The following is a 72,089-nucleotide window of genomic DNA, read 5'->3' as shown; positions in this document are numbered from 1 at the left end:
TCTTCTTTTCTTACCTAATTATTTGCTTTTTTATGCCAATTTACAACCATAGGCCTATTAAAACTGCCTCTCCTGTGTGACTATTGCTTTATTGGTTGTTGTAACAGTCACAAGTGATCAAACCCTAATTAGTTTCAGCTGACAGGGCGTGCCCCTCAGGTCAAAGATCCTGACTGATGTCATGGGGATGATGGTGAGGAGAAAGGGTCAGGGAAGAGCCAAGGGTTCAACCCCTCTCATTACCGTGGCAACCGCTGCTCGTCAACACACCGACTAAATATCTTTGTGCTTATAGTTCCTATTATAATCGCTTGTAGATATTATGTTCGAAGAGACTGTTTTGGATGTTTGTATGTCATGCACCACCTCTCTCATGTTCTTGGACATGTGTCTTGTATAGCAGGACAAGTTGGTCCTCCTGGACAGACTTAGAACCAGGGGCTCCCTCTGTAGGAAGGTTCTGGAACTGTGCTCACCTCACAACAGTTCCCTCACTCACCGCAGCTGAGCTCAATCTCAGACAAGACAAAATGCTCTCAATGCTCGATTTGTCATAACAGATGTTCCAAAAACTATTTTCCCCTTCAAGCCTAAAAATCAGAAGAAGTAAATTAATAACTACTCCCTCCCAAGTTAAGTCCCCCAGACTCAGTTCTTAGCCAGTACTAAGTGCCCTTGTTGACTCAATTGGATTAGCACTAATATGTAAACACAGGAGGTAAGAGGAGTAATCCTCTAATGAGAAGAGAACATTTTTAAAATAAATACGTGGAAATGCCATGTCTTCCCTTTAACTGAGGCGGATGTCGTAAGCTGGATTGATTGAAATTGGGTCTTAAAGTTTGGGCCTGGAGATGTACAGAAGCGACTATTTTGACCATCCAGTGGTAACGTAATTACCCGTTTGTAACTTAGTTGGATAATAGGAGTGTACCCTCCAGGGGATGAGACAAAGACTTGTTAATTATTAAAAGCTTACATCAGCCAAGCGCCAGAGAGTTGCAATTATTAATGTTGTTGTTCTTGTTTGTGCTCAAACACTACTGCTGCTGTTAATATCCTCATTAACCAAAATGAATGATTTTATTACTCTTGATTTGGTTAGGGGTTTGTTAAATGCATCAGAGCTCAGTTGTCATTGCTTATTGAAGGATAAACAGTGCTGGCTCATGTCATGCTGCAGCGGGCCTCTGCTTTGCAGCTTATCTTGTTTAATATTTTTAAAGCTGTGTCCCAATTCAACCATAAACATCACAGTGCTCATAAATTACATTTACAGATTGATATTGAAATTCACCTCACTGTTAGCAGACGATGCTCGTTAATCAAAAACTGACTAAAGTATGACATGTCCTAGGGTGTATTATATTAATTGATGTTATTTTTATTGAAAGTATCTTGACTGAGAAGGAAAACTTGGTTACACAAACCATGTTAGAGTTCAAAATGTATATTATGAAGATTGTACTTAAAATACATAAATGTGCATCTAATTAAGTGGATTCTCCTCACACAAAATCACTTTCAACAGAAATAATAATTCTCATAATTCAAATTGTAAGCTAACATAATCACGTCTGAGGCCATTAAATGAAAATGGCTTCGTGTTAATTACATTATGTCTCAAATATTCATTCTGATTAAATTACAGCATTACAAATTAACTAAATGAATGCTTTTCATGTAATGGCCTGATTTATATAATTTTTTCTTGTCATGTAAAAGGCCTCACATGGTCTCCTTTATTTCTTGGAAATAATGCTAAATATCGTATTCCCGTAAATGGTCTAACTGCAGCACTATTGAACTAGAGTCGGTGCTACATCTTGCTTTCATGCTTCAAGGAAGGAGAGCAGTAGCTATATAAAAGTGTAAATTCTTGGTCCCTAAGGATCTAAGATATTGCCTAGCTGTATTTACAATCTTAATAACATCCCTTCAGATTGTTTGGGCACAGTGTTTGGCTGGTAATAGGTCTTAAACACAAGTGTTTCTCTTGCATCTTGCCAATACTGATTACTGCGCTCCCTACTGTTGCTGCTTGAAAAGATTCTTTAATTGAGCCCAGCTTTGATTCCCCCTAGTGAGGATGGAAACAGAGGATCTGTAAACGGGATCCATTAATCCTATGCAAGATCTCTCAAGATTTCACATCTCGCCTAGAGCCAACAGGACTCCATGCAACAACACTAGACAGTCTGTAAATTAAAAACAATCTAAATATTAAAGGATGAGAAACTACTTCACATATTTTGATGTATTGAGAACTATTTTATCTCTCTATTTGTTTATTTCATAATATGTATGTTATTTTCAGTACATAATATACTGTATCATGTCCATGTTCTTTTCAATACTTTATATCAACAAGGTGAACTATACATTAGCTGCTGACGGCTTTGTACTATAACTGTTAACCCGAGTGTATTCCAAGAGCACAGATGCAAAGCTTCTAAACAAAGCCAAGACATTTGAGATGTCTCATATACACAAATCTATAAGTAAAACAAAAAAGCCCATACTATCGCTCCCACTCACCATTGCAGAGCCTAATCTGAACCATATGCAATTTTAAAGGGTGTTCCTCGTTCTAATGGGTCCCTGGGGAGAAAGGGGTTAATTGATGCAGATGTTGATAGCTTCTACATGTGACGCAGGGATCCGCTCCCTAGTGGCTCCTATTAGAAAGACTTTTAATGAAGTACTAAACAGAAGGCTTTCCGTTCAGTGGGAGAATACTACCAGCAAACAAAGCACTTCACTGGGAAAAAAAAAAAAGGTTTACCATTGATTTGCCTGCCAAATAACAATCATTTTTGCATCAATGCTGATTTCTTGACTTGTATTCCCTAATGAAAGACAAAGTGAGAGAAAGTCAATTGGAGAGCCATTATTTTGACTCTGAAACTTGACCAATCAGAGAGAATCTTGGTTTGGAACCAGCATCTTGACTGCTCCTCTGTTAGATCATTTGCTCTTTCAGTCATTATCCAATTGCCACATTTAATAAATGCTTTGTAGAAGGATACAGGTAATTTGTCATTTCAATTCAATATTTTATAAGAAAGTATAATCATGCTTGCCACCCATTGTAAAGTTAGGAAATTAAAGTACAATGAATATTTCAGAAATCCAAATAACAGACATGTGCAAAGATATTTAACAGGTTGACTGAAATAGATAAGAAATGTAAATAACGTGATTGGTTTATGTTTAATAAAGAAGATCCTATCAGTAAAATCCTCCAGCCAGCTCTAGGAGATGGCAGTGTGTGGTGGTAAAAGTTGGCTAAACTGACGGTGGTGTGATGAGGCTTCACACTGAGGATTACTAACCCATAGTCACTAAATCCTCCTCATTAAAGTGACAAACCCAAACACATAGTTAGTCAGGCGTGATCTTCAGCTGTGTACGGCATCTGGCCCTGACGTCCCAGCCCTCGCCACCACCCCCACCCCTCTTCAAGAGCAACACACACACACACACACGCGCACACGTACTACACATGCACTACACATGCACACGCACATTAACTGTAACCTCTATCCAATTTAAAACAATCAACATTCCTTTCATTTCCAATTTACCCACAAAACCCTATTAGTGTCCACTATGATAAACTAGCTGTGGTTTACGAAACGAGGCCACTATCTTCCTCTCCTCTCCTTCAGTCTGGAGGAGTTCTCTCTCTCTCCGTCTCCGTCTCCCTACAGTCTGCTTCTCACTCGATCCGTCAGCCTCTTCCATCCTGATTATCAGGAGACGCCAATTTCAAAGAGACATCTTAATAGTGATGTCAACGTATTAATTAGAAGTGTTAATGAGCTAAAAGCAACCCAAATTAAATTAATGCAGCAATAGACAGAGAGTGAAATTAGCTTCAATTTCTGTAAATGATTCTGAAGTGTGCACAACATATCAGCCTGTCTGAACATTCCCATCCCCCAAAGCTAATCAAGAGCTACGTTGCAATTAGCTGCTTAATTAAAGCAACACTCTGCTCGGAAAATCCGGCACAATTAAGTAATGGCTGTTATAGCATGAAGACAGACTGTATTTTTCTTCGGGAGGAGAAAAAAAAGAAAATAGAAAAACAAAACATATTTTGTCCCTAATGGCCTGCGGGGGATTGAGCCAGCCAAGATGTGCCAAGATGGAGAGGGTTCCATCCCGTGCTTCAATGGGGTTCCTGTGCTCCAGCTGGAAGCTGTTTGAATCGATGACAGCTCGCCAGATCAAACTGCTTTGCCCAGGGTCTCCGAGCCATCTGAATTGGCAGTGACTTGGGCGACTGTGTCCTAATCCCCAGATCTGGTGTAAGCAGCTCACTGGTTTCCAGTTGGACGGGGCAGTTACAGCCTATTAACTCTGTCTACATATTTCAACAGTGGACCTGTTACGGACCTCCAATCTAGTCCGACAACGACACTGGACACTGCTCTACTCCAGTTAGCACTGGTTAGTCAAAAGGCCTGGGAAAACACTCATAAAGTGATATTTTCTATAGCTCTAGTGATGAGTAGCATCAGCCAGTGAATCATTTCATACACCTGTGATAGTTGGTATGGATGAGCCATAAAATTGCTTGAATATGGCTTCGCTTGACTACTGTGCTAGGAGTAACTTGATATAATTGTCATGTTTTTGTTTGCTAAGAGGTTGTATAGGTCATAGATTTAAATAGAACACAGGCCTGTATTCTCAACTGTCCATTTGTGATGACTTTGTCACGTTTGCTCCATCCAATAAATAAATAATGTCTGGGAAAGGACACATAATTGAGTGGAATTAGTTTTAATGTTCTGCCGGTTCAAACTACACACATTAGCCTACATTGTGCTACGATAGACATAGCTCAACAAAAGAGGTTCCAATGCCTTACAGGGGAAATGATAACATTATGTCCATAGTGACAGAGCCCCTGCAGTTGTGTATTCAGTTATTTACTGGTTTTAAAAAGAGTGTGTGAGCAGAGTGAGCAGTGAGCTGTGATTAACACCCCACTTGGCGGTGGAGCCCAGGGATGGCGGTGTAAACGCCATCCTTCAGCAGGTGTAGGCCACAGCAGAGCATATGCCATCAGGTTGGATGGGGCTTCTCTGCAGAGACTGTGCTCCGTGATCGTTTCCCTGGGCCTGCCTCTGCTGGGAACGGGCGTCACTCACACAAACACCATCTGCCAGGAACAGGTTCACCTGCTAGGAACATTTAACAGAGGGCCTAAGAGTGGTGCCTTCCACTCTAGAAGAAACCCCATACACCTGCAGAGAGTGATGCCTTCCTCCACTAGAACCTGCAGAGACAGACAAAAGGAGGACAACAAAAACGCTCTGTTCTGTTTTGCACTGTTACTGCACAGCGACACGGGCTCGTAGTTTCTCTTTAGAAATCATCCATGTAAACATTATAACACCAGAGACAGGAGACACGGGGGACGGGTCCTCCGCCCCAACCCAAGACTGCTCCAGGATAACTTTCCCTTTGCTAAAGAGAGGGGAAAAGACACCTGAAGTGTTTGACGCTAAATTAGGTTTTCAAAGACAATAATTAGTCGTCTCCCCCTAAAGGTAAATCACCTGCTACCCAATTAAGCTGCCTTCTAATTATAAGCGTACGCCTCAGAGCCATTGCCAAAGATTCTCGTTCCTGTGGTGGAAGATGTGAAACATGTTCAGATACACGGAGACGTGGTAACGAACAGCCTGAAGAAGACAGAGCTTAAACACATTGTGTGTGTGTGTGTGTGTGTGTGTGTGTGTGTGTGTGTGTGTGTGTGTGTGTGTGTGTGAAACTCTGCTGTGAGCCTGACACTTCAGCGGACTGATAACCTTTAGTGATTTCTCACATGCTAATAATTACATTGTGTAATGGCTATAGTATGGTGGCTCACTCACGGTTTTCCGGTATAAGACAAAAATTGTCAAATTAAATACATTTTTGTCAGACTATCTGTGCAGACTAGTTTCGGTCTTTTGCATATTGTAGGCATCACAACACTGCAAAGCGCTTTGTACAGATACAGGATGGTGAAAGGGTATAGAATATTTGCACTCACCGGGTAATAAAAGAGATCCCGTCTGTGATGGAGGTCTAGGTGCCCTTTGGGTCTTGGCATTTTCCATTGTTATGAGGACTCTATTCTCCGCATGGCGGCAGTGTGACTGCAGACTGGTAGGGGACGGGCTGGAAAGACACCGGAGAGAGGGGCCAGTAGTCATTTGAATTCATCACTGCTTCTGATTCCCTGACACTAATTAATATGTAAATTTCACATTGTTTGTTAGCTGTTATGTCAAACTTTGATGTGAGGAGCAGCTTCCAGGTTGAGATTTACTGTAGATTGAGGCCTGGATACCTGCCAAATATCCTAGCCAGTCGGTAATCTAATATTTTATTTAAATAGATAGACTAATAAATGTCTCTACAGCTTAGAACCTGGGAGACAGGCTAATGATATTTTATTAAGTCAGAGTAATTGAGGATCCCATCAAAATATGTAATTAAACACTTAAGCATAATTATGCAACACAGTAGGACCCCGGATGAATTAATTAAAGAAACGTCAATACATCAATTTATTTGAATTCCTTTGTCCCTTTTCTACTTGTCATGATTAACATTTTAATTGGCTTCATTTGTGACAGCGTAAAATAAATGTATACTTTATTTTTAATTAGCAATAAAGCTGGAAAATTAGAGCTGAGATGTGTTCATTGTAAAACAGAGAAGAAAGTTGTCATGGCCACAAATAGATCTCCTCAGTTTGAGGTAAAATGTGAAAAAGAAAGAAATTCAGTCAATTGATTGTCATCTGTTAAAAACGTCATGCATACGTTCTACAAATGCACATGTGATTCTGCTGCATGTGCAGCAGCACAAACTCTATGTTGGATTGGATATGGGAAAAGTGTGCTTGTGTGTATGCATGTTAGTGCTTCTGTGTGCCTGTCTGTGTGTATGTGTGTTATCAGCAGGCTGCCTAGGTTTGATGCATACCTGGAGAGCAGCTTAATATCCTCGGGCTGCCACTACATGGCAGGCCAGGAGAAAGATACACGCACACACACACACACACACACACACACACACACCCCTGGACCCGGTGGAGCCATTTACCTTTCTCCAAGTAGGTTCAAGATATTAATTAAGATAAATCTAACTCAATTCACACATTCTGCCATCTGGTTATTTATCAGAATTATGATAATCATTTCTGTAGGGCAGGAAAATTATTACCCATTTTGTGTATAATTCATATTAATATTCAGAATAAAATAATTCTGTATTCTGGGTCCATATGGACCCTGTGCACCATAGCATCTCTTCAGCAGAGTAGAATAAGGGGAAACACACAGACATAATGCATGTGTCAAACATTCTCTCTTAAGTGTTCTCACAAACAATATGGCCATGCAAAAACTGGAATCACATGCAACTGCACAGCCTGGAGTGATTATGATATAGGTCACACATTTTAATTGCCTTAGACTACTAAACAATAATTCTATTGGGCCAACGATCCATTCACTCTACTGAAATGTCAGAGGAGCCAACCCACGATATGAGATTAAGTAGTCTGACAATGACACATTCTGCTTGAGTTGCTTATGATTTGGACTAATCTAAAGCAGCATTGTTGGCTGCTAGAAGCGGGTAGTTAATTAAACACAGAGGAGATAATTAAGATGAGACGACTGTGTGGATCACTGGTCAGTCTGCCATTATTTGGGGGACGGGCCTGGCAGGTGGCACAGCGCTCTGTCAGGTGACAGCTCACAGCCTGCGCAGAAGATCAGATGATAGCAGTCAGCTCACTGTGGTCCCCCCTGGTACAACCCCCTACAGTTACAGTGAAAACCTTAGTTCAACCAAGGCCTCATTTCTGGGCAGCTTTGAGCACGACTTTCCAGCTATTTAGTTGCTGGCTGGTCACATGCCTGGGGCAGGGGAGAGACAGGGTTAAAGGGGAGTGCCAGGGCTGAAGCAGATCACACTCCAGCACAAGCCAAGCACTAATGAGGGTGAGGCTGGGGCCAAACGACAGCCATGTGATTACATTTAGATCTGGGGGGAGATCTTGACCCATGGTGGCCCGCATCTAAGTGACATTTACCTTGGATAACCACACTGCAGCTAAGGCTTATTAACCTTTAATAGACCTGAGCACCTCCGCACGTCTTACTTGGCAAATGGATTATTAAATAGACCAACTTCAACTTGTAGGCTATTTTGGGAAGTCCCATGACCAACTGTGCACTAGCTTCGTGTAGGGGTTAAGTGTAGCAAAGTAGTAATCTTTTTCAATATTCCTCTAGCAAAATTATTAGAGACTTGTAGAGCACCGTCCCACAAGTACCAATGGTTCCCTGCAGGGAAATAATCTGGCATAGTTTCAGGAAGTCAATTTCCAGAAATGATATCCTGATTCCCTTCATAAATTGCAAAGTATAATTTCTATATTTCAGCAATTTGGACCATTCAGCCGAACATGGAAGAAAATCATGGATATCGAACAATTGTAGCTATCTCCTGCACAATAAACAATAAATATTACATTTAAATGGTTGAAATCTGGATCTCATTTGTTTTCAAATGATGTCACTGCGCTGCCAGACAGACTGGGATTCTTCTTAATAAAAAAACCACAGAATGCATAAAAAGACGACAGGAAAAGCTCCAGGCCTATTATCATGCTTGTAACAACCATACCTCTGACTCCTATGTCTGAAATGCTATATAGCCGATTTTCCACCCAAGCCAAAAGTCTTTTAAGTCATGTGTTTAAGTGTGCTGTATCCAGCAGAGCCTGGGGTGCTTTGCCATGTCAAATCAATGCTTTCGAGTTGTGGAGAAGTCAGTCATATTTCACTCGGTTCTGCATTTAGGAATAAGTGGATCATACTTTAGGCATTGCCATGCTTGTGTGGCAAAGGCGTTCTCATATTCAAATAGGAGATTATGGCACAGCGTGTGAGAAATGTCACCTAAGAGCAATGACCTACATTATGTATAGCGTTCCTTGAGGAGCCAGTGGCTTTACTCTGCCACCACCACTCAACGCTGGTCACCAAATCCAGAACATGCCCCTGAGCCAAATATGGGCTCCAGCTTAAATGAACAATGCATAGAAGAAACTTTAGCATAGGGTAATATAGATAAGTATATTTGATAATGGGGCTTTACTGAGATGTATAGACACCCCAAAAGGAAACTTCCCATAGAAATCTTTGGAATTTCTCAAGAAATGCGATGCAGATATTCATTTGTCAGTAGACTGTTACTTGCTACTAGTAAAGATGATCGGCAAGCATTTTGAAACGGAGTTCAGAGCCACAAGCCATCCATCTGAGATTGCAAGGTTACATGCGTCTTTAATAATGCAAACTGATGGGCACAAAAGGCCTTACCAATGAGATCTAGAGTGAATTATAGCACCTAGAATGTCAGCATAAACATACAGGTAACTACCAAAATAAAGGAAACACTTGAGTAGCTTGGTATTATAAGTATCAGCTAACCACATATGGTATAGCAGTCTTATGCCTGACTACATAGTTGATGACGTGACATTAAACCATTGGTTGAGCCATGCAACGTCTGAGCAGGGAAATGCGACCATGTGGTTAGCTGATAGGTAAAATACCTATCCAGGTGTTGTAAGATCTGGCAGGCGTCTGCAATGTTTGAGCAGAGGAACGTGCCCATTGAGATGAGAGCGATGCAAGACTTTGCTCTCACACAGTTACACAGTATCTGTGCATGTGCACGAGTGCGCTTCACACTGCTACAACGTGGTAGCTACAGGAACAAAACAGTAGAGAAGTTTAGCCTCGCGCTTCAACGCTCCTGGTTGTTGACAAAATTGACCCACTGCTACTGTTTACTTGGTGCATCTATGTCATCTTGCTGAGTCTACCTTTAAACCCTGACCAAACCTAACATACTGTATGACCGGACCCATCTCCTTATAGATGATTACTGCCCCACAGTGGCAAGAAGTGACATCCCAAAAAATACTAAAACTATACAACACATAAATGGCTCCTAACCTTCCACGCATAGGCTACTTTGTCACTAACACTAAATAATATAAAAACGAAATATATTTTGTTAATGAAACTTAAAGTAAATAAAAACGAGTAAATCCGATCTGAAAACTTACTGAACCTAATGTGAATTTCAAATACAAATCTTGAAACTTATAAACTCAGCAAAAAAAGAAACGGCCCTTTTTCAGGACCCTGTCTTTAGAAGATAATTCGTCAAACTCCAAATAACTTCACAGATCTTCATTGTAAAGGCTTTAAACACTGTTTCCCATGCTTGTTCAATGAACCAGAAACAATTAATGAACATGCACCTGAACGGTCGTTTACTCTAACAGCTTACAGGCAATTATAGGCAATTAAGGTCAAAGGTCAAAGTTATGAAAACTTAGGACACTAAAGAGGCCTTTCTACTGACTCTGAAAAACACCAAAAGAAAGATGCCCAGGGTCCCTGCTCATCTGCATGAATGTGCCTTAGGCATGCTGCAAGGAGGCATGAGGACTGCAGATGTGGCCAGGGCAATAAATTGCAACGTCCGTACTGTGAGTCACTTAAGACGGCGCTACAGGGAGACAGGACAGACAGCTGATCGTCCTCGCAGTGGCAGACCACGTGTAACAACATCGGTACATCCGAACATCACACCTGCAAGACAGGTGCAGGATGGCAACAACTTTCCAAGTTACACCAGGAACACATAATCCCTCCTTCAGTGCTCAGACTGTTTGCAATAGGCTGAGAGAGGCTGGACTGAGGGCTTGTAGGCCTGTTGTAAGGCAGGTCCTCACCAGACATCACCGGCAACAACGTCACCTATGGGCACAAACCCACCGTCGCTGGACCAGCAGGACTGGCAAAAAGTGCTCTTCACTGATGAGACGCTGTTTTGTCTCACCAGGGGTGATGGTCGGATTCGTGTTTATCGTCGAAGGAATGAGCGTTACACCGAGGCCTGTACTCTGGAGCAGGATCGATTTGGAGGTGGAGGGTCCGTCATGGTCTGAGGCGGTGTGTCACAGCATCATCGGACTGAGCTTGTTGTCATTGCAGTCAATCTCAACGCTGTGTGTTACAGGGAAGACATCCTCCTCCCTCATGTGGTACCCTTCCTGCAGGCTCATCCTGACCCTCCAGCATGACAATGCCACCAGCCATACTGCTCATTCTGTGAGTGATTTCCTGCAAGACAGGACTGTCAGTGTTCTGCCATGGCCAGCGAAGAACCCGGATCCCAATCCCATTGAGCGCGCCTGTGACCTGTTGGATCGGGAGGGTGAGAGCTAGGGCCATTCCGCCCAGAAATGTCTGGGAACTTGCAGGTGCCTTGGTGGAAGAGTGGGGTAACATCTCACAGCAAGAACTGGCATACCTGGTGCAGTCCATGAGGAGATGCACTGCAGTACTTAATGCAGCTGGTGGTCACACCAGATACTGACTGTTACTTTTGATTTTGACCCCCCCCGTTTGTTCAGGGACACATTATTCCATTTCTGTTAGTAACATGTCTGTGGAACTTGTTCTGTTTATGTCTCAGTTGTTGAATCTTGTTATGTTCATACAAATATATACACATTAAGTTTGCTGAAAATAAAACGCAGTTGACAGTGAGAGGACGTTTCTTTTTTGCTGAGTTTAGTTTTTATTTCTATCATAAAAACACAAAGTAAAAAAAAACTTGGTGGTAGTTGTAGTAGTACACTGACTGTGTAAAAGTAGCCTATTAGTATTAGATGTAGATTGGTAGGTTTATCTATGCTAAGTCGGGTAGCTATTGTAGTGTTTAGTGAGTTTCTAGTTGCAAAGTTTGACACGTGCACAGGATAGAGCAGGTGTAAAATAGTACAGTGAAATGCATACTTGCAAGCTCTTTCCCAACAATACAGAATACAATAAAAAAATATATAATAATTATAGAAATAGATAACACGAGGAATAAATACACAATGAGTTACAATGTATTTGGCTAACATGGGGTAGTACTTCCGACTTCAACTGTGCAGGGGAGCAGAGGATAGATAAACAGGCAACAGGACAGACAAACAGTAACAGCGTATGTGATGAGTCAAGAGGGCCAATGCAGATAGTTAAATAGTTAACCAATACCTAACCTGACTAACTATTTAGCATTATTATGGCTTGGGGGTAGAAGCTGTTCAGGGTCCTGTTGGTTCCAGACTTGCCATGAGGTATCAGAGAGAACAGTCTATGACTTGGGTGGCTGAAGTCTGACCATTTTATGGGCCTTCATCTGACACCGACTGGTATAGAGGTCATGGATGGCAGGGAGCTCGGCCCCAGTAATGTACTGGGATGTACACACTACCCTCTGTAGCGCCTTGCAGTCAAATAGTTGCCATACCAAACAGTGATGCAGCCAGTCAAGATGCTCTCAATGGTGCAGCTGTGGAACTTTGAGGATCTGAGGGAATATGCCAAATCTTTTCAGCCTCCTGAAAGGGAAGAGGCGTTGTTGTGCCCTCTTCATGACTGTGTTGGTGTGTGTGGACCATGATAATTCCTTAATGATGTGGACACTGTGGAACTTGAAGCTCTCAACACACTCCACTACAGCCCCGTCGATGTGGATGGGGGTGTTCTCAGCCCTCCGGTTCCTGTAGTCCACGATCAGCTCCTTTGTCTTTCTGACGTTAAGGGAGAGGTTGTTGTCCTGGCACCACACTTCCAGGTCTCCGACCTCCTCCCTCTAGGCGTTTTATCGTCCTCGTGATCAGGCCTAACACGGTTGTGTTGTCAGCAAACTTAATGAAGGTGTTGGAGTTGTGCGCATGGAGTACAGGAGGGAATTAACTTCTTCGGGATCGGTGTCCCTTCCACAGGACGGCTGAGCTAACATAGGCTAAAGTGATTAGCGTGAGGTTATAAGTAAGAAGAAAGATTCCCAGGACATAGACATATCTGATATTGGCAGAAAGCATAAATTCTTGTTAATCTAACTGCAATGTCTAATTTACAGTAGCTATTACAGTGAAAGAATACCATGCGATTGTGTGAGGAGAGTGCACAATTTTGAACATGAAAAGTTATTAATAAACAAATTAGGCACATTTGGACAGTCTTGATACAACATTTTGAACAGAAATACAATGGTTCAGTCTAAGACTTTGCACATACACTGCTGCCATCTAGTGGCCAAAATCTAAATTGCACCTGGGCTGGAATAATACATTATGGCCTTTGTCTTGCATTTCAAAGATGATAGTACCAAAAAAATACAAAAGAACAGTTGTTTTTCTATTGTGTTATATTCTCCTACATTCCTTTCACATTTCTACAAACTTCAAAGTGTTTCCTTTCAAATGGTACCAAGAATATGCATATCCTTGCTTCAGGGCCTGAACTACAGGCAGTTAGATTTGGGTGTCATTTTAGGCGAACATTTTTAAAAGGGGCGGATCCTTAATTAAGTGTGCTTCACCCCTGAGGGGTCCCGTGTTTAGGGTCAGCATGGCGGATGTGTTGTTGCCTACTCTCACCACCTGGGGGCTGCCCATCAGGAAGCTTCATTGCCGAGGTTCAGCTGTGTGCCCACTGTGCCACCATTTGGCACATTGCCATAGGATGAGCTACTTTTGTAATGTTTACTATGCTTGCCAAGTCAGAGCTCAAAATCAAACTGATCATGCAATATAATATGCTTATGTATTTGACCATTTTTAATGATGTTGACTACTTTAAAATGTCTTCTCCAGAACCGCTGGACCGATCGGCACCTAATTTGGTATACAGCATCTATGGATGAACATCTTCAAATATATTCTAAGACTCTAGCTAAAACAATATGGCCGCTATGAGTCGATGGCTTGCATGAATGGTTTTTCCTCTCCAACAGCACCACAATGTGGCCAAACTCAACTATACAGGTTAGCTCATGTCCTTGAGTATGTGCGCCAAATTTCATCATTGAATCAAACAGATCAAGAAATACCAAAATGTGCCTGTTATAGCGTCACTGTGTAGTCGATATGAAGGTACTTGCATATGTTGAGTCTTGACAGTGTTTGCAACGCGTGTACCAAGATGTGTTAAAATACGAATATCTGTGACTGACTTGTGCCAGACCACGCCCACGTGAATGTTTATTGGTCAGTAACGGCCATGTTTGACATACTAGGCTGGAAAATTGTGGGTTGAGAGACCTTGGTCCATAGAGGCCAGATATCAAGTTTAGTGCAGATCGGTCATTCCCTGCCAGAAGAGTAGCGTTGTTTTTCAATAAAATTCTAAATGCTGTAAAATCCATCATGGCAGACTTTATGGGTCCTTGAGGCAAATTTGTTTGTGAGGAGAGGGACCTGTATACCAAACTTCAATCGCTTGTTATAGTGCCACCATTTTGCCAATTGGCATGGCATGAGAGGGTGTGGCCCATGGGCCTTTACCATCATGTCAAGTTGGGCTGTCCTAGGCCTTACCATCTCACAGGAATTGGCATGTTATTTTCCTTGGTGGAAGAACCCAGAATAATAATAAACAGCAACAAATATAATAGGGTTGCACCAGCTTAGTTGCTGTAAGGTTCAGTGCAGAAAAATGACCCCAAAAAAGTCATTAATATAGCAGCAGTGTTAGTGGTTGATGGATGTGTGAATGGTGATGTGAGAGTGTGCGCGCAAGTGTGTCAGTGTAGGTGAGTGTGACATGTGGGTAAAGACCAGAGAGTGTGAATTAGAGTCAGTGCAGATAGTCTTTGGGTGAGGGTGGGCAGTCATTGTCAGCTGTTCAAGAGTCTTATTGCTTGGGATAGAAGCTGTCTCGGAGTCTGTTGGTTCAAGACCCGATGCTAAGGCATCGCCTGCCAGAGGGTAGCAGAGAGAACAGTCCATGGCTGGGGTGGCTGGAGTCTGACACCGCCTTCCTGTGTTAGGTTGTTACAGTGGGTTCATTTAGTGGGTTGGAGTGAGCTGTGGGGCATAATCTGTCTTGGAATGTGTTCCCCCTGTGCTATAATTATTTAAAAAATGGAAAGGCCCATTGCAGTTAATTTAACAGTGAGAAGTTAGCTTAATGAAAGTAGCTGATGCAGTTATTAAAACAGCTGTACCTCTTGATTGGTTATTTCTGTTATGATTTCACATTTGAATAGCATGGAAACAGACCAAGATTTGATACCCTCTAAGTTTGTCTAAGTTAAGAGAAAATGTAGTTGATGTGGTTACTAAAACAGCTGTATAATTTGATTGGTAGAAGATAGCTGTTCTGATTTCAGATTTGACTAGCAGAGAACTAAGATATCATATGCTTTAAGTTTTTGACAAAGTTGTTGGGAAAGTGGTCAAAAGAAACATTGTTAACAGTAAATTTACATTTACATTTAAATGTAAATAAAAGGTTGGGAGTCATGGGAGTTAACAATGGGAGCTTTAGAATGTTGAAGAAGTCCAATTAAAGTGGATTAAGTCTTTTTAGGAGGACAAAAATCTTATTTTACAAGAAACCTATTCCAGACCAGTCTGCACGTTTAAAGTTTGAATGGAGTTTAAAAACGGTGTAAGAGGAGCAGCGTTCCAAATAATTAAGTCAGAATTAAGTTGTACATTATTTAAAGTGGGACTGCTGTCGCAAGTTCCATTAATAAGAGCTGACATGTAACATGTTAGGCCTGGGCTAATTACTGCCCTAGGTTAAGTATAGCCCGGGGGCTAAGACTGCACTGCACTCAACCTTACAGCGCATAATGCAGTGTTATAGTGTGAGGGAGAGTCAACAGCTTCTTCTAATTGGCCCAAAGCAGGCTCTCTTTCATGCATATCCTCAACATGTTAGATAAATGAAAGCGTACAATAACCATACAACATAGTTTGGGTTTAATGCTCCAAAGTCATGCTAAAGTGTACCAGCATCAGACGGCTGTTAAAAAGCCATGTGAAGAGGCTCAACTAAAGCCACAGACGTTCATCATGGCTTTTACCCTATCAAAGTCTAATCTGTCGGGGATTTCACGTGTGTTAACACAGCTACAAACGCAAAGAGCAAACACTTCGACAACAGTGCATAAATGTCTCGATATATTAAACAACCAGACAATAAACAACCTATTCAATTCCAGGGATTTGCATGAGAAATGGGAGTATTAGTGAACACAGACATCCTCAACATCTACTTTCAGAAGAAGACTGACTTCAAGCATTATCCTGTGAGTGAGAGGAAAGGAGAAGAGAGCCAAGCCCGACAGAGAGAGCCATATCTGTGCTCACAATACCATAGATTAGTACAGTGTCACCACAGATCTGCAATAAGCTAATTGCTTAATTAGCTGACCCAATTCGATAAGCTTCTTTTAGCATATTAACAAGACCTAACTAACACATAGCTGCGATTCATGACGACTGGGTTTATTTACGGGGTTACAATTATGAGGGTGAAATACAAAACGTTATGGTCAATAATGCTCCTTTCATGAAAGTTCTGTAAAATTACATGTGTGATCATGTAAAACATTTCCAGTCCATCACATATTCATTATTAGAATGCTTAGACTACTTGATATGCACAGCTACTTTACGTCCGCTATGCGTCAGTGTCGGTGTGTTCCCGTTGAAACAATTAAGTTGAATCTGGGAATGATTTCACTGCACTCGCAATAATTCTGGACAATGGAGCATGAGGGTTAAACATAAAAATAATTTTCTTATTAGGTTGAAATGGATTAATTTACATTTTCTCCTCGCATACTTTACATATACTGTATGATCTCTTGCACAGCGCAGGGAGGTCTGGGTAAAAGAGCACTATTTGTATAGGATGAACTCATCTATATGCTAATTCATTGGCATGTAGACCTGCTTCATTTCTCTGATTCATTCCTGTTTACCTATTAGCTGTTATAGATGCAAAAGGAAATTGGAATATTAAAAACCAAAAAGCTGAGGGCTACAAAGCATTAGCAGTACATCACCTGTTATTATAGTCGTATTAGGGTGCCACTGTTGGCCTTTGTTTAAGCTGCAGCCAAGAGCCAGGCTCCAAGTGAGGTTTCGTAAATAAAATGAGCCATCCCTTTAGTTAAGTGGGACCTGGTGCACCTGACAAACCATAATGAGGTTTCAAATGTACCTAAGCCGAGACAATGTCACATGGAAACGGGACCAAAGCCTGTCTTAATATGTAGCTAAGGTTTCTTTTCAGGGGGGCAGTCAAACTTAGTGTCTCAAAGCAACTTTGTTACACGTGCTTAGAACTACTGTGCAAGTTGAATACAACTACCTTTACTAAAACGCCACATGGCAACACCAACGTGGGCTTATATGGGAGATGACAGATCATATTACAACCAGAGCCTAAATGCTAATGTAATTTCACATGAACTGGGCTTAAAGAGATCCAATCGACCATTCGCTGATACCCACTTCCGTTGTGTTTAAGAGGATGACAACCTCCCTCTTATTGTCTAAGTAATTCACCAAAATTGCCACTTACAGCCGCTCAGAGTCGTACGTTTCATCTCGGAGCTTCCTCTGGTCTTTGCTACTCATCCCATTCCGACTTCCTTCCGAAAACGCCACCACTTCATTAACCTTGCCAGGCGAGAGATAAGACAGGCATTGCATCAAAGCAGTCTGCCCACAGAGAGAACAGAGCCCAGTCTCTCCACTACACAGCAGCCTTCACACACCCAAGCAGACACTCCACAGACTTATGCGAAACTCAGAAGGAGCGTGTGTTCTAAACTGTCTGTCACTCATAGGCTGTCTGAGAAACGAACTACTATATATCCGTTATGTTTTAAACAGTACTGAGTGAGAAGTGTGTTTTTTGAAAGCAAGGTTAGCTTCCCGCAATGCACTGTCCACAATTGGAGCACTGTCCAAAACACATCCAGGAGTCTGAAGCAAACATATTGTACCATACTGTAAAGAGTGCTCAGTTACACAGAAACACTGTCGATGTTGCATTGACCTCTGACCTTAGAGGCATGGACATGAAAGGAATGCTTGATGGAAAAGGCAGTGGAAAATAACTTACCAAAATAAAGTAATTGCCTCTGACAGCAATAATTACTGTAGCAACATATTACAAATATTTACTAAAATAATTTACAAGACTTCTATTTCTACTCCACGTTTGTTTTACTTAATCCCTCTGCCCACAATTTCTGAAAAAAATAAAGGGTAGAAAATTATTTTCCTTTGGAGGAAACTGCAAATCCCTGTCTGGATTCTGTTAAAAGGCTTAAAATGTCACTAAATGCCAGGGCTGAGACTCCTGTTAACATGTAGGTCTTTAAGACAAGATGTTAAAGCGTTGAAAGTTACCTGAAATTGATGAGGTTAATATTCTTATCGCAAACTGAGGGGTTCTGTGAAAGTGGATATTGAAAAAAGGTAGACGGCGGCGTAACCCTTCATATTAGAGGGTATCAAACAGGACTTACGCAGTGTAAACAGCAATTACTCATTGAATTGTTTATCATAGTCTTTAGATACTGGAATACAACAGCATAATTCAAAGAAACTAAATATCATGGAGAAGACATCACTATCTTCATAATATTAAACCAACCAAACTGTTCTTGCATAGCAGACTGGAATTCAACATTAAAATCACTTAAAACATCCCTTTATGGAACATCTGAAATGCCAAATATGTCCACAGATGCATCTCACTTATGATTAGCACACTTTCAGATATCAAAAGGACCAAAGGCCAAATTCTGTTCCTAGGTTTCTTTGGAGACCATCCTCTCTGGGTTTTCAGCCAAATGTGAATCACAGGTAAAATACAGTGAAATCCATCATCCACCAAGCCAGCACATAGGCTGAGGAGAGTGAGACATTCTGGCATCTATTAAGACTTACGTTATGTATATTGTGTTGGGAGGGGAATTTTACTGATCCACAAAACCAGCAGGAAAAGGATAAGTGTGAGAGTTTTATAAGACCCTGTGGTAAAGCAACTGCATTGCAGAATCTCTGTTAAGTTAAAAGTTGCTCTGGCGTTGAGCAGAAAGTCAGGCAGAATCCTGCATGCCCACTGATAACATGGTTGGATTAGGGATGTTTAAGGGAAGTGAAAATTATTCATTTGAGATGGATGAAAGCTGCACTTGTCAAGTCTACCAGTCATGTACTTTATATATTTAATTTCCACTAGCCAGCACGCATAATTTCTCCTCAATGCAAATTTCTACACTGAAGTTGTGAGCATATTTACATCGGCTGGCTGAAAACGTTCTGACACAAAAAAAGTATTGTCTCTAAAAAAAAAAAGAATTCTCCATTGAAGTCAAGCAGTGAACAAAACAATGCGATTCGGTTTGCCATATTGAGAATCTAATTTTACACATGCATTTACAATTTAATGACTACACAAACAACTTACATTTGAAAGTATGCTTTAAGATGAAATGAATGTGATGCGGGTTCGACCCTGGTTTTAGCACATCTAATGACAACTTTTAGCACATGCTCAACTGTGTATAGTGTCTGTCAGTCCACTAAAAGGGTTGCAACTACTGTATGATAAGTCATAAAGTCTTTCCCTTTCACTTCGTGTTGGTCTTACAGCCTAGCAACTCATAGAACATGTCTGTCTCTCTGTACAAATATTATGATCTCTCTGATGAGAATTAAGTCTCCAGCCTGGATGGCCAATAAATTAGAGGCACGCTTCTCGTTTACTCAGAGCTAATGAGCCTGATAAAATTACCTCGAGGATCATAATTACAGGCTAGTGGCAGAGACTCTGGCACTCTGAGTACAACGCGCGCACACACACACAGTGAAACACACGCAGACACATTTTACACAGAGGGGTTTTTAACCCATAGGCCCTCAAAAATACTTACTGGTGCCTTGTTACTATAGCAATTATGGCTAAAACTATCAAATATAAATTACACTATAGATGGGTAGTGTACTTGATAGTAAAACATGCAATACAATGTACTTATAGGCCATAATATATCTCTATCCTCCACATTGAGATTTACTGGTAAGAATACCTGTCTGTAGAGTATGGCACAAGTCCGTTTAAAAAATAATTTTAATTAATTGAATGGAAAACCCTGAACAAGTCAGTATAACATGTGTACTTTGTCAGAGCCAGTACAACACATTGCCACCCTTTCATAAAGATGAACCACTCCATCAGTAATGGCATATTGTGATGGACAGCGCGGACACAAGAGCTCACCTCAGAGGATTTCTTTTCAGCACATTCACAGGACGAATTGTTTTACTTATGAATATTAATGTCCCTCTAATTTGAGGCCGTTGTTAATGCTTGTCGCTAGGAGCCTGGCAAATCAGGTCCCATTCCTGTTAAAACCATGTATTAGACACCCCCCTGACACTAAGCCCTCGCCTTTGATTCTTAATTGCAGAAGCGCAAGCATTTGCAGTAGATGGGGCGCAAAGCTTTAATTAACTCGATCACACGTATTCTGTCTCGACTGTCACCCACATCACGCATGGTGTACTGCACCAATATCATCCCCAGTTTCTCTCAGCTAGAAAGATGCTGTTCCAAGTTCATGATCACAATTTCATGCATCTTCAATTGGGGATATGTCGTTTATAAGTAGCTGCAAATATATTGACGTGAACAAATTATCTTGATGCCGTCCCTAAAACCCACATTAAATGCAGAAAAGTATGTAGCTTTGAACGATCACTTCTGAGTTTTGATATTTAAGTAGTGTCCCGGCATAGCTGGTCCAGAACCAAAACACATTGGATGAGGACTGTGGTCTGTACGGTAAAAATCAGGCTGTAACTGTGTGCTTCTATGAGATAGAACACAAGGATCGGTTAAGATTTTTCATTAGGAACTGAACAGTCTCACATGTGAAGAAATCAATTGAACATACATCCCCTACAGTTGAAGGAACATGTTAATTGAAACTAAAATATCATGGCTGATAATTGCTTAAAGTAAAAGGCCAACAGTTAAATGATATCTAACTTTAAGTTCTTGTAGGAGTGCTTTCAAAAGAAAGGATGTTTAAATTATTTATTGGACAGCAAACTCATTTCAATCAAAAATTTAAATACACACTATGTACACATTCATTTAACATTCCTTCCAATTTTTTAAAGTCACGAGACATCGGGACCTGTGCATACCTCACAAACAGCATTTTCACAGATGACTCCAAATGCCAACAATGTTTACTTAAAACACTGCAATAATGCACCAGGCATAAAAAAATGCTTCAGTAGATACATTAGTATAGAATTATGTTTAATTAAACCAGGTTTAAGATTAAAAGCTCAATACAACCACTAGTCTATAAGCCTTTTCCTGTGCATAAGCTACTGCTCTACGTAAGCTTTCACTATGTTATTGCATCAGCAGTTGGAACTTTTTGCAGCATTTATAAAATTAGCAAAGAAATTAACTGTCTGTACTGTGGCGAACTGGATTCAGGTTCCTGCCTGGTTCCTATAAAGTAAAACCATGGTGCCACCTACAGCATGACAGGAGAAATACAGCCTTTAAAATGTGGCAGTGTAGAACACGCTGCTCACCACTTCATTGGTCTACAGACAGATTCCACTCAAAATGTTACTGTTTGGAAGCATAATAAAATACACATACTGGAGCTAAAAACATCACTCATAAAGGTAATCTCTTCTTTTGATATTAACAAAATAATAACAGTGATATGGATTCTCCATCACCATTATCCGGTGCAACAATACCAGTTACATCATTTTGCATTTCATTCACTAACAGTGACTGTTGAACACCTCTTCACAACAATCCCAACCTAGATGTGTGGGGGAAAAAAAACGAACAAAGTTAAGCAAACCATACGCTAAATTGTGATCTTAGATATACACCACAACTCACAAGGGACAAAAACAGCACATTATGATCAGTCAAGTGTCATGAGACCCAGCTCAAGAACAACTGAACACCAAATGAAGAGTGAAAGCCTGGAGTCTTCTCAAACTAAAAGCATTTCTAAACAAACCTTTGCGACAACACCAACTTGATCTGATAAGTAGCTGAAAAAAAAACGTGGTCTTTGACCTTCAGATCTTTCAGGATGAGCAACATACAATCTTGTTACTTATTAGCGCAACTACAATACCGCCATGAACACAAGTTGATGTACACACTATCACTTGAAAATATAAACCCAATTTAAAACCAATCCAGACACATGGGAAACACATACAAACACCCCCCCCCCCACAGAGCAGGGTAGAACAATCAAAACACAGTCCCCTGATCACTCACGGTGACCTTTTTACTACTTTTCCGTCTGAACAGCATTTTGAAGGACTTCCTCTTGATTTTGGATTTTTTAAGTCCTGTCCACCAGAACAAAGAGAGAAAATGACATTAAGCAAGGAACATCCCAGGGTTTAAAGACATGGGCATTTTAAATCAACCACTTTAAAATACTCACCAAGAGTCTGCATCATTTCATTCAACTGCTGATCCTCTTCATCTTCCCTAAAATAGAGAACATGTTTAGGTTTTTCAAGTTACACATCCAGCTTGACCGCTTGAGACAATTGCAGATATTGAAATGCTCCTCACATTTAAAAAGAAAATAGGTCACAACTCGCATCAAATTGTACAAGCAATAAAGTTGCGCTATTTCCCTACCTGAGCCTGTCTTCATCCAGTCCTTCTACAATGGCGTTTCTACCGTTCACAATCTCCATCAACCTCTCCATCAGCCTGTTCTCTCGCCGACGCTCCTCTGTGGACTTCAGATGATCTGTGATACCAGGGATAAGAAGACCCGTGTTAGACATAGGAGCACTACACTAGAACATGGTAGCTGCTGATCTGTTAAGGGGATGTGAAGGGAACAGTTGAGGTGCTGTGTGAACATTGTGCCTCCTACCTGGTTTCTCCAACAGTCTGCGCAGCTCACCCTCCACTCCAGGCTGCTGCTCCTCCAGGTCTTGAGTCTTAGCTCTGACAAATGCAATAAGTGATTTTTAAGCCATTGTAAATCCGAAAGTGCATATACATTTGGCTAACATTTAACTTGACAAGTACTCACATGTACACAAGCTCTGACTCCCTCCTAATGTACGTCTGCTTCTTTCGGATCAGGTTGAACCAGTCAACCATCAGAGGGTCCATCAAAATGTCCCCCTCACCCTCTGCAAAAGGCCAGTGTCAAGGAAGTTCATTGGCAATACATAAAATAAATGACATTTGTGCAAGAGTTATGAACAAAATGAATCAGTGTTCCAGTCCAACATGCACATTGAGCCTTCATCAGTGCCTAAGGGCTGTGGGTATACAAACACCAGACACAACCAATAGTACAAACTGGCCTAGGACAGAGAGAAGAGTGTCCCATTAACTCCCCCTGGCTCCTATCAGCAGGACAGATAGGTGCATGTAAGGAGTAAAGCAGTGAACCGGATAATAATATTAATATAACAGTGCCCAGACGGTGACCTTGAGCAGAGCAATCAGGCCCCCCTACTGCTCCTGCTCTGTCTGCAGCCACAACCAGTCTCTGGGGCTGGTCAGCTCTTCACCACCACCTCTCTATCACTCAAGGGAGATGGATAATATCAGAGAGGGAGAAGGTGCCCTCATGTGGGCAGTGCCTGCCTCTCGCCTCATTGGGCTGTAGTGGAGGGAAATGGAACCTGTTTGCCAGTCACACCTCTCCCCTCCAGGCTGTGTGGGTTTAGATTCCTGTGTGAAGTCCCAGGTGAGCTGCAGGGATATCATGCTCACCATCAGAGCACAACTCAAAAATGAGAATAGTGGAGGGACTGGGCCATTTCAATTGAAGTACATTAATAAATATCTAATCATAAAGGCTGGTCTATTTGGAAGTTTACTTGGAAATAAACTTTGATAGAGGGGGAGAATCTCAATCGCATACTCTCCCCTTCTCAAAACCCATTGGAGGTGAAGGTCAGAGGGGAGGGGCTTCCTCATCCAATGGGTTGAGGCGAGGAGCAGGCAATTAGATTCTCCCATGATATCCTTCAAAATCCTGTCCAAAAAAAAAGACCCAGTTAGGGTTGAAACATGGTCTGTCTTCTTTAACATAACTGTGCAGAATCACTTGTCCTTTAAGTCCTTCAAAAGCTAGACCAGTCCCAAAACCAATAACTTAACTAAAATGCCGACGCGAGAAAGTGTATGCAGAGGACCTCTCCCACTTGCTTTGGCAATCGCCATTTGTCAACATCAAAGGAGGGACGGACACTGGGAGTAAAGGGAAGGTCACTGGAAAGTACCTTCCTCACAGCTGCGAAGGCTCTTCTCCATCTCCACTCCCTTCCTCTCCAAGTCACCCAGGCAGTCTTCAATCTCACGCAGCTCCTTCACTATCTGGTCCATGGGGATGTGATGGGACTTACATTGAACAAAACAAAGAAAAACCCATGGTGTCACCACCAATTGCTAATCCTGGGTAATTATTTAACTGACATGAAAATATTACATATTTTCACATAGGATAGTTAATTCCTCTGGTAATCTCTAGTAACATGCTACTTTTTATGTATGAGACATAACTGACAACTTACCGAGGGTGACCTCATTTCAGACTGGGAGGTGTTTGTGTGTGACAAATACTTTCCATTTTTGGAGCCTAGGAGGTAGATAAAATAGGATTATTACATATTTAATGGCTGACAATCAGGGAGCCATTGTCACAAGACTTAACTTGTGATAATAAACAAGCTAGGACATAACAAAAGAAAGATTAAAACATCAATGGTCAAGACAATGTCTGGTAATAGAAAGTGAAGGCCCAGTCTAACCTGTGGAGCCATGGCAAAGCTGTTTAGGAGACATAGGGGGAGAATAATTGCCATCCGTTGAGCCTAAAAAAGAAAAAGAAAAATTTAAGTAACCGATTAATAAACTGCAATATAGAGACTCCAAATACATTGTTGCGATGCAATCACTGAATGGAGTTCTTGTCTTTACCCAATCCAGCAGAGATGTGATGAGGCTTATTTGGAGTGGGAACCCTGTGCCAGACAGGAACCAGGGGAGGAGTAGAATAATTCCCATTTTTAGTACCTAGAAGGTGAAGTGTGAAATAATTTAAAATCCCAACAAGTCATTGAAAATGTTTAATCAATAATTTATGAGACACTAATCACTACTCTGCCAAGTATAGAGGATAATAAAAAGGATGTACCCAAGCCTCCAGAGCTGCAGCGGGGCTGCTTGGGAGACGGAGCTCTGTGAGACACCGGGACAGGTGGAGGAGGGTTGAAGGCTGCTGGGGGAATCGGAGGAGAGGTAGAACGGATGTTGACGATGATACTAGTAGCGAAAGACTTCGAGATGGCTTCAGGTTGCTCAACAATGATCGCTTGGTCCTCAGAGTCAGAGGTCCTGGAGAAAGAGGGTGAATGTAAGGAGCAGGAAAATATTGGACTTTCCCCTGAAAGCAACCATTTTGGATTGAACATACAGTAAGTACAAAGAACATTCAGCCTCACCTTACATATTTAGAAATAATGGAGATGAGAAAATAGTGGAGGGGGTCATCATGGGGAATTCTGGGAATCTAGTTAGTGTTGCACTAGGGTTCATTTCAGCCATAGCACTCCTTGGGACTTGTGAGGATGGGGGAGGAGAGTGGCTGCAATTTAAGCCAGTCAGCCATAACAGAGCAGGGCGAGGCAGGATGAATCCGCAGGCTGGAGGAGTGGATACATGAGATGACCAACTGGTTAGCTCTCCAGATCAAATACATGATTGAATCTCTCACCCGGGTGACAATATCTGCCTTCTCTGTGTGGATGTACAGGATTAGAAAATGGTTGATTAATAGATAACTGATGAGGAGTCCAGACTTACTTCAGTCCTGGTCCATTTTTAACAGGCTTGAGCTTTGATCGCCAGTTAACAGGAGCCTCTGCACCGTCTGCATTTACTGCCAACGAGAAATACATTTTGAAAGGAGTGTATGATTCAAGCTCATTATCAAATTCTACAATTCAATTTAGTGTTAAAAAAAAAAACGTTAAAGAGGGCTAAACAAGCTGGGATGACCAAATAAATAATGGCTGTTAGTGAAGACTGCTAATGCACTAGCAGCTCATCTAATTTTCATGCTCTTAAATAGACTTTTGTTAAACTGTATGGAATGCTGTTCGCGGCTACACCCTCGTATTAACAAGGTAATTGAAAGCGTTACAGCTTTTGAAGTTTCCCTTATGACCCATTGTAAAAACATGATCGTGTTAAAAAAGTTGTTAAAATGTAGTGGAATTGAAAAAGCTTGCCTTTGGTGGTGGAGGAGCTTGCCTTTGGTGGTACAGTTGTTGGTCTGGCGCTGACTGTGTTGACGGTGTTAGGCAATTCCTTACTGCTGGTGAAGAGTTGTCCTGCTGTGCCTGGCCCACCTTTAGCCTGCTTCCAGCTGGAGAGGTCAGCTGAGCTTAGCACGTCTTCAAACCTGGGAAGCAATACTATCACCATTAGGTTTGGAAATGTACATTTAGCATTAGCTGACATTCACAAAATGAGATGAAGTGTGCACACTTGACTAAAAGCCTGTAGGTAAACCCATAGGCCTTTTCTCACCTCCTTTCTGCTGGTCGGATAACAAAGTATCTGGTGTTATTGTTATTGCAGTTCGCCTCAACTAGTTTCTTGGTAATGACAGTCCTGGCTCGGTTCTTCTCTTCCTCAGGACTCAGAGGCACCGTCGGCAGTCCTGATGGCTTCTGGCTGCTGGAGGGGCCCTCTGGGGCTGAGGTAGGTGACTGGAAGAACCTCTGCCGTGCTGCCTGGGTTCTCTGGGCTGAGCTGGTCCGTGGTTGGGGAGCTAGGGGAGGTGGTCTCCACAGGCCTCAAGACCAGCTTGATTGGGGTGGAAGGCACAGAGGTGGGGCGGGAGACAGACTGGACTCTGCTGGTATCACTTCTGGATTCAAAGTTGCCGCTTGGGCATCCGGTCTGGATGACAACCCCAGAGGGAGGCTTGTTGTAGCCATTCTTGGTGTTCTGGTGGTCACTACAGATGAAGCAACCTGGCTCCTTCCCTGGTTTATAGGCCCCAGCCAGGAGGACATTGGAGCATTCACTGCACCTGGTGAAAAGTGCAACATAAAAGGTGTCAACACGTTTTAAACATACTGGAGCTGCTGTCTGTTTAAAGTGGACATTTACTTGAAGCAGCTCCTGTGGTAAAGCTTCCCCTCGATGAAGTGCCGTTGGACCAGATGAACGTGGCATTTGCACACAACACATTTACTGCTGAGAGTGCCTGTCTTATTGGAGCTCTCCACCAAAACTTCAGTCTTCTGTGGAGGGGAGAGAGAGAAAAAAAAAAGTGTTTGTCATAGAAACTCAGTGAGGATGTTTATTTTCAGCAAAAATATGTCATGTTCATACAAATATTTACACAAGATTCAACAACTGAGACAAACTGAACAAGTTCCACAGACATGTGACTAACAAATTAAATAATGTGTCCCTGAACAAAGGAAGGGTCAAAATCAAAAGTAACAGTCAGTATCTGGTGTGGCCACCAGCTGCATTAAGTACTGCAGTACATCTCTTCCTCATGGACTGCACCAGATTTGCCAGTTCTTGCTGTGAGATGTTACCCCACTCTTCCACCAAGGCACCTGCAAGTTCCCGGACATTTCTGGGGGGGGAATGGCTCTAGCCCTCAACCTCCGATCCAACAGGTCACAGGCGAGATCCGGGTTCTTCGCTGGCCATGACATCACACAGAACAAGCAGTATGGCTGGTGGCATTGTGATGCTGGAGGGTCATGTCAAAATGAGCCTACAGGAAGGGTACCACATGAGGGAGGTGGATGTTTTCCCTGTAACGCACAGCATTGAGATATGACAAGCTCAGTCTGATGATGCTGTGACACACCGCCCCAGACCATGACGGACCCTCCACCTCCAAATCGATCCCGCTCCAGAGTACAGGTCTCGGTGTAACACTAATTCCGACAATAAATGCGAACCCGACCATCACCCCTGGTGAGACAAAACCGCGACTCGTCAGTGAAGAGCACTTTTTGCCAGTCCTGTCTGGTCCAGCGACAGTGGGTTTGTGCCCATAGGCGACGTTGTTGACGGTGATGTCTGGTGAGGACCTGCCTTGCAACAAGCCTACAAGCCCTCAGTCCAGCCTCTCAGCCCGTTGCGGACAGTCTGAGCACTGATGGAGGGATTGTGCGTTCCTGGTGTAACTCGGGCAGTTGTTGCTATCCTGCACCTGTCCCGCAGGTGTGATGTTCAGATGTACTGATATTGTTACACATGGTCTGCCACTGTGAGGATGATCAGCTGTCTGTCCTGTCTCCCTATAGTGCCGTCTTAGGTGTCTCACAGTACGGACATTGCAATTTATTGCCCTGGCCACATCTGCAGTTCTCATGCCTCCTTGCAGCGTGCCTAAGGCACGTACACGCAGATGAGCAGGGACCCTGGGCATCTTTCTTTTGGTGTTTTTCCAGAGTCAGTAGAAAGGCCTCTTTAGTGTCCTAAGTTTTCATAACTTTGACCTTAATTGCCTTCCGTCTGAGCTGTTAGTGTCTTAACCATTCCACAGGTGCATGTTCATTAATTGTTTATGTTTCATTGAACAAGCATGGGAAAAAGAGTTTAAACCCTTTACAATGAATATCTGGGAAGTTATCTTTGAAAGACAGGGTCCTGAAAAAGGGACGTTTCTTTTTTTGCTGAGTTTAGATACACTACATGACCAAAAGTATGTGGACACCTGCTCATCAAACATCTCATTCCAAAATCACGGGCATTAATTTGGAGTTGGTCACCCCTTTACTGCTATAACAGCCTCCACTCTTCTGGGAAGGCTTTCCACTACGTGTTGGAACACTGCTGCAGGAACTTGCTTCCATTCAGCCACAACAGCATTTGTGAGTTCGGGCACTGACGTTGGGCGATGAGGCCTGGCTCCCAGTCGGCGTTCCAATTCATCCCAAAGGTGTTCGATGGAGTTAAGGTCAGGGGTCTGCAGGCCAGTCAAGTTCTTCTACACTGAGCTTGACAAACCAGCGTTAAGATTTCCCTTCAGTGGAACTAAGGGGCCTAGCCCAAACCATGAAAAACAGCCCCAGACCATCATTTCTCCACTAAACCCTAGTTGGCACTACGCATTGGGGCAGGTAGCGTTCCTGGCCAAACTCATACTCATCCGTCAGACTTCCAAATGGTGAAGCGTGATTCAGGAAAGTAACTTCACACTCAACGTCAACAAATCATGGACTTCAGAAAACAGAGGGAGCACCCCCCTATCCACATCAACGGGGCAGTAGTGGAGAAGGTGGAAAGTTTTAAGTTCCTCGGCGTACACGTCACAGACAACTTGAAAATGGTCCACCCACACAGACAGCGTGGTGAAGAAGGCGCAGCAGCGCCTCTTCAACCTCAGGAGGCTGAAGAAATGTGGCTTGTCACCAAAAACACTCACTTTTACAGATGCACAATCGAGAGCATCCTGTCGGGCTGTATCACCGCCTGGTACGGCAACTGCTCCGCCCACAACCATAAGGCTCTCCAGAGGGAAGTGAGGTCTGCACAACGCATCACCGGGGGCAAACTACCTGCCCTCCAGGACACCTACCTACACCACCCGATGTCACAGGAAGGCCAAAAAGATCATCAAGGACAACAACCTCCCGAGCCACTGCCTGTTCACCCCGCTATAATCCAGAAGGTGAGGTCAGTACAGGTGCATCAAAGCTTGGACAGAGAGACTGAAAAACAGCTTCTAACAGCCATCATCAACATCAAGTGGCTGCTGCCAACATACGGACTCAAATCTCTAGCCACTAATAATTTAAAAATTGGATGTAACAAATTTATCACTAGTCACTTTAAACAATGCCACTTTATATAATGTTTACATATCCTACATTACTCATCTCATATGTATATACTGTACTCTACCATCTACTGCATCTTGTCTATGCCGTTTTCAGCCAACGCTCATATGTACCTATTCATTCCTTTACACTTGTGTAGTGTGTGAAAATCGTCTGTCCTCTGTTGCAACGTCAGCACAATAACTGTTTGTCAGGCACTTCATGAAATTAGTTTACATGGCCGAGCAGCTATGCACAAGCTTAAGATCGCAATGCCAAGCGTTGGCTAGAGTGGTGTAATGCTCACCGCCATTGGACTCTGGAGCAGTGGAAATGCTTTCGAATCAAAAGCAAATCAAATTTTTATTGGTCACATACACATGGTTAGCAGATGTTAATGCGAGTGAAGTGAAATGCTTGTGCTTCTAGTTCTGACCATGTAGTAATATCTAAAAATTTCACAACTACCTAATACACAGCACTCGGCGGTCCCGTTCTGTGAGCTTGTGTGGCTGACCACATCACAGCTGAGCCGTTGTTGCTCCTAGACGTTTCCACTTCACAATAATAGCACTTACAGTTGACTGGGGCAGCTCTAGCAGGGCAGGCATTTTATGAACTGACTTGTTGGAAAGGCGGCATCCTATGACTGTGCCACATTGAAAGTCACTGAGCTCTGCAGTAAGGCCATTCCACTACCAATGTTTGTCTACGGAGATTGCATGGCTGCGTGCTTGAATTTATACACCTGTCAGCAACGGGTATGGATGAAATAGCCGAATCCACTTATTTGAAGGGGTGTCCACATACTTTTGTATATAAAGTGTACATAGCCTTCCCTGTAGCTCAGTTGGTAGAGCATGGTGTTTGCAACACCAGGGTTGTGGGTTCGATTCCCACGGGGGGCCAGCACAGAAAAAAAAATATATGAAATGTATGCATTCACTACTGTAAGTCGCTCTGGATAAGAGCGTCTGCTAAATGACTAAAATGTAAATGTAAAAATGCATTCAGAAGTTCACCAAAATGTATGCCTGTCAAACATCTGATAGAAATGTTTTTTTTTAAAGACATTAAAGAGCCATTTGTACTCCTCTAACCTGAACAGCAGCTCTGGTTGCTTTGGGGGAGGTTTTCACCATGAGAGAGGGGGGAGGTGGGCGATTCTCTATGGCCATTTTATACACCATGGTTTTGGCCATCACCGGGAGATTCTTCTTTCCACACGGCTCCTCCTTGGAGCCCTCTGCTGGTCTTTTCACAGCACCCACCCCTCCAACTAGAAAAACAACATTGGCCATCAGAAATCAGAGGGTTGAGACAAAATACTCTCGTCTACGATACATGAACCAATAGCTCAGTAGATGCTTTGTGCATGTGAAACTGAAATAGTTTGGATATACAATATCTTATAAAACAATAACCATAAACAATTTGAAAAACAAAAACATTTGCCAAGTTTTAAATTTACTACTGATTCTAAGGACAGGCACATTACACTAAACGGGTTTGACGCAATGTTTTCACCCAATTTAACACAACATGACCTGTGTCCTTCACACAGCCACCTTAAGTAAACCTCACCAGGAAAGGAAACACTTATAGTGCAACATATAGGCTAGTGCTCCAATGTAACAAAGCTGCCTCAAGTCAGACAGTCTTACTAGGGTTGCGTCCGTGGAAGTAGTTGTAGTACTGGGAGACATAGGTGAGGACGCTCAGTCGGTCTGGGATCCTCAGGGCCACCATGTCCTCTGCATCCAGCAGAGCAGCGATCCCCAGCTTGTCCTCTGCAACCCGGAAAGCCTGAAGTTAAAATAAAAAAAAAATGTTTTAAAGCCATAGAGCCAAAAATTTGAGGGGTCAGGCGTATTGGAGTACCCCCTAGCAAGCAGAAAACCTAAGTTTGTAAAAATGTACAATGTTTGCTTAGTAAATGTTCAAAAAAAGCTGAGGTAATAAGGAAAAATAGTACATAATTTGAAAAACACTTTCCCAATGTTCTTGAGGGTTTCTTAATATACAAAGCAACTACTTAATTTAACTGTAAACATAAGCCAGACAAAATGGTCTCTTCAGAAAAAGAAAATCGTAAAGTCCAGCCAGCAGCTGTTTGTGGACCCATGCTGGGGAGGTCTGGACAGGGGGTGAATAATGAATAGCACATTTCCTGTGCACACTCAGCCCTGGGAACAAGGAGAGAAAAGGAGAACGGGGCATTGTTCAGGATCAACCTGGACGTGCTCATTAAAATGTTAAAGTACAGCCTTGCAGAACGGCATATCCGTTCATGTTGGAGCAGGAGGAGAAAGGCCAAACAATTTCTACATTTGAGATTCTCTGTATAACAGTAACAGAATTGGCCATTGTTTCTGTACCGTAACGAAACGGTACAAGACAAATGCATATTTGTAGTCTGTAGTGACAGACACCCATCACAGAGAGAAATCTGAGAGACACACATGAAGGACTGGGACCTCCTTGTCATGAAATACAGAGGACTACTGTCAATGTGTATGGGATTACCTCAGACTAAAAAGAAGTAGCTACACAAAATGGGTGTTTGGACTCCTTGGGGGAATTCCTTCCTAGTTGGTTGGTCAAATAGACTAGGGTTACTAAAACAGAGAAGAGAAAAAAAAAAAACTCTTCTTTGTGGTTTAAAACACGTTCTTCTTAAGCAACCTCCCAAGCACTGTTGTCTCACCATACTGTCTAACATTTGTAAATGGACCTAACAGTAACAGTAAGCCTCATTCATAATGAATAACCCAGGGAGCCTCTTCTGATACTCAGGTTCTTAACAGACGCTGTGGGGGAAATCGGCACGACTAGCAGCTAGTGTTTTGCAACAGATCCTGGAGTGCATAGAACACTATGAGGTCTGTGATCCTCAAAAACAGAGGAAACCAGCACAGAGAGAATGATAAAATTATGGACAAGTCCCAGCTGCGCTGCTGTTTCTCATTCTTATCCCAACGGTCCTAGCACACTTCCTGGTATGAAGGAAATAGGGGGGGGACAAAAGAGTTGGTCAAATAATTCCTCAAAGAGTTAAAAATAAGTTAAATACAACCAAGTCAAACAATGTCTGATGTTCTTCAGTTGTTAATAGTTACGGCAGCATCTGTCGAAGTAGCAACAGAAATGGGTAACTAGCCAAAGTCACTACCAAGTGAATTGTTTACAGTGTAAGACTTACTGACTTGACACGCTCTGTACAACTCACAGATGACATTCTCCTCACAATAAAACAGCAACATGGGACAGACCTTGTATAGCACCCCTAGCAGAGATGGTTTCCCAAACTAGAGTTGGTATTTCAATAACCTTGCCTGGGACATGAAATCCTAGGAATACATATTGTCCAGTTATCAACTTGGAAAGACGTCCTGCATTTGGCCACTGCGTTTACATACTATGCATGGTACAAGCAATAGGTCACATTTATGGTGAGCCATCATGAGTTACATTTAACGTCACCCTTCAGAGCAAAACTTGTTTGCCCCAGTTCAATAGAAAGACTTCTGAGGTATATATCAAAAGAACCATGAATTGACTTGTGCACAATTCCAGTCCTTTGGAGACGTCGCTAATAAAAATAGGCCTGAATGTTACTAAGGACTTGATGCATTTCTAACAATGCAATCCCCTCAAACACAAACCAACTGACTTCCTGATAAGATGGCCAAACAGTTCAGTATGGTCATGTCAATGTACAACCTTCAACTGTGCTAATGTTACATGCATAAATAGACAGTAAATCTTACCAAGTTGTTGTTGTCAAAAACATCCTCTTTATTCAAGGAGTCGTAGTCTCTGAATATAGAACACAGGGAAATGAATAATTCACATTGTGGAGGTTGATCAAAGGTTATTCTCATGTGAATTTGGGTGACTAACGGCCCTGTTCAAGGAAAATAACCAGGTTTCTGGGATACATCAAAAATAATTTTCTAGTCCACTAGTACAGCGAGAAGTCTTGAGGGAATGGTTATGCTGCGAGGTTTCTTTCTGTTTCAACATGCCTAGATATATAGGTTAAATAAAACATTTAAAATTAATCAACCATATGTCTAACTAAAAAGGACGCTGGAGGGGGGGGGATTCCCGCCACCATTGTTAGACAGGAAGCCACTGGGAATACTTCCCTTCAAAATAAATAGAACATGATGGCAAACAGCGCTTTATTTCTATTGTATGTAGTGTTCAAGGGATTACATTAGGCCTACCGTTACATGGGAACAACACTTTTTTTTTTTAAATCATGATTTGAAGCTATAGCCTAAGCTACAAAATGTGTTTGCCAAGTAGAAGACAAAAACATTAACTGTTTGGTTATGATAAGATACGTCGACAGTAGGTTTCCCAAACTCGGTAAGGTTGCAAGTTTTGGTTTTTGCCCTAACATTACACAGCTGATTCAAATCAAATAATCAAGCTTTGATCATCTGAATCAGCTAGCTGTGTAGTGTTATGCAACAACAACAAAAAGTGCACCGAGTTTGGGAAACGCCGAGGTCGGTTATTCATAATGAGTCAAAATATGACAAGTTTTAACTGTAACGTTAGCTTTTAACAGCGAAAGCCCATCGAAGTGTTTGGACGTATTGATTGTTTGCAGCTGCTAATGATTTGTTGCACCTGATTAACCACTACGTTGAACATATTCTTCACCCCAATCTATATTTTAAGTCATTATAATGCTTACATTAGATCCGGTCTGTGCTTATGGATAAGCGCACAGAACGCCAACCCGTCCCTAAAAGAAGTTGTCATGTTGGTGATAGCCACATCTCGGTACCCATTGCACTGAAGTTTGCACCACTGTTGAAGCGCCTTGATGGCAGCCATCCTTCCCGGAGCGCGTCCTATCAAATAAGACTTCCGAAAAAAAAAATATATATATATATACCAAAGAGAAGTATGCAACCATTGGGTGTTATGTCTTATTTCAGGTGATGTGCAGGTAGTAGAAAGCAAAATACCGAATACCAAGAAAGAAAAGCCAGTTCAAACTGTTCAGTGTTCAATCATCAGCTGATGCTCGCGACTGATACGCTACCATTGCATACCTCATGAAAAAGTATATTGGCGTGACGCAAGGGGGCGAGGCTTTGGTTCAGTAGCCTAATTAACGCTGTTAATTATCATTTTACACCGTGACATAATTGCACTTTTTAATAATCACAGTGTTGGCAATTGGTCATTTTTAGTGTCTGTCCGGTTATCAAATATTCATTTGCATTATGTCCTGAATAGTCTATTTCAGAGAGGTAATCATTGGTATATAAAAAAAATATATATATAATATATATATATAACATATCAATGTTTACACTATTGTTGAAGTCGGTGTGGTTTTAATATCAATAGTTTTCATGGACAAAATAGGCTATACGCCTACATCAACGCACTAATGAGCAGACATTAGTGTTGAAGCCTTAATGAGCAACTCAATTAGGCAATGAATACAAAGGATTCGGCTGAGCTCTTGTTAGCTCATTTGCATATGGGTCATTTGCATATGGGTCATTTTCATTCGAAAAACCAATGATACATATTTTAAGTTACATGTTGCAAACTCAGAAGAGGCTTAAAGTCTCCGTTAAACGAATTAATCCAGAATCCAGACCCACTGACCCATTTTGGGTCACCAATGGTGGTTTCAAATTTGACCCAAATGAGATGGGCCCAAATGAAGATTGGACAACAATCAAGAACAACTTGAGTGTGTCTGAAATGTGAGTATGACCCAACATAGGAGAAACTGACCCTCCAAGAACTCGACAACCTCAACTAGATGCATAACCTACAAAGAGATTAGATGGACATTGATATATTTACAAACAGCAACAAAAATACAAAGTAGGAACAACATACCAAAAAGAGAAAACAAAATACATTGGGAAAAACTTGTGTAGTAACACTGCAATTACACTAAAACGTTGTATTAACATGTTTTTTTTAAATATTGTTTTAACATAATAGCAAAATATGTGTTACCAGACCTTGAAATCTACAGAATATAAAGATATGGATAGTTTAATTATTACTGAAGCAAATGCACACTGGCAATAAATATGCTGTTGACAATGAATATACAATAATGATTAAATAAAGGAAGGGACAGTCGTTTGGGCAAAATACCGTCCTCCGTCCTCTCTCCTCCATGACCAGGAAACCGATAAGTGGTCAAGAGTGTGTCAAGTCATTAGTAGGCAAACGAAAGTGTCCTCCCCTTCTCGATAGCCAATTTTCATCAAAGATATTCATGTCTATCCTACCGTGGAAGAGTTTTGAAATCTTCCACACCCCCTTGGAATCAGCTTTTGTTTTGTCAGAGGAGAAAAACATGCACACGTTTAAAAACAATATGCTACTTATTGTTTGTTTTATCTACAAAATCTCTTGCACAATTAACTTAATTTGTTTTGATCACTTTACACTTATTTTGGGATCCACCCCAGTAAACATAATATGCCTAATGACGAGTGAGTGGAGAAGGACCGTATCATTTCAAGTAAGCGCATTTCCATCCACGTTCACTCCTCGCCGACTGTCCTCGATTAACTTTTTCCTTTTTCAAAGGAGGCAAGAGAGGACGGCGGTGAGAAAATCTAACTGATAAAAGGCCCATGAATGGAGAAGAGATTTCATTACCAGAGGGGGGCACTGTTAGACTACAGAGAGACTTTTGAAAACATACAGAAGACTCAAACTTACACTCAAGCAGAGACCGGCCCTGGGCATAGGCGCTCGACCCACGGCTTTTAAGGGGCCCCCAACTAAAAAACATGAGTCGGGGACTCAACTTAATGTTGGGCTTTAGAATAGGATAATACACAAGGTGCAATGTCGGACATTGTGCATCAGCAGTTTTCCTCTTGATATGTCAGTCACTCAATTAGCTCGTCAGCTAGCATTTTTTAGATTGGTAAAATAGTCTACCTAGCTATCTAAACTTGTAGATGAAGGGCATGTGTGCAGGAGCTCTTACCTCCAGGGGGCCCCCTTTGATTTTGTTAGTCACTCTCAATCAGATATCATATTAACATGCTATAAGTCATGGCAAAATATGTAGAATTTCAGTAAATATTCTGCAAAACTGCACATTTTTCTCTCCGCCACATGGCAAAATGTGTAGAATTGCAGGAAATTAAATGTAAAACTTTAAATGTTTCTCTCTGCTGTCAAGAGGGCCCCCAAAAGGCTAGGGCCGGCCCTGCACTCAAGATTTACATTCTCATTTCATTACAATCCTTCCAACTCCCTATTCATATCCCCAGATTCTGCATTGGAATTTGCAGTGACCTTGGCCAAGTGGTGTCATATCCCATGTTTCTTCCACAGAACTAAAGGCTGTTCATGTCATACAGGAGATTGGCCATACAAAAAAGGCCAACGTCTAAGCCCGAAGGAAGTGCTCTGACTGTGAGGCTGAAAATCCATTAGACTTGGAACAGCTGCTCTTTCCATGCTCTGAAAATCAACATAATACGGTTTAGTAGGACAAATAGTGCCACCTCTGGAAAAGTAGTGATAATGATGATACAGGCTATTCTTATAGTCCCATCATGTAAATATGTTTTAGCCGAATGTACTTTTTTAACATCAATATACAGTATAGCTCAAGACGATATAATATGTGAGTCGTCTTGATATACATTTCGACAATACCGATAAAATATACAAACAGTGATAGCCTCTCTGATGTATTTAAATGACAGCACTGTTGTAAGAAGTTTATATTTCTCAGCAAAAAAACATGTATTTGCCTCGTAATCTTCAGAAAGCGTTCCTGTCATTGGGGGCAGTCATTTTTCAGCCACTTCCATTGTTTCCTGCGAGGGCCTGTGGCAGCACGCAGACATCCTGCCTCTCAGTCTGCAGTGAAGGTAACAGGATAGCCCCGGCCAGGGTTGGGCTTGTCATCGATGAGATCATTGAGAAGTCATCAGAGCGTTTCCTCTTAATTTTACCCTAATCTGATGGCTAATGTATGAGCATTTAGTCACCAGTAATACAGCAGAATATCTAAAGACCTTGAAGTGATGATGAAGGTCAAGACTGCATATCTGAGTTTTACATGTATTACGTACAGAAATATTTTTGGTGTGAAAAACCATTAATGTATTAAATTAAGAATTTATTCTGAATTGACTCACCTGGATAAATAAAGGATCAATAAAATGAACCACCTCAGTGGGGAATGTGAAACGATAACAATGTCATCTTTGTTTCATGTGTTCAAGATAGTTCATGATAGAAACTGAAATTCTTCAGCCAAAGTGAAAAGAAACATTAAGGATAAAATGTCAAGATGTTACTATGGATATACTATATATTTATAAGATGTTGTTATGGATATACTATATATTAATAAGATGTTACTATGGATATACTATATATTTATAAGATGTTACTATGGCTATACTATTTATTTAAAATATGTTCCTGTGGATATACTATATATTTATAAGATGTTACTGTGGATATACTATATATTTATAAGATGTTGCTGTGGATATACTATATATTTAGAAGATGTTTATACTATACATTTCTAAGATGTTACTATGGATATACTATGTATTTATAAGATGTTGCTGTGGATATACTATATATTTAGAAGATGTTTATACTATACATTTATAAGATGTTACTATGGATATACTATACATTTCTAAGATGTTACTATGGATATACTATGTATTTATAAGATGTTGCTGTGGATATACTATATATTTATAAGATGTTTATACTATACATTTATAAGATGTTACTATGGATATACTATGTATTTATAAGATGTTACTATGGATATACTATATATTTATAAGATGTTACTATGGATATACTATATATTCACCTCTTCCTAGTCTGAGCATTTAAAATACACGTTTAGCGTGATTGTTGATAGAGAAAGTTGTCCAGTACAGAAAAATAATGGCATTTCAAAACACAATACATTTATAGAATATTAAACAAAAAATCAGCACCTTTTGTAAATGTTAGTTCATATCCTCATTGAATAACAGAATGAATAAACCAAGGATGGGGTATTTATGCAAGTTGTCTCAACCATGATGAGGTCTTAGGGACCTGTTTGCAAAAGCCATGCAGAGAGAAAGAGCCATATCAGTTGCTCTCTCTGTCATCAGTGTTCTGTGTTTGTGTCTGCAGTGCTGATGTCTCTCCTCCTCCTGACCTGGCCACAGTGCTGTGGATCTCAGCCTCGTGCTCCCTGGCCTTGGCCCTCAGCTTGGCAATGCTACAGCAGCGGAACTCTTCTGGACTGGGCCCCTCCATCCCCTCCCATTCCCCTGCTGGCCCCTGAATCATACCCTGTATGGGGGTGGTCACCACAGCAGAACGAGGTACTTTAGTCCAGGGATAGCTTCCTTTCTCCTGCCTCCTCTCCCAGTGCTCGCCGTCAGAGCTCTCTTGCTCCAGTAAGCTCTTGTTGGGTTTGTCTGTTGTTGTGTCCTCAGCATTGTCCTTCCTGGGAAATGGCTCTCCTAGCTGGCCCTGCAACTTCAGCTGCCTCCGCATCTTAGCCCGGCGGTTCTGAAACCACACCTGGTGAAAATAGAACCAATGTAATATGTACAATATGAGAGAGTGAAATCTCTTACAATGCAAAACATTAGTTTCGAAAAATGTTTCAGTATCCACTAGATTTAACAGTTTTTTGATGTATTCATAAACAAATAATATTTTTTTATATATATAAAATACAGTAACATTGTGGCATGAAAGCTGATAGAAAAAAAGATGGCTTCTAGAAATCAGAGTTCATGCATTAGTGAAAATGGTTTGGAAGGAAGAGGGTGTTGGGACCGTACCTGCACTCTGGCCTCGATGAGGTCCAGTCTGAGGGCCAGGGCTTCCCTCATGAAGACGTCAGGGTACTGGGTGGTCTCAAAGGTCTTCTCCAGCTCTTCCAGCTGCCAGCTGCTGTAGTTGGCCCGCGCACGACGCTGCTTCACTGGCCTCTGTTCATCTGGAAAGCACAGCACAACCACCAATTACACAATCGCCAACGGTTGACAAGGAACTAATGGCTCTAGATTGGATAATTTGGATAATTAGCGCCGCCGTTCATTAGGCCCTCTTTAACCGTGCTTGATAATTGATTGTTTGTTAGGAGCTGTTAGGAAAATCTTTTGTAAACATTTACACTGCCATTAGACAGTGCTCAATGAGTCTCTATGAGAAAATACATTCCACCAACTAATAAGCCAACACGTATCTGTAATAAATTGTCACACATGAATGTAAATATCCATGTGCTCTCCAAAGTTACAGTAATTCTGACATTCTAAGGCAGACTGTTGGTTGGAACTCACCCATGCTGGCCGTGAACTGCCCCATCCCAGCTGCCTGTGTGGCCAGGAACAGAGCCTCTTTGCAGGGCTCTGGTTGCAAGTAACTCCGCAGGGACTCATAGCTGATCAGGGGCCCAGGGATCAGGATCTGTGGAGGGGAGCCCAGTCTGGTGGGGAACGCAGGGAACAAGTGAGCTGCAGAGGAGTGGAAGACCGCAGGTAGAAGAGTGGAGACCAACTGCCCAGGGCCAAACATTATCCAAAAGCTCTTAGAGGAGTCCAGAGTCTTAAGTGTCAATCCACTGGTATAAAGGGGACAGTCTGATACCAAAACAATGGGACGTATCTCAGGAGCTCTTCACAACAGAGTAAACATTCTTGTTGAGGTTGGCACAAGATGGAGCAGAGTCAAGTCTTGAGGCTTCTTTACCACAGTGAAATCAAATAGGGCTGTTAATGAAGTACATCACCAGATCCAGAATGAAAGAAATCACAGAATCTTCCACCATCAATTCTGAGGGATGAATTGCAGTCATCAGCCATACATTGACTCTCGATCCAGAAGGCTACCTAAGATGAAGGTTGACATGGAGACTCAGGAGGAGCTCAGGTGAGATGCAGGTGATGGGTGGGGAGGCGAGAGAGGACTGCACTCAGCAGGTAAGGGGGTCTCACCTTAGTCTGGTGAGGTTCTCTCTCCTATCCTGCTGTTCCCCCCTCCTTCCTCAGCAGTCACATGACTCACAGTGGGCCCAGACTGACTCCTGGGTGTGAGAGAGAGGGCTGGGCTTCAGAGAAATGGAGACAGGAATGTGAATCTGACCCATGATCCATCTCCAGGTAGATTTTCACACCATGGTATCATTCAATCAAAGTCCATTTAGAACCACAATGTACACTTTATCCTCTTCAACACACCAATCCCATACATTATAGCAGCAGCTTCCACTCTCCATTTCATCTTGCACTCTGCATGGATTTGGTGTCTGAGGTTTACTTTCAACAAGTTAAGACATCTTTTAGCTTCGTAAATTTCAATCAAAGTGATGGGTCAGACATCAAAGTGTGGAAATAACATTAAAAAACCAAAGCTTGAACGTTCAGTTGAACACGTACCCCACAAATATTTGAGAATATCGCTCGTCTTTCAATTAATAGTTGTCAAGCAGAAGAAGAAGAAACGATTCCGATGACGAACTGGTAGAGCCCTTCGGAGATGATCAAAATATCTTCAGAGGTGCCAAACACAGAGCCACTGTTGCCAAGGTAAACAAGTTCACACTAATTACATCACCTAATTGACATGAAGTTGAATGATGACAATTAGCTGGATCGAAAATGTTTACCTAACACTTATTTCCTGATCTGATGTTCATTTTGGATGTTAGATACACTAAATGCAGTCATTATACACCACAAAAATTTATACAATTAAAAATAATTGCTTTCCTAATAGCTAGGTCTAATCTTTCAAATGAAACGTTCAACAAAAACAATGGAAATGCTGTCATTAAATGACTAAAGTGGTCCCATCTAGTCCTCTATCTAAAATTGGATCACCTGTTCAAATAGAAGGTATTGTTTGATCTTCGGCTGAAGACAGAGTTCACTGACAATGGCTGTGGGTCAGGGCTCCTTGGCCTTTGAAACAGATAACTTTCACAGCTAAGCTTCAACTGGAATTTGCACCTATTTCATGTCACCCAGATTTGTATTTTTATTAAAAATGTCCCCTCTTTCTCTCCAAATAATATACACAATCCTAACATAAAGACTATAACAAATACATTGACATAGAGATTCCAATTGATAGGGAATTAATGGGAATAACGATCACCGCAAGCGTTGGAATTGTAAATATTGTTAATTTGTATGATTGTGTGCAGGGCTCCCTTGGGTTCAATGGGATTTTCTAAGTTTAAATACATTTAAATAAAATCAAATAAACCTATAAAAAGGTATTACCAGTGTTATACACATATGCAAGCAGGCTTTGTTACTATGTAATAAGTTAGAGTTACTCAATCCCTCTTTCATGTCATCAGGTAAACTGTCCCAAATCACAGCTTAGTACGGGGCCTCAAAGTAAATCTCCACACATGCTGGAAGGAAGGTAATACAGCACTGTACTCCAACAGACCGTGACAGAGAGAGAGCACTCTCTCACATAAGAGCTACACGTATCCACTACAAAACTTATACACAATAATTAGGTCTCATACCTTCAACACACACACACACACACACACACACACACACACACACACACACACACACACACACACTTTCTCTCACATAGTCAACTCACATTGCTGTGCATACTTTTAAAGATCATCCACACCTTTACCAAGCAGCCCAGCTGTGGCCCCAGTGTTGAAGGATCTCTGATGAGTTGATCATGATGAGGACTGACTATCTATGATGTGAATGAAAAACACAGGTGTGTCAATTAATCCGGAGATACGCATCACCTAACACACCCCGCTAACTGCTTATCGGATCAGACGGCGGCTAGAACATGCCACTGTCATGGTTGTCCCCACAGACTGGCGGTTTGAACTGCATACCTTTGATCAGTGCCAGAACATCAGCAGGAGACATCTGGCCAAAGCCATGCTCCCAACACCAGGGGAAGGTGAATCACTGTCTAGTCAGAGCTCAGCACCTCTCTCTCCTCTCCAGTGGGGCTTTCATCCACACCTGTTCAAACACTAAATAAAGCCTATGCACAGGTATAGAGGTCAATTGACAAAAATCAGAAATACCTGGACAATCTCTATGTTAAGATGAATCTGTGAGCATGTTTATTGGTGCGTGTGTATGCGTGCGACAATGAGGCATCAACGTTCACTCTGCTCCAGCAGCCCCCAGTCATTTCTTGGTTTTTCCATTTCTAAAGCAAAAAGGAAAATAGATTAAAAGTGTCTAGGTTGAAGGGTGGGTAAACAAACTGTGTGTGGGTTAGCACTGAATACTGAATGGCCATCTCCGTTCCATTTGTCCTTGGCACACAGGTAGACAGAGGGATTTCTGGGATGTCTGAAAGTAGATCCTCCCCCCCCCGCGCTGTGTTTGGTCTGTCCCGGGTTCCTCTAATGCCCATTGATCCAGCTAATCAGGGGAGAAATTGGTGAAAAACCAGCAGGGGTGGTTTAGCCATCAGTAAGGGGCTCGTGTACAAATGAGCTGCTTGTGGATAATTGAAGGAGGCATTAGGACAACAATGGCAGTGGCTCACACCAGTCTTCACTGGTCTCTCAGGTATTCCCAGGTCCCTGGATCACATGGCAGCCTGTGAAATCCACAGCAGGCTTAAATAAAAATCACAGCATCATTAGTGGGCATTCAACATTGGGGGCAAAATGCACATTCTCCATGGATTTAAAAAACCCACCAACGTTGTTGTGCCTCTTTTTCCATTACTGGCTTTAGTTTGAAATGGGCTTGTTTGAGCTCATATATATGGCTTACAAATGTAAATGTAAAGGGATAGTTCCAAAGAGGACAAGAGAAGCAATACAAGGAATGTTGGAATGAGAAATGCCAATACTCTGCAGTATAAGACCAACATAAAGAGCAGCTCTTTAGGTTAGTGCAGTGTTAAGCAATACATGTACCATACATAACAAAAGCCTTCAATGTTCTTTTTAAAGGACCTTTGAAACTGGCTCAACTATCAGATTTAACTGTGGATGTGTTAGTACAGGACCTTAGATGACAGAGATTGGGAACAATGCACAATATCATTAATACTCACCCATTAGAGTGACACTTCAAAACATCCGACTAAAGTTCTGCCACATGTCTTGTGAAGATGGATGATGTTCGTTGGTGTCATGGGACTGTGCATATGGCTGGTGTAATTTGCAGTCTGTAATAAGCAGCAATGAACACTGATAAGATCAACTTTTAATGAGAGCATATGTGAAGCTTAAGGGTTGTCACTTAACTGTCTCCACTGCTAATGACTTTTCAGATTGTCAGGAAGATTTTCAGACATGGTCTACCCAAACTCCACATTTTTATTTCCGATTCATTGAAAATTGTAAAAAAAATGCCATTTGAAATCACAGCAAGGTTATCTCATCATCGGTTGCTTTTGGTTGCACTTACTCTTACTGACCAACTTGAACTTTAAATCAAAGCATGGTAGTACAATTGAATTCTGTCTGTTATTAAATTATTGTGATGGATGTGTTTGTCACATCCAGGGAAGACAAAGGGACATGTGTTTTAGAGCAGATGAAGCCCCTATCTGCTCGATGCCTCACTCTCTCTGGTTGCTAAGAGTATCCTGCAGAGAGCAGGCTGATTGGTTTAGTCCTGGATCACTGGCTATGGGATAAATCTGAGAGCCCAACCTGCTTTTCATGACAAAACGTTCAAGGGAAAGCGGCCACGATCCAAGAGCAATCACACTTTAGGCTTCAAAGTGCCAGGGGAAAAGAGAGGCGAGAGCCGGTCCACATTTTTTCCACGCCGGCCAACTGCAACTCATGCGTGGAGGAAGACGAGATGATCTAAGGAGAGGAAGACAGGTGTGCTGGGCAGGTAGAGGCACATCGGGGCCCCTCCCAGGGGTGAGTGAGAGACAAGGACTCACCCCCACCTTCCTGCACTGTCCACTTTCACATGAACTAGCAAATCAACAAATTAACATTAAAACAACTCTTTAAACTCATCTTTATGGGTTTGCAATCTGTGACTTTTCATAAAGCCATGATAGGGCTGTTACAAAATAGCTCATGTGCAGCAGTAAAAATGATTAACTCGGAGCATGTCACATCGAGACGCTTTTAGTACAGACCACAGCACCAGGTGCTTCTGAGGGCATCAAACGCTAGTCTGATGTGATGATGAATCATGGCAGCGGTTATTAGCATGTCAGTGGCCCATCAGGCTACTTAATGACAGCCCTCTCTTTCCATCTCCTCCTCCTCACTGGCTGTCACTCATCCCTGTTCCGCCTCACTGCCTCCAAGCCAATGGGATGCTGGCGCCTCACCAAGAGCCCAGGCAGCTACGGCATCTGTTGCTAGCTGATGGATAACCACAAACACAACTTTCAACCCCAGACTCAGTGTGAACTAGAGAACACCTTACAGGTGCAATTAACTCATTAACCAAAAAACAAACAATGGGAGGAGAACACAGACAAGTAGAATAATTGCAGTAGATAGAGTTTAAAAGCAATAGAGTTCTAACAAAATGGGAAAAGTATAGAGATACAAATTCACTCAAAACAATGCGAGGTAACATGTTTTCAAATACAAACTAAATAATACAAGAGGCTTTTTTTGTGACCAAATTGTAGCACAATTGTTTGCACTACAAGCATTAAGAAACATATTTGGACAATTAGTCAACCCATCCAAGAGTCTTTTTCATTCCAATTTGTATCCAATTGACTATGCACAGCAGCACATATAACGGTGAAAACCATGATGGTGGCAGAATCACTTGAACATTTGAAGACATTTCCAACCCTAGCTTCCGATCAATTATAACATGTTAAAAGGGTAGCAGTGAGCAGATCATTGGACATGTGTGGACCTCATTGAAGGAGGCTGCTTTCATCAGCCCTGTGTGTGCAGTATGTAGAGTGACTGTCAGTCCCACCGGACAACAGCGTCCCCTGACCCACCAGTGTGGGCATGTTCCACCTTCACATAGGATTCTCCCATCACTAACCAACTGCTTCCTCTCCATGTCTCACCATGTAATCCAACACCAGCAAAGTACATTTCAGTGCTGGCCAAAACAGCCTGCCTACATGCAGCCTTCAAAACAGCGCTTTGGTCTGTATGATTGAACAATTACTGCCTTGGTTAATTTCCCATAAATGGGTGAGGAAGGAACAGTTAGCTGGGTTACCTGCATGCCTGCACGTTGTCTCGTCTACCCCTTTGACTCCATCGAGAGGGTTTCTGATGAAGTCAGTGGCACTGGGCAAAACAACTCACACTTTCATGGCAAATTGGTTTCCATCGCATGCCTTTAATTTGTCTTCTACGCCCCAGTGAAAAGAGTGCATAACTATGACAGCCATTTCAAACATGATCTGGCTCAGAGAACGCATGGAATGAAATATGAAGGCACCAGGGTCTTGCTCCATTAACTGTTGCTCCGGTTCTCTTGTTTGAGGTGGTGAAATGTTGATGCCCAAAAGCAATAATTAGTTCGGCTGAAATTCCAAAGATTATGCTCCACAATTTCAGCTGGTAACTGACTTCTTTTAAATGTTTAAAAATGCAGCACAGACACCATTATAGTATGAACTCTGAGGTTAGAAGCAACAGAAAAGACATGTCATATGGCACTGTGGTTTTATGTGATGTTATTCCTATTATATTTGAGACAAAAATCCATAATTTCAAAAGTTTCAATTTCTGACAGTGGTTGATAGATAGCCAGTATTCATTATTTCAAAAATAATAGAAACACTATCACTGCAAAACAAGCATGAGTGAATTTATTATTATTATTATTATTATTATTTTTTACAATAATCATTATCACCATCTTTTGAACACTTCGATATTACCTTCGAATCAAAAAATCAGTTCGTATCAATCCATAAATCCTGATGAAATTACCAAATGGCTAAAAAGAACAGAGCAGTTGTGTATAACTTGAGTCTAAATCTACAGTACAAAAATGTTATGGTGACACTGCCTCCTGTCAGAGGAGAAGGACTTGCACCCCCGGGTCCTCATGTTGTTGCCTCCATGTGCAGGACCTTCATGGACTCAGAGATCATAGAGCTGGTGTCAATCTGCCCATAGATCCCCACCAAGAAGGCCTTGTGGAGTAAGATGTCTGCATGCTCTGAGGAGAAAAGCACAATGAAACAAAACCAAAAAACATGTTTGCTTTGAGCATGAATCCTTAAACATCTTGAAAACACAGAACAGTTGACTTTCCAACTGGCGCGTTTAGATCCATAATAAGGACCAAGCACAGAAGCTGTGTAGTGCTGAGAAGATAGGACAATCATACCTTGACAGAGCAGCACGTATTCTGGCAGGTTCCTAAGCGCTGTCTGCACCACGTCAAAGTTCCCGCTGCCCATACAGTACATGAAGGTGGGCAGGAAGTCTGCTGCAGTGCTGCAGCACCACCGAAAAAAACCCACAATTCTTACTTAGGAAACACAACTTTAAGGAAACATTATTTTACATGAAGGACAACAGACAACACCTTACAGGTACCACTACAGCAACATTTGCAGCTAAACATTCCTAGACAACGCATCAATAAATTAATATCCAGCCAGACAACTGGCGCGCTCGCTCTCTAGATTCCTATAAAAATAAGCAGAGAAATCCTAGAGGTGTCAGCATTCTGATCTTACCACGGGTTGTTCTGGATGCAGCGCAGGGCCAGGCTGAAGGCCATGTTACGACACAACTCCTCAGTAGAACTCATCAGTCTCTGCAGGTCATTCTGAGGGCAGGGAAGGAAATGAAAACCTGTTACCTTATACTGTACAGAGTGGTGCAGCAGAGTGTGTGTTGGGGGATTATTTGTTCATAATAAAAGGTGTGTTATTAGAAGGCGAACTTACAGTGAAGTACTGGATGATCTCAGGATTCCTCTTGGACTTGTCCTCCACCTCGGTCAGAACTTCCAGCACATCTGAAACACAGAGGGGAGCAAAATGTTGGTAAAGTTCAGCAAAATCCCGTGTTAAACTGACCCGAGAGTGTATTATACGTAATGACCTTCTATGGCTTCTCCCCTGGAGATCTTCTTCAGGTACTTGGTCATGTCAGCTGCAGTCAGTGGAACGGAGGCTGAGATACTGACCATGGGCAGGGAACCAGAGGACGACTCATCTGATAAGAGGAAACCCAGAGACATGTCAAAAACACCACATTTAGCGAGATGGTTGATTTGTATGTATCTGTATCCAGTCAAAATGTCTATTTAATATATTCTATATTTTTTTCATTTGTCAAATTGTTGATGTGTTCTGATTCACTTATGTTTTTCATTCAAGGCAAAGTTTTCATGAGCGGATAAGCTTACCATCTCTGTCCTCTGCAGAGCTGTCAGAGGAGCCAGTCTTCACAGGCAGGGTGAGGCCAGCCAGTAGGGACTTGAGCAGCAGGTCAGGGTGCTCTGATGAGAGCCCCCTACCGGGACAAACAGAGAAAAACAAGTCACTCCTTCGCTGCTCCACACAATGTGAAATAACAACTAACATTAATGCAATGGTGTCGCCAATCCTAATGTCTCAATAATCATTTTTTTAAAACCCCAGTTCAATGACTTACTGTAGGATATCGGAATGCTTCTGTAGATAGGGAATGGCTGTTGCTGCATCGTGGGTAATGTACTTCTGAATGAACTGCACATATTTACTGAAGACGGCCAACGGATGCATACGAGGTCTCCTGAGGTTCTGCAGGGAATATGGACCACAACGTTATTAACTCCATGATCAGAAAGATAGTTATTTTAATGCACAAAGCAGTTGACCTTGTGGAAATACTACTGTTCTGTGAAAACACATTAGATCTAGTCAAGATATCCAGCCAACCACAGCTGTTAACAGTGGCAACAATCTATTCTTTCCCCACCTATGAGAAGCCATATCACTCTGAAACGCTAAAAAGAAAAACACAAGCAAATGTCACCAAACCAACTGGAAAACCCTGAGGCTGATCTGTGAGTGCGTTCCGTGTTCATTCCCTCACCTGCAGAATCTTCATGAAGGAGAGCAGGCAGTCCTGCAGCGCCCTCTGGTGTTCACCGTGGAACACCAACGGCTGCAGCAGCTCCAGGATGGCCAGCACGTTGCTGAAGAACGTCAGGTGGTTCTGGCTCCGGAACTCCTGGAAGTTGAGGTGGATGCGTCCGTGGAGAAGCGCTCCGATCATCGGCAAGTGTCTGGAAAGTTTAGAAAGGTAAGCTGTGATCATTCCCCAGACGTTCCACCTTACTACAGCAAAGGTGAGAACAAAAACATTCACAGGGTGATTTTAAATCACGTCAGTGAAGGTAGCTATGGAGCTACAATCTACCATAAGAGGTGCATGAATTCATATGTCCAACACTAAGTTTGTAATCAACATTATGTTCACCTGAGGAGGAGGACAGGGTGGGACACAGCCAGCTTCCTGCAGGCCAGGTTAGCGTCTGACATCCGGTTCTCAGCCGACTTTGTGTCTCCCGTATCGCCTAGCAACGTGACCAGACGGTGAACCAGGACGTCGTGCTGAGAGGGAGGGATCACACATCAGTCCTTAAGACCTCTATGACGGCTTCTGTGTCAGCCAATGGCTTTGAGAAACAGTTAAGAGACTGAGCCAGCTGAAGGTCTAGTCTACCTTGCATGTGGTGCCGTTGGCGGCCCCCTCGCTGCTCAGGGTGGCGTCAGGTAAGGTCACGTGCTGGATGACCTCTGGGAAGTGCAGGTAGAGCTGGAGTAGGAGGTTCTGGCACCGCTTACTCATCACACTAAGGAACACACAATGGAGTCAGCTAGCATACACCAGACAACAGTTTCCACACAGCAGACAGTCACAATGGTGTCCTACTACAATGCTCTCGTCTGATGTAGGCCTAGTTAGTTGGCTCATACATGTCAGACCGTCTACGAATCAACAGGATTTGTATTCACTGGTGGTGTTTTCCATAAACAGCAACAACCTTGACCAAGAGTCCGATTCCACTGTCTCTTCAACAACCATCATGTAATTGGAATAAACACCAGCTAACCTAGCGATGAGCCTTAAAAGAAGAGGCTGTGAGGAGAATGCCTATCACACAGGGAAATGTTTATCCCACACAAGGCCAAACACAGTCTGCTTTGTAAGATGGGTTTTAAGCAACCCATGTTTTCAGTCGCAACTATTTGTACAAGACAGCTTAGCTGTGCATAAAAATATTGTAATTGGATAGATAATTTTGCTGCTTGACCTTGGCCAGAGTTTCCCCATTAAAAGTGGTTTAATAACCAGAGGCAGACTCATGAAAGAAGGTTTGGCTTCCACAAAGAGAAGTTGCACCCTGATTTCTGACAGGCAGCTAAGTCGGAGCAGGAATCCACAACACAGGCAGCACGTTTAGAGCTGCAGCCCTAATCCTCTTGGCTTTATTATAATACACTGAGCTTTTAAAGAGATCACAGAACACACGACTTCATTTCACACCAATAGACCTAATTATCGCCTTTCCCCTGGTCCACACAGCGTTGTGTCTGACAGAACATTCAGTCTGTGAATTTCATCTGTTCCGTCTGGGGGTAATCTAGTGATATGGCCCCAAGTTTATCAGCTCAGTTTAAAAGAGGCCAAAGACCAAGTTCAATACTGGGGCTAATTAGGGAGGGTGAAAAATATGTCTAACTAAATGAACTGTGGGCACTTTAGTGAACCTTATGGGACCAAAATATTATGGAGTGTCATGTCTGCTGTTGCTGAAGGAACAGATGGGGTATTGAGAGAGAGAGAGAGAGAGAGAGGGCGTCTCTGTCTAAAGTAGATCACATATCACCCTGTAAATAGTATTACATTCCCATTGGACAAGCCTGACTAAGTATGTCAGTGCAAGAGCCAACAACCCACCCATACCTGTCACCCCATTTCTTTGTGCAGTTGATGAGGTATTCCGAGACTTTCTTCACTCTCTCCAGGTCGCCATGGCAACAGCTGTGGAGCAGGGGCAGCCGTGACTGGATGAGGGAGCAGGAGGTGTGGTCCAGGGTGCTCTTGGCGTTGCCGGGGGCGTTGGAAGGGGGAGAGGAGTCGCCGCGGCTGTGGAGCTCAGACTCTGACATGATGAGGTCCACCAGACTGATAAGCTCCTCCGGGTTCAACCGCAGGACAAATGTATCTGTCTGTTTCTGGAGAGAGGGAGAGAGCACAAGAGAAAAGTGATGGAAGCAGTCAGGCTGAGGGGGAACAATGTTCTCTGGTTTGTGTCACGTGACGGCTAAACTGGTGTACTGTGCTACCTGTGGGGTCTTCTGGTCCCGGCCCTGCCAGATACGAGGGATGTGACTGCAGGCCCACAGGAAGTCCAGAGCAGAAGATGGGTCCAGTCTGGAGAACAGCATACACAACACCATTACAGAATATTACAATACAACTTTCACTATTTGGGAAACACTGTCAGTGTGACTACTACTGCTGAAGGTAATGATTTGGGATTGATATACTGACTGACCGCTGGTCTTGCTGCTTGCTGAGAAGAGCACTGATGCACTGATGCAGAGTTGTCCAGTTGGACTGATGGGTCAGCAATGCCAGAAGGTATGGTCTGTAGGAGGGAGTTCCTTTACCCTGGAATAAACCACATGAAGTAAGGTGGTGGAGTACACACACACACACACACACACACACACACACACACACACACACACACACACACACACACACACACACACACACACACACACACACACACACACATGCTGAGATTACCTTGTTGAGAGCAAAGAGCAGCTTCCGCTGAAGGTCTGGACACACAGATGTGACCTCAGGGTCAAGAAGTCCCAGCCAATCAACAAGCAGCCCTGAGCTGGACCCAGTCTTTGTCACCTCAGAGCTGCTGCTGAAAGGGAAGTGAACAGATTGACAGGCTCAAAGCCGGGCTACATGAATGATGAATCTATACAATCCCTCAGTCAAACAAAGCACTGATTATTAAACATAGAAATATTACTATTGTAAGGCATTACAAAGCACATAAAGCCATAAACAGACAAACAAAATGTTCTCTATGAGATCAATGCCACAGTTAACCAGATTTGTATGTTGTTGTTTGAGTAAGGGCAAAAATACATGTCTTGAATGATTTAGGCGTGATAGAATTTACATGCTTACTTGTTTGTATCCACCTCCATTTTCACGGCTTGCTCTTCAGTCTCCTGGAGAAGCAGTGCTATCACCATGGCAACAGGGCCTGCGGTGGTAGAGCCGGTCCCCGTCTCTGTTCCAATAGTCATTAGCAAGGCCAGCAGTTCCTCCAAATATGGAGACTTCCCCTCCACTAGCCCCTGTAACACTGGGAACAACAAACAGTACTGAGTGTTACGAGCTGTCATGTGATGGTTGTGCCATTCCCTCAGCTACGGCGGAACATTCAGAAGTAAAACAAAACCCGAACCTGGCCATGATGCTGAGCTCAGGAAAAAATCTTGTGATTCAGAGGAAAAATGAAACTTTGTAGTGGCAAGCCAAAAACCACCAAAACTATGAACTACCAACTACCATTATGGCATTTCTGCGTAACCTAGATCACCAGCTTGGCCGCAACCAGTTTAAAGTCAAAACATCCTTCATCTGGGCTTGATGGAGACCTGAGCCTATATTGGACATAAACAAACTGGAAGCCGCTGGTCTGGTTTGGTTTCAGAGAAGAGCTTATAAACTCATAAAGGAACAGGTCAACAAAGGAAAAACAGAGACTCAGAGGCGGCAATGAAAGAAACAGATCGGGGGAAATTGAGTCACGTCAGCCACTACATCCAAACTAGGGGCAGAAATAGTGAGGATAGTTGATGTTCTAGCCTGAGAGAGAGAGTGAACGACGCACTAAAGTACCATACCTTTGCCTATCAGTTCCGGCTCTGCGTTACATCTCTCCCCTGCCTTCAGTGTGGCGATTATGGCCCTCACGGCCACCTCGGAGTCCCTCCGATAAGCCAGGGCCTCAGCCAGGTGGAGGAAGCCTGTACGAACTGCAGAGGATAGGCATAGTCAGTTATCATCACACCGTTAACAGTCGATTACCTGACTATCTGTGACTAGGCCCAAGTATGTGTGTCTGTGTCATAAATATATCCAGTTGAAGTCAGAAGTTTACATAAACTTAGGTTGGAGTCATTAAAACTCGTTTTTCAACCACCCCATAAAATTCTTGTTAACAAACTATAGTTCTGGCAAGTCAGTTAGGACATCTACTTTGTGCATGACAAGTAATTTTCCCAACAATTGTTTACAGACAGATTATTTCACTTAATCACAATGGATGGAAGGAGGTGTAGCAGCAGAGTTCTGGCCTGATCTGAAGTGGATTTAAAATACACCAAGAACTGTTTCAGTCCAGATCAGCTCTATCTAGACTTTACTGATCCCACCAAGACCGGGCTATCTAGAACCATAACTGAACTGGGTGGAGACCCACCAGAGACCATAACACCAGTACATTTCCAGTAGGTCAGAAGTTTACATACACTAAGTTGACTGTGCCTTTAAACAGCTTGGAAAATTCCAGAAAATTATGTCATGGCTTTAGAAGCTTCTGATTGACTCAAATTATGTCAATTAGCCTATTAGAGGTGTACCTGTAGATGTATTTCAAGGCCTACCTTCAAACTCAGTGCCTCTTTGCTTGACATTATGGGAAAATCAAAAGAAATCAGCCAAGACCTCAGAAAAAATTGTAGACCTCCACAAGTCTGGTTCATCCTTGGGAGCTATTTCCAAACGCCTGAAGGTACTATGTTCATCTTATACGCAAGTATAAACACCATGGGACCACGCAGCTGTCATACCGCTCAGCAAGGAGACGCGTTCTGTCTCCTAGAGATGAACGTACTTTGGTGCGACAAGTGCAAATTAATCCCAGACCAACAGCAAAGGACCTTGTGAAGATGCTGGAGGAAACAGGTACAAAAGTATCTATATCCACAGTAAAACGAGTCCTATATAGACATAACCTGAAAGGCCGCTCAGCAAGGAAGAAGCCACTGCTCCAAAAACACCATAGAAAAGCCAGACTACGGTTTGCAACTACACATGGGGACAAAGATCGTACTTTTTGGAGAAATGTCCTCTGGTCTGATGAAACAAAAATAGATCTGTTTGGTCATAATGACCATCGTTATATTTGGAGGAAAAAGGGGGAGGCTTGCAAGCCGAAGAACACCATCCCAACCGTGAAGCACGGGGGTGGCAGCATCATGTTGTGGGGGTGCTTTGCTGAAGGAGGGACTGGTGCACTTCACAAAATAGATGGCATCATGAGGGAGGAAAATTATGTGGATATATTGAAGCAACATCTCAAGACATCAGTCAGGAAGTTAAAGCTTGGTCGCAAATGGGTCTTCCAAATGGACAATGACCCCAACCATACTTCCAAAGTTGTGGCAAAATGGCTTAAGGACAACAAAGTCAAGGTATTGCAGTGGCCATCACAAAGCCCTGACTTCAATCCTATAGAAAATTTGTGGGCAGAACTGAAAAAGCATGTGTGAGCAAGGAGGCCTACAAACCTGACTCAGTTACACCAGCTCTGTCAGGAGGAATGGGCCAAAATCCACCCAACTTATTGTGGGAAGCTTGTGGAAGGCTACCCGAAACGTTTGACCCAAGTTAAACAATTTAAAGGCAATGCTACCAAATACTAATTGAGTGTATGTAAACTTCTGACCCACTGGGAATGTGATGAAAGAAATAAAAGCTGCAATAAATCATTCTCTCTACTACTTCACATTCTTAAAATAAAGTGGTGATCCTAACTGACCTAAGACAGGGAATTTCTACTAGGATTAAATGTCAGGAATTGTGAAAAACTGAGTTTAAATGTATTTGGCTAAGGTGTATGTAAACTTCCGACTTCAACTGTATATGTGCAATGGGGTATAATTCTGTACGCAGCCAAGGACATGATAAGGAGCACCCACCATCAGTGAGCCGGTGCTTCTGGGAATACTGTCCAGCGAATGACTTGAGCAAGGCCCGCAGCGGCCCCACCTCCACAGCCGGGTTCTCCAACCATGTCATCATCTCCATGACAGCCTTGAAGAAGAGAGAGGAGAAGGCCACGTCCTGCGACACCAGCCGCTGAGTAGAAGAGATGGAGGAAGACCGAGAAAAGGAGAAAAACACAACCCAATACATTCACATCTGTTTGGTGTAATGACAGACATGCATGTATTCTGTCGTAGTGGTGACTGATGAAACATACATATATAGGCTACAGAGAGAGCCAGAGATGCAGCACTGTTTAGAAGGACAGCAGAGTAAATCAATCATACCTGGTAGAGGTGCAGCTGGCGCAGCATGGGGCAGGACAGGGCGTGGCAGCGGTTCATGGCCATGACGAGGGCCCCGGCGTGGGCAGAGCTGAGCAGGGCAGCCAGGGCCTGTAGGAGACGCACTGCCACCCCACCCTGCTGGGGGTGCCCCCCCTGTCTGGCACGCACCAGCTCTTGGGCCAGAGCCTGCTGCAGGGCCAGGGAGAGGGGCCGGGGAGGGGGGCTGGGCCTGCGGTGGTCCACCTTCAGAGGGAACATCTGTGGAGACAAAGCCAGAAGTATTAGACCCTCAGTCAGCACTCTGAAAAACAGGTGGTAGATCTGACTACAGTACTAATCAAACAACTCTGTCAGCTAGGATAATCAATCACTTCACTGTAGGCTACTTGTGCAGGTATGATTAAAAAAGCCTTGTGTGTCTGTTTTATCAGACAAACTACAAGAAAATGGTTGATGAAATCAGAGAGAAAAAATTATTTGCTCCACAAACTTCAAAATGACTTCAGACAGGTATTAATGTGTCATCAATCTCCAGGCAGAGATACATTCCTACCTGAAGCAACATGCCGGTGAGGTCATCCTCAGGCCCAATCACTGGGATCTGATTGGCTCTCATCTTCAAGGAGCCACTAGGAGTTTCCACGGTAACTTTGGCTCTGTTCACCTCAGTACTATCTGTAAGGTTATTGACAGGTATGGACCCAAAATACCAAAACTGTGTTTTTACTGGGCTGTTCCAAAACTTTTATAAGAAAGGTAACACAGAAAGGCATAAACAAATGTAATCACATAGTAGTAATAAGAGCCTGTATGGGGAGGCAGGTAGCCTTGCGGGTAGGAGCATTGGGCCAGTAACCGAAAGGTTGCTGGATCGAATCCCGAGCTGACAAAGTACAAATCTATCGTTCTGACCCTGAGCAAGGCAGTTAACCCACTGTTCCCCGGGCGCCAAAGACGTGGATGTCGATTAAGGCAGCCCCCCGCACCTCTCTGATTCAGAGGGGTTGGGTTAAATGCGGAAGACACATTTCAGTTGAATCACTGACTAGGTATCCCCCTTTCCCTGACTGACCTCTGCGAGGAGGGAGAGAGGAGCTGAGCAACCCGTGGAAAGTGTGCCCCCCTGTGGCGCCTCGCTCATGCTGCACCTCCACCAGATGAGCCATGTAGTCTGTAGCACAGGACATACAGAAACATCAGGAATAGACAATATACCGTCAGCACTAAATAGTCAGACTTAGACACAAAATCTTCAGGAATAAATTATATGAGCACTAGCTACATGACTGAGGCAAACATCCACGTGGAATAGATATAGTGTAGTAGGATAGTTTGTGGTCAAGCTCTCTCACTCTTGTCCATGATGTTCTGTTCCAGTGTCTGTGAGTCGTGGGATACGGCCTGGTCCAGGTACTGCAGCAGTTTACTCATACTGGACACGGGGATGCCAAACGACTGGACAAACAGCAGCAGCTGCTGGGGCTCCAGATCCTGCAGCGCTGCAGAGGACAGACATTGTATCATAAATACCAGAATTATATATTTTTTTATATACGGTCGTATTGTATTCTGTTAGACCTAAACCATATACCGTTCTACCTGCATGTATTTAATGTGTTTGGACTCGTACCTGCATCCACCAATCGTGAAACCTCTGACCGGATCATCCTCAGCTTCAACCAATCAGGTAGCAGCAGGGCCTCCTCGGAGGTGTCCACCAGGAAGGCGGTGGGGAGGGGTTTCTTGTCGGGGAACCAGATGTCCAGGAGGTTGAAGAAGTCACTCTCCTCTGAAAACAGACACACATGAATCATACTATACACTGAAACAGACACTGAGGTACAGTAGACAGGCCATGTTTGTAACAACAAGTGTGGTATTCAGAGATACAAACCTTTGGGTGGACCGAGCGTCAGGAGAATGACCATCGCATGGACCACCAGAATGTGCATGGTGGCTGTCTCCCCTGTGGTCCAACGCAGAAACACCTGGTCTTGAGATTCTGACTATAAAGTTCAATAGAAAGGGTCAAAGGTGTAATTTAATTTCAGTGACAACTGTATTGACAGCAAGCACCTCTAGTTGAAATGAACGCTAAGGGTCTACCAATATGAAACCATCAGTCTGAAACCATCTTCCATTTAGATGTAGAAAATGTGAGGTTACCCCCAGTCCCTCCCAGTAATGATCCAATCCTCACCCAGCTGTAAAGGTCCTCTCCCTCTTTGGTCTTCCTCATCCTCCTGATGTAGCTGGAGAAGATGGAGATGAGGGCTGAGAGCACAGCGTCTGACTCGGGCCGACAGGAGTACTTGGAGAACAGGCTGTTCATGATGGTGGAGCGCTCGACAATCAGACGGGCCACATCCTGGAGGATCCCAAATCAAACCCACCTCAGTATCTAACTATGAAGGCAATACAGGGTCATGTTCAGTAGGGAAGAAAACGTTTTGAAACTACCTGAACTTGTTCAATAAGAACACAGACTTTAGTTCTCTGTGCAAAACATTTTGCTACAGGGTGCTCGACTGAACACACAACTCAGGTAAATAATAGGATGTATGACTGAGGATAAGAGGTGTCAGGACTACCAGAGCGAGGTCATTGTGAGACGCCTGCTCCTCCACTGGTGCATGCTGGGACAGGTAGATGAGGTAGGCGCTGATGGTCTGTGGGTCTGTCTCCATGTGGATGGCCTGGGAAAGAACAGAAACACAACACACATTCTTACCACATCCCTTCAGCGAAAAAAAACTGTCAGCTACAACCTGACAATGAGGCTAAATACGGTTCACACGAACAATCTAGACCAGTTCCCCACTGACCTGCTGCAGAGCGGTGGAGGTCATGCCCCGGACGCTGTCGAACAGGGGCAGCTTGGGGAGGTCCTGCAGGAGCCACTGGTACCCTGGCAGGAGCTCAGCATCTCTGGAGTCCTCCTCCATGGGCTGGTCCCTCTCCTCTCCATCCTTCAGACCCCCCTCAGTCAGCACCAGAGACAGACCCTGAACAACAGCAGAACAACCAAAGTAGATGAATACATCTCCTCAGCAAATCAATGAAACACTCATATTTGTGTGTGTCCTGTCTCTTATAATGTACCTTCATAGCCAGGACTCTTGATGCCACTTGAGAAGAGCTGAGGCGCCGCAGGAAGTAGTCCAACACCTCACACGTGGTCTGTTCGTCAGCTTTAGGACCCAACAGCAGATCCTGCAGCCGCCCAAGCAGCTGCCTCTGCTTTTGTTGCCTCTGGTGTAGCGAGAGAGACAAGAGAAGAAATGGCATTTGTTGGTTTGTGTGGATTAAATAAAACATGACAAGTGTATCCTTTGAGATGCTGGAGTCAGTGATTTCTCTGACCACAAAAGCCATTCAGAACAAACAAAAATGTGATAGCTGTTAACGGCAGCATACTTGTCTTTTCTTGGCTCTCTGCTCTTTGCTCTCTCCTTCCTCGTCATCCTCGATGGGCAAGTTGTCATCTGCAGCATCGTGAAGCAGGAATTCACACAGGCACTGCACGGGCAGCACGTCCAAGGACCCCTCACTGGACTGCACCAGGTCAGCCAGCCAGGGCATTGACTGAGAGGAGGCCTGGGGAAAACATAGAACACAGTTGTTGCGTTCCTCCCAGAGAATACTTTCTATTGGCGAGAGAGGATGTGCTCTTGTTTACCTGTCTCTGGATGATGTTGAGCAGGAAGTCAGGGTTGCGAGAGCGACAGAGGAGGTGACCCAGGCGAAGGGACTGGTTAAGGCTCTTCACCTGCTCCTGGACTGCGGGTGGGGGTTTGCGAGGGGGGCCCCTAGAAAAAAGAAACAAGTAAGATTACCACTTATTATCAAATGAATGAAAATGGGTCAGTTTCCCAGACCCAGATTAAGCCTAGTCGTGGCCTTAAAAAGACCATTCAATGGATATTCTCCATTTAGTATGCTTTTTTTTTAAAGTCTAGGACTAGACTTAATCTGGGTCTAGGAACAGTCCCTAAAAGTAGTCTACAAGGTGCAGGTATAAAGCAAGAGTCTTACTGTGGGTCCAGACTGGTGAGCTGGGAGAGCAGCAGGCTGTTGCTCTCTGTGATGGTCTGCTTGGTGGAGGCAGCCGCCAGGTGGCTCTCGAAGGCCAGGATCTCCTGCTTCTCTCTCTGGGACACCTGCAGCTCCCTGTTGATCATCTCTGTCTTGGTCTCCTCATCGGCCACCGTGCATGGAGGGTAGGAGTAGTTACTGCCAAGCAGGAAAAAGGGGGAGGAGAAAGATAAGGTTTGTTGAGTAGTTAGTCTGGTATGTGTTGGGTTTAAACTGATAAACGTTTCATACTTGGCACTTACTTTGTCATGACCATCTCCATGAGCATTTTCAGTGTGGGATAGCCGTCCCAGGCAGCCAAGCCTGGAGAGAAATACGTGGTTGATTGTAACAAAAGGTAAAACCTGTGGCTACGGTTCTAATATATATATACTGATGATATGTAGGGAAACGTGATTGAGACTCATACCTATTTGCTGTGGATTGAAAGCGGCCACCACAAGTAGCAGGAGCCACGCTTTCCAGTAGAGTGTGGCTATCGCCAGGTTCGGAGGAGTATAGCTTGAAAAATATCAAATGTGTTATTTACAGAAATCGAACATCAACTCAAAGCTGGCTGGCAAGTTGATTAATTACAGTAAAAGAGCAGCGTACCCCGCAGGCAGCTGGATGTTCTCTGGGTGGTGGTAGGTGCACAGGTTCAGCACCGCATCAATCAGCTGGATCCGCTCCACTCTCAACACATCCAGATCTACAAAAGCAAAACCAGGAAACAAGCGAAATATCCCTCTCCGTGTTAAGCCAAATAAACAAAGTTCCCTCAACTTCATCTCTTTTCATGAAAATGTTAACTACTGTAAGTAAACTCCACTTACCCATTGCTGTTGCAGATGTTGTACCATCGGACTGGACCCCGGCCGCCCTCTTCACCAGGTGGTCCGCCAGCTCCATGGCGTCGGCCGGGCCCAGGGGCAGGTCACGGGACAGTCCGATGACCAGGATACGCATCAGAGTGTCCTCCAGCAGAGGCACTTCAGAGCACAGCCGCAGGAAGAAACTGGCGGAGGCAAAACATTTAAGTGATGTCAACGGAGCAGGAAGAGACAGCAGGGACAGACAGCAGGGATGGACAGACAGCCATGAATAAAACAAATCTAAAACAAAGGTTGGGAAGAGGTGCTCACTTTCTGTCGCTCTCAGGGGGCCAGTTGTCCCACTTGTAGTAGGTCTCTGGTTGCTCTGTGAAAAGCACCTTGTGAAGACTGGGGAAAAGAAACAAGTATATTTTCATTCCATGGGTAGAAGAATTATCTTAAGTAACTATTGTAGGATGTTTATTAGCTCCCCCTATATTTATCTTTTTGAACAATCAAAGTGTCATGAAAACTCCCAAACACATACCAGTGTATATAGTCCTTGGATGGCACTTTGGCAATAGTGGGAACAACAGTGTGAAGCCACCACACAGCATCCCTCTGAATGGCAGCGATATTATTCTGAAAGGATCTCAGACCATCCAGATCTGAAACAGACAAAAGGGATGTTCAAAATGCCCACATCGACAACAACCAGAGAAGTGCAAGAACTTACTCTTCTTCTCTCCTTTGTCCCATGCAACGCCAGCCTCCTTGACCTGAGCTGTGATGCCCAACATCATGGAGCACGTGAGCAGGTCTGTCACCTGGATCACAAAGCGTTCCTGTGGAAAACAGACAGAGAGCATGAGCTCAGATCCACAGAGAACACATAGAAGTTATTCATCGGTGAAGAGGCACAGAAGGGCATATAACTAGGTAGGGGGTGAGTTATTTAATGGTACAGGAGACCGAGACAAGGTGGGAGTAATATAAAGATCATGAGCTCACTTTGAACTCCATCTCGACGTAGGTGGCCTCCTTCCTTTCCTGCATCAGACCCAGGCAGAAGGACTGGAAGTTGATCTCGTGCTTGGTCTGTTTGATGATCTCTCTCAGCAAGGCTCGAGAGGCACGCAGGTAATCATCCTTATTGGTCAGCAGGTCCTGGAACACCATGGCCAGGAACTAAGGAGGATCAGAAGGGAGAGGACAGCTTTAAGACAAGCGGTTCCCAAACAACATCTCCTTCTTGTGTTTCAGTTATTAAAAATAAAGTAAAAGTGCAATCAATCCAAGAAAAAAAAAACGTGCACTTCAATCCAAAGCCAATAAAGCTTATACAGGTCAATTTCTGAACCCGGGCTTGACATTAAATGTTTTAATTATCCAAAAGCTGAAGTCACTTGTCAACATGCCCCCCTTCCCCCAAAAAAGGTCTGTACCACCATCAGTCAAAAGGGCATAACAACGGGAAGTAGGGGTGCTGAGGATGCTGCAGCACCCCCTGAAAAATGAATGTAGTGTACTGGGCCTTCACTAGTCCTGTATTAGAGGACAGGTACAGCCGTGTGTAGCACGGTTAATACTGGTTTGAAGACTGCTAAGCATTTGGATCACATGCTACAGGAGGGACGAGCAAAATCATGACATAGACAAAAGATATTTAGGGAGACAAATCTCAGGTGGAGCTGTGGCACCAAATAAATGTGTAGTAGCCTAGGCTTATTTGGCCATCTGTGTGTCTGTGAGCGGGCAGATGGAGCGAGTGACAGTCAATGAGCCATGCTGGCGGTGTTCTTGTTGCGTCATGTGATGGGTTGTTAATCATCATGGGCTCCAGAGCAACTCTGCTTACCTCAGAACTGGATAATTACAAACTGATTCGCATATATTCCCTCATCTTCCTCTCTTATTAGGCCAAGGCTACTATATACGTTGTAGGTAGGTTGCACACACTGCATCATTTCTTTCATAAGCTTTCCTCAGCTGTAGCATACGTTTTTTTTTGACTCATCATTCGATGATTTTTCAATCTCGGTATTGTTTGCTCAATTTCACTCCGTGGCCTAAAATAAATCTGTGATTGAGAATAGCATAGACTCCGACTTTCATAATTATTCCCATTTAAAAGCTGCAACTTTAGGACATTTAAATACTTTATTAGAATAGTTTGGAAAACAGTCTTCGTATCTTTAATTGGGCTTAATGCTTTATGATAATTCAATTAGTTGGTTCGCAACTTTTATTCCCAACCTCACATGCATGCATAATTTCTGTCTTATAATTCAACTAACTGTAAGGTTGTTCAAATGTCTCATTTGACCTTTATATCTTGCTATTATTTTTCATCTCTCTCATTATTACCTTAGGTCTCCCGTGTTTTGGAGTTATTTAAAAGCAACTAAACTTTGCGATCATGAAATAGCACGGCAGGAGAAATCTAGCAAGTCATATTAATATCAAATGAAAATGTGGGCTTCTATAACAATAAGACACTGGAGTGTCCTCTATACAAATTGACTTTGGCTATTGGCCCAGATCATCCGACATTTGAGAGAGAGAAGAAATAAATAAATATATATATATATTCTGACTGGATTTTGTGCTGCTTTGGTCATTCTTACACCTCGATCACAACGACGCTGTTGGCGTTAGCTCTGTCTACATTGTTCTCTTGCTTTGTGTAAATATAACATATTGATTGAAATAGACTTTAGCAAATAGGAATATAGGCAATTTACTCAGAATGTCAATTGTTTGATATTGTGATTTTTTTTCTTGTCCATTCGGACAACTAAAATCTATATTCTGGTTGTCCGACATTCATATTTTATATAGATTTTTTTAATTTGCCCTGGGCAAGCCTTAATTTCGAGCACTGTGAACCACATATATTTACTTTCCCCACAGTAACAAATTGATTTATTTTCCCCAGCTGTCTTGTCATGTCAGCATGGAATACTCCTTCACCTTAGGGGCCTGCTCTGGGCTGTGCTGGAGCAGTGTGTGAAGGACTTGCATGTTGTTGGGGTTCCTGGCATTGGACAGCTCATTGAAGATCACCAGCTTCACCATAGTTCCCAGGTTGTCTTTGTGTGCATTCAGTAGCTCCCTGGTAATCAAAGGCCAGACAGCACTGCTAAGTGTATGAATAAAGCATTCTGCACCAAGGCTTTTGAAATATAAATGGTCCACTATAGGATGTTCAAACTAACAACATTGAACACATCAACTATGTTGATATGCAACAACTTGTTAGGGTTGATGTTTGGATTGAACCAGAATGAGGACATGAAAATAGGTACTTAGTCGAACATCTATAAACCATATGTAGGGGACTATCCAAACTAAACAATCATATGGCCATAAGAGAGGACCTGCAGACCTGACACAGAGCATGTAGTGATTGAGGATGACTTTAGGTTTCAGGCGGATCTTGATGAGGTTGGAGATCACCTCCATGTCATCCGCTCCATGGGAGTTGCAGTTCATACAGAGAGACATGAGAAGGTCCTGAGCTGGACGGGTCAGCTGCAGAGACAAAAGGCTTCATTACACATAACAGAACACTAGTTCACTATCAGATTTAATTTCATGCAAACAGATGCATTTACATGTTAGATTTGAGGCTGGAAGGAGATGGCTCTAATGTCCACTTTAGACTACAATTGCCAATGAAATGATGATTCCTGTTAACTAGTGAAGGGGATGTGTGTAGCTGAGTGTTACTCCTCCTCTCACCTTTGGATTCTGCAGCCACATCTCCAGCCTCTGCACAGCCATAAGCCGCACCTCCTTGTAGCCACAGGTGGCAGTGAGCAGACGCAGCAGGTTACGGGACACATTGTCCATGGGCTGCCTGCGGTTCAACTGGTCCTTCAGGACATCTAGAACATAGTCCTCCACACTCTCAGACAGCTCCTCGTACCTACGATGAGATGAAGAGTGAATGAACACAAACTGTCCAATAAACGGATCGGTCTAAGTAGAAGCAGACAGACAATACAGACAGGCAATCAACATATTACTACTACTGTATATTTAGTAGTCTATGCCTAAATACCTTGGCATAACTTGTCCATCATCTTCTGGACTAAGTTTCTCCTCAGCAATCAGCAATTCAGTCTGGCTGTCATCCTCATCTGGGGTGGAGGGGTGAGGACTGCTCCCTGGAAAGTTGACATTTTAGTCATTTAGCAGACACTCATATCCAGAGCGACACAGAAGAGCAATTAAGGTTAAATGCCTTGCTCAAGGGCACAGACTTTTCACCTAGTCGGCTTGGGGATTCGAACCAGCAACCTTTTGGTTACTGTCCCAACGCTCTTAACCGCTAGGCTACCTACCGCCCAATGTTACATGACGTAGTAATGATTAAGAGTCAAATCCAATGTGACAGGATTCACACCTGAACAAACCGGTAGGTACATACAGTTGAAGTCAGAAGTTTACATACACCTTAGCCAAATACATTTTAAACTCAGTTTTTCAGAATTCCTGACATTTAATCCTAGTAAAAATTCCCTGTCTTAGGTCAGTTAGAATCACCACTTTATTTTAAGAATGTGAAATGTCAGAAAAACAGTAGAGAGAATGATTTATTTCAGCTTTTATTTCTTTCATCACATTCCCAGTGGGTCAGAAGTTTACATACACTCAATTAGTATTTGGTAGCATTGCCTTTAAATTGTTTAACTTGGGTCAAACGTTTCAGATAGCCTTCCACAAGTTTCCCACAATAAGTTGGTTGAATTTTGGCCCATTCCTCCTGACAGAGCTGGTGTAACTGAGTCAGGTTTGTAGGCCTCCTTGCTCGCACACGCTTTTTCAGTTCTGCCCACAAATTTTCTATAGGTTTGAAGTCAGGTCTTTGTGATGGCCACTCCAATAGCTTGACTTTGTTGTCCTTAAGCCATTTTGCCACAACTTTGGAAGTATGGTTGGGGTCATTGTCCATTTGGAAAACCCATTTGCGACCAAGCTTTAACTTCCTGACTGATGTCTTGATATGTTGCTTCAATATATCCACATAATTTTCCATCCTCATGATGCCATCTATTTTGTGAAGTGCACCAGTCCCTCCTGCTGCAAAGCACACCCACAACATGATGCTGCCACCCCCGTGCTTCACGGTTGGGATGGTGTTCTTCGGCTTGCAAGCGTCCCCCTTTTTCCTCCAAATATAACGATGGTCATTATGGCCAAACAGTTCTATTTTGGTTACATCAGACCAGAGGACATTTCTCCAAAAAGTACCATCTTTGTCCCCATTTGCAGTTGCAAACCGTAGTCTGGCTTTTTTATGGCGGTTTTGGAGCAGTGGCTTCTTCTTTGCTGAGCGGCCTTTCAGGTTATGTTGATATAGGACTCGTTTTACTGTGGATATAGATACTTTTGTACCCGTTTCCTCCAACATCTTCACATGGTCCTTTGCTGTTGTTCTGGGATTGATTTGCACTTTTTGCACCAAAGTACGTTAATCTCTAGGAGACAGAACGCGTCTCCTTCCTGAGTGGTATGACGGCTGCGTGGTCCCATGGTGTTTATACTTGCGTACTATTGTTAGAACAGATGAACGTGGTACCTTCAGGCATTTGGAAATTGCTCCCAAGGATGAACCAGACGTGTGGAGGTCTACAATGTATTTTATGAGGTCTTGGCTGATTTCCCCATGATGTCAAGCAAAGTGGGACTGAGTTTGAAGGTAGGCCTTGAAATACATAGATGTGAATAAATAAGTAGATGTCCTAACCGACTTGCCAAAACTATAGTTTGTTAACAAGAAATGTGTAGAGTGGTTGAAAAACGAGTTGTAATGACTCCAACCTAAGTGTATGTAAACTTCCGACTTAAACTGTACATACAGTACTATACCTGCACTGATATCTCCACCGGAGCGGCCAGTGTCAGTCTGCAACTGCAGCAGCATACTCTTTGGGGGCATTTTGGTACTGAAGGCAGTCTGGATATTGTCCACAAAATTCTTACAATGGGAACTGTCTACCCAAATTCGCTCCCCCAAAGAGTCCTCAATGTACACCTGAAAAGAACAAGAGGATGTTAGAGAGCGCACAACAGTGGTAACAATGCAGCTAGAATACAAACAGAAATCCAATAGGAATGATGAGTGGTTCTCACTTTGACAAAGATCTCTGGCCAGTTCTCATCCTCCTCATAGGCTGCCATCAGCAGGTTGCAGGCTAGCACAGACACCAGACTGTTGCCCTTTGCTTTGAAGTTGATGGAGGCATCCCGGCGAAGGAGACTGCACAAGGCCTGTCCGCGCACAGATAGAGAAAGTCATGAACCAATCTGTATAACAATTGTATGGAACTGATTGTAAAATGTTGGGTTTCAAATCTCACCTCAATAATGCCTTCAGTGGCGAAGAGATTGGGCTTAATCTTGGCCAGGAACATGAGGCTGAGGTATAGTGTTATGTCAGGTTTAGCCCGGTTCATCTTCAGCTGTTTGACAGCTCCACAGAGCACCCCTTCAATGCGATCATCATTTCCATCCTGCTCTGCATTCTCAATCTCATCCAGGAGCACTGCTGGGGGGACTACAAGAGAACCATTGTGTTAATAATATGCACAGTCACAGCACATCACAGAAACAGGTTTCACCAGTACCTATTCCACTGAAAAAAATATTTGAATTGATACTGTTTCCTACCTTCTATGGGCACCACTGAGGGCTCCTTGATCGAAGGCGATATAGCCCTTTTGTCCACTGCTGCCACATCAGCCAGTCGTCCTAGGGCACTGACAGGAGGTGTAGAGGAGATCTTGGGGCGCTTCACGAGGCCGGACAGGCCAGAGGAGGATGGAAGTGACGAGGAAGTCTCTCGTTTACGGTCAGTGGGTAAGGTGGACGCTGGCTTAAGGAGAACTGCAGGTGCTTTGGACTCTGCGCCACTCTTTGACCCCAATGCTATGAAATCTCCAGGAGGAGGGTGACCTATTGGCAACATTTGGAAGAGAAACACTTGTAATATTATTGTATGTTTGACAAAAGTTAGATAAAGTGGGTGCACATTGCTAGATACTGTACATACCTGAGGGCTTTGCAGCACTAGGCCGCCTGATCGTTGTAGGCTTGGGACGATTCATCATGTACACTCACTGCCAAATCATGTAACGTTACTGTGTGGGTGCAGAGATTTCAACATGAGACACACAGATAGCTAGTTAGCATAGCTACTTGGAAACTGGTCGGTAAATAATTATTTCATCTCAACATCGAGTCTGCCTATTTGTAAAACATTTTTACATCACGATAACGGATTTATCCCCGAAAAGTGCCTAAACCCTTTGGCATTTGTCAAACTGAAAGGGCTAAGTAGTAGCTATTAGCTCGCTAACTAACGTTAATGTTATTGTGAAGCATTATAGACAGCTGCTACCTACGGTTATCGGTATGTGAGAGTTAGTTAGTAGCTAGCTACAAGCAATTACATTGGCAAAAAGCTGGTTAGATGAACAACTAAGTGTTAGTTCGTTTCCAATATGCATGGGTACTTATCACTGACTGTTGCAATTGCAAACTCAAAAAGAAATAGATCCGTTCTCACTTCCATGTTGTTTTCCCGAACGGAAGTTCCCGCGTCTCGAACGGAAGTCCCACCCGTGCAAGGGTGAGCGTTGAAGAACATCAAAAATGTGCTGGTGCTGTGCAGATCACAAACTAAATTAAGATCAGGCTATAGGCTAACAAGGATAGAAACATCTGCATTTTGTTATTAATCAAAATGTATTTAGATATTTTTCATTCAAATCATGTATGACTAATGTTCCCATTGTAATTGTATTTATCCTATAATGTAATTTCCCCAGTTTCACAAGTAGGCCTAGGCCAAGTGTAATAATGTGTCTGGCAGTGGCTGTTGTTATGGGTGGCACTATTTGCCTAAAAGCTTTGGAAAAGGAATAAGGTTTCCAAGAATCCTCACAATGATGTCAGGCATGGAAACATACATTACTGCTTGTGCCAGACAAAAGAAAACAGAACTGTCACCCAGAAAGGCACACACTGTAAAGCACACATTGAAAAAAAAAAACATGTGCTTGTAATCTAGCCTTGTTAGTGAAAATGCTTTAGTTGTTGTATTTGGTTACAGTTACTACTTGTGAAAAACGGCATGGCAATTGTGCTCTCCTTTCATGATACACATTCCATTTATCTGATGACATCATTATAGTGCATAACATAGCCATACTATTCCCAAACCAAAAGATGAGCCATTTATCCTACTTTCGACACTGTTTATTTTTTTTATTTTTTTTATTTCACCTTTATTTAACCAGGTAGGCAAGTTGAGAACAAGTTCTCATTTACAATTGCGACCTGGCCAAGATAAAGCAAAGCAGTTCGACACATACAACAACACAGAGTTACACATGGAGTAAAACAAACATACAGTCAATAATACAGTAGAAAAATAAGTCCACATACAATGTGAGCAAATGAGGTGAGATAAGGGAGGTAAAGGCAAAAAAGGCCATGGTGGCAAAGTAAATACAATATAGCAAGTAAAACACTGGAATGGTAGATATGTAGTGGAAGAAAGTGCAAAGTAGAAATAGAAATAATGGGGTGCAAAGGAGCTAAATAAATAAATAAATAAATACAGTAGGGGAAGAGGTAGTTGTTTGGCTAAATTATAGATGGGCTATGTACAGGTGCAGTGATCTGTGAGCTGCTCTGACAGTTGGTGCTTAAAGCTAGTGAGGGAGATAAGTGTTTCCAGTTTCAGAGATTTTTGTAGTTCGTTCCAGTCATTGGCAGCAGAGAACTGGAAGGAGAGACGGCCAAAGGAGGAATTGGCTTTGGGGGTGACCAGAGAGATATACCTGCTGGAGAGCGTGCTACAGGTGGGTGCTGCTATGGTGACCAGTGAGCTGAGATAAGGGGGGACTTTACCTAGCAGGGTCTTGTAGATGACCTGGAGCCAATGGGTTTGGCGACGAGTATGAAGCGAGGGCCAGCCAACGAGAGTGTACAGGTCGCAGTGGTGGGTAGTATATGGGGCTTTGGTGACAAAACGGATGACACTGTGATAGACTGCATACGGTTTATTGAGTAGGCTATTGGAGGCTATTTCTTAAATGACATCGCCGAAGTCGAGGATCGGTAGGATGGTCAGTTTTACAAAGGTATGTTTGGCAGCATGAGTGAAGGTTGCTTTGTTGCGAAATAGGAAGCCAATTCTAGATTTAACTTTGGATTGGAGATGTTTGATGTGAGTCTGGAAGGAGAGTTCACAGTCTAACCAGACACCTCGGTATTTGTAGTTGTCCACATATTCTAAGTCAGAACGGTCCAGAGTAGTGATGCTGGACGGGCGGGCAGGTGCGGGCAGCGATCGGTTGAAGAGCATGCATTTAGTTTTACTTGTATTTAAGAGCAGTTGGAGGCCACGGAAGGAGAGTTGTATGACATTGAACCTCGTCTGGAGGGTTGTTAACACAGTGTCCAAAGAAGGGCCAGAAGTATACAGATTGGTATCGTCTGCGTAGAGGTGGATCAGAGACTCACCAGCAGCAAGAGCGACATCATTGATGTATACAGAGAAAAGAATTGGCCCAAGAATTGAACCATGTGGCACCCCCATAGAGACTGCCAGAGGCCCGGACAACAGGCCCTCCGATTTGACACATTGAACTCTATCAGAGAAGTAGTTGGTGAACCAGGCTAGGCAATCATTTGAGAAAGCAAGGCTATTGAGTCTGCCGATGAGGATGTGGTGATTGACAGAGTCGAAAGCCTTGGCTTTTTTGGGGCTTTTTTGGGGGGCTGTTACAGTATTCTCCATGCTATTACATCAGACATGTTTGACACCTTCTCTAATAGCAACAAACTAGCCTACATCTTACTCAGAGACAATATTGCTGAATACCAGTCTTTCATAGCAGACTACTAACACAAACTGAAACTGCTTCACCACATGTTTCCATAGCCCTGTAACCTGACAGTGTGTTTGGAATGCTTCCAAATATAAATCCTGTGTCACATGGGAAGTCCACAATCCTGCAAAAACAGTTTATGAGTATTCTGTTTCTTCAGAAACAACTCATGGGCAACTATGAGTCAATGTTTTTAAGGAGAAATCCACCCAAAACAGAATCTCCCATTTTGTATGCACGTCAGGAAGCTAAAGTCAATGTTGTAGTCATATTGCTATGACAATTACAAACCTTTTAATTTGTTTTACTTTGTACCCAGGGTTGAGTAGGTTACTTTCTAAATGTAATATGTTAGTTACAAGTTTTCTGTCCAAAATTGGAATCAGCACTTTTGTATTACCCAAACTCAGTCACCAAATCTGATGACTTTCAGTTATGTTTGGATTACTTTCTCCTTAAGAGGCATTAGAAGATGACAAAAGGGAATTGAATTTCATTGAGAAAACATCCTTTCTGAATTTAAAAGTAATTCAAGAAGTTATCATCTAGTTTTTCAGAAGTTTTTTTTGCTGGTAACGTAACTGATTAGTTATTTTTTTTGTAATCAGTTTACAAGTAAACAGTTACTCCCAAACCCTGCTAATAACTAGACTTAAGAAGTTAGTGAAGTCATCATTTGTATGTTAATCATCAACAGTCTGTTGGGGTACTGGAGGTTCATTTTCCAACCTTCTGTAAACAGTAGGGGGGCTCTTTGTTCCAGATAATTTTATCCGAGCTCAGCATCATACATCATCGGTGGGATATCGTGGGCATAAAAGCTAACACCTCCTCTGATCTTTATTGTTTCATATCCCAGTACATTACTGTGTAATATTGATTTAGTCAAAACAAAGACATGAACAGACAAGTCCTGCCTCAGGTAAAGGCTTTGACACTGCTGGAGTGGAACATCTGGGGGACACATTTTTATAATAAATCACCACATGATCAATAAAATAATGAATTGCAGACAGTCCAACTATACACCAAGCCAAACAATCCCATGCCACAGTGCACATTCAATTACATTTTTAATTACAAGAATGCTCAGGGGAGGATTACAGACGCATATAAACTATTGCGAACATAACCTGATGTTAATTCTGTTGACAAGATGTGCTCTAATAAAGCAGGTTTGGGCATTGCTTTAGAATGAGAACCACCCATAACACAAACTTGAGTAATTACTCATCTCAAAAGCTGCATTTGCTTTCAACTTTAAATGTACTCTGCATGAGAGATCCCAGCACATCAATGTACAATTTAGTCCATATGCCTCTCCTGAGGAAAACGCTCATGTGTTGAATCACCCATGGCAATGGTCTTCCACAAAAATACAACCACACACCAACCTCCTGGCTCTAGGCCCAGCTACAGTGGGTGAACTCCATGGGAGTTAGTCAGTTCCTTTGCTAGGAAATTAGTGGGAATCTTTTTTCTTATTGTTTACAGTGTAATGGAGAGGTCCTCACTAAAGACATCCTGATTTGAACCAATGTATGAATGCATATTGTAAGGAGCAAGTTGATTATTATATGAATATCATTTGGTAATTTACAACCCTTACATTTAAATTTGACCTTTTCCATTCTCAAACCTCTTCAGCGCAGTCTATGGTTGCGTTTACACAGGCAGCCCAATTCTGATCTTTTGCCACTAACAGGTCTTTTGACTAATGAGATCGGATCTTTTGCCAATAATTGGGCAAAAGACCAGAATTGGAATGCCTGTGTAAATGCAGCCAATGCGTGTTTATTGTTTCAATACTTCTATTGGTGCATCTAAATATATGTGGCAACCTGAAGCAGGTGAATACTGTTGAAGCCAATTAGTCCACAGCCTTAAGGCATGAAAGCACTGCTTATCAACTCTGTGCTCAGTTTGAGGATGTTCAATGAGATCAGCCCGAGAGTTAGGCTGTTAATGTGTATCACATACAGACACACACATTTTAAACATGCAATATTAAAATTAGTAAATAATTTTTAGAAGAATATTTGATGATCTGTTTTTAAAAAAATGCAGTGTATGACCGGACTTGTTCTTGTAGACTTACAACAAGAACAACTGAGAAGCACGTTGTGGGAGTCCTTAGTTGGAGGG

At 42.8% G+C, this 72,089-nt stretch overlaps 2 protein-coding genes and 1 pseudogene across 5 annotated transcripts; all 3 read right to left on the bottom strand.

The window, feature by feature from the left end:
• Positions 1–21,006: 21,006 nt before the first annotated feature.
• On the bottom strand, positions 21,007–34,905 carry LOC106601118 (MICAL-like protein 2; annotated as a pseudogene).
• A 2,618-nt stretch (positions 34,906–37,523) lies between these two features.
• On the bottom strand, positions 37,524–41,032 carry LOC106601155 (paired mesoderm homeobox protein 2-like). Its single transcript, XM_014193114.2, has 3 exons — positions 40,177–41,032; positions 39,673–39,830; positions 37,524–39,406 (listed from the first exon to the last, which is right to left on the bottom strand). The coding sequence occupies exons 1-3, from the start codon at positions 40,409–40,411 to the stop codon at positions 38,966–38,968; spliced, it is 834 nt and encodes a 277-aa protein (XP_014048589.1). The 5' UTR covers positions 40,412–41,032; the 3' UTR covers positions 37,524–38,965.
• A 5,100-nt stretch (positions 41,033–46,132) lies between these two features.
• Positions 46,133–67,691, bottom strand: LOC106601055 (integrator complex subunit 1). 4 transcript variants are annotated; one of them, XM_045715050.1, is made up of 48 exons: positions 67,613–67,691; positions 67,097–67,184; positions 66,715–66,999; positions 66,405–66,601; positions 66,178–66,315; positions 65,914–66,079; positions 64,103–64,208; positions 63,781–63,967; positions 63,425–63,570; positions 63,010–63,151; positions 61,048–61,224; positions 60,773–60,881; positions 60,584–60,704; positions 60,367–60,444; positions 60,058–60,239; positions 59,837–59,933; positions 59,652–59,743; positions 59,485–59,545; positions 59,183–59,380; positions 58,827–58,956; positions 58,565–58,744; positions 58,250–58,399; positions 57,973–58,152; positions 57,739–57,843; positions 57,348–57,515; positions 57,042–57,153; positions 56,778–56,936; positions 56,500–56,646; positions 56,220–56,318; positions 55,701–55,822; positions 55,148–55,405; positions 54,794–54,953; positions 52,715–52,846; positions 51,990–52,170; positions 51,588–51,717; positions 51,331–51,446; positions 51,119–51,206; positions 50,736–51,007; positions 49,491–49,620; positions 49,245–49,378; positions 48,858–49,050; positions 48,435–48,562; positions 48,187–48,293; positions 47,880–47,993; positions 47,723–47,793; positions 47,510–47,601; positions 47,155–47,264; positions 46,133–46,983 (listed from the first exon to the last, which is right to left on the bottom strand). In XM_045715050.1, exons 2-48 carry the CDS (start codon positions 67,152–67,154, stop codon positions 46,868–46,870), a joined length of 6,624 nt encoding a protein of 2,207 aa, XP_045571006.1. In that variant the 5' UTR covers positions 67,155–67,184; positions 67,613–67,691; the 3' UTR covers positions 46,133–46,867. The 4 variants fall into 4 exon arrangements, with proteins under 4 accessions (XP_045571006.1, XP_045571005.1, XP_045571008.1 ...); XM_045715049.1 differs by having other exon boundaries at positions 67,571–67,645; XM_045715052.1 differs by having other exon boundaries at positions 51,588–51,714; positions 67,571–67,645.
• Positions 67,692–72,089: the final 4,398 nt, after the last annotated feature.

Source organism: Salmo salar, chromosome ssa03 (assembly GCF_905237065.1).
Source record: "Salmo salar chromosome ssa03, Ssal_v3.1, whole genome shotgun sequence".
NCBI lineage: Eukaryota > Metazoa > Chordata > Actinopteri > Salmoniformes > Salmonidae > Salmo > Salmo salar.
This window is presented reverse-complemented; position numbering and strand designations above follow the sequence as displayed.

What these genes read in the sequence shown, in the direction of transcription:
- LOC106601055 (XM_045715050.1), bottom strand. Translation starts at nt 67,154, where the DNA reads ATGATGAATCGTCCCAAGCCTACAACGATCAGGCGGCCTAGTGCTGCA. An exon ending in CTCACCAGTCTGGACCCACA is followed by an intron (nt 58,957 to 59,182) that starts GTAAGACTCTTG and finishes TCTTTTTTCTAG; the next exon opens with GGGCCCCCCTCGCAAACCCC. An exon ending in CTCTGCAGAGGACAGAGATG is followed by an intron (nt 47,994 to 48,186) that starts GTAAGCTTATCC and finishes TCCTCTTATCAG; the next exon opens with ATGAGTCGTCCTCTGGTTCC.
- LOC106601155 (XM_014193114.2), bottom strand. Translation starts at nt 40,411, where the DNA reads ATGTTTGGCCCTGGGCAGTTGGTCTCCACTCTTCTACCTGCGGTCTTC. An exon ending in GCAGTTCACGGCCAGCATGG is followed by an intron (nt 39,831 to 40,176) that starts GTGAGTTCCAAC and finishes TGTGCTTTCCAG; the next exon opens with ATGAACAGAGGCCAGTGAAG. An exon ending in TCATCGAGGCCAGAGTGCAG is followed by an intron (nt 39,407 to 39,672) that starts GTACGGTCCCAA and finishes TATTTTCACCAG; the next exon opens with GTGTGGTTTCAGAACCGCCG.